This window comes from Nicotiana tomentosiformis, chromosome 1 (genome assembly GCF_000390325.3).
Source record: "Nicotiana tomentosiformis chromosome 1, ASM39032v3, whole genome shotgun sequence".
NCBI lineage: Eukaryota > Viridiplantae > Streptophyta > Magnoliopsida > Solanales > Solanaceae > Nicotiana > Nicotiana tomentosiformis.
The window spans coordinates 144,581,377-144,653,465 of record NC_090812.1 but is presented as its reverse complement, the minus strand read 5'-3'; the positions used below and the strand labels follow the sequence as shown (position 1 = coordinate 144,653,465).

Below are 72,089 nucleotides of genomic sequence, written 5' to 3'. Positions count from 1 at the left end.
CTGTTGCTTCCCTTCATGCTCGGAGGGCCTCCTTCTTATATTTGAGCTCCTCGATCTCTTTTTGGAGCTTCTTATTTTCAATCTTTAATAACTTATCATATCTCACCACCTTTTTGGCCAGGTCCATATCAGCCGAACCTTTTTCAAGGGTCCCGAGGATAGAGCGGCGAGTTATTTCAAAATAAATAAAAAGTGAGTACAATATCTCTAATAGCTAACCTTGGTAGTCTCATAAGATATTTGAGTCACCAACGCCTCAAAATGCATAGATCCCATTTGATCCAACTATTGCTAGTTTAGTAACTTATGAAGTTGTGCGGCCGCGGGCCTGGGGTTCTCGAAAATATCCCCTCTTACTGGGTAAAGAAAAATTAATGACCCTCTAATCATCAGGTGGTGGGCACATAGAACCCCTGGGGACCCGAGCCTCGGAACCATCCTTCGAAGGTCATCCCCACAGTCGGATATCAAAGCCTTCGATCCCCGCAGCGACATTACGCTCCCTCGATAGATCTTAGGGGAATAAAGGTGAAGGAGATATTGAAACATGAGGCAAACAGCAACCTTTTCCACTGGATGGCAGAGACATGGGACCAACCTCCAAATTTGACGGCCGATGTCACGACCCAAAATTCATTAAAGGTCGTAATGGCGCAGGACACCACTGTCAGGCAAGCCAAGACTAAATAGTTAATTAAATTCTCATTTTAATGTTTTAGAAATTATTTCTTTTCCTTATATTAAATAATAAATAATGAACTTCCACTGAGTAAACAACAGTGTCTTTAACAAATTCAAATAATGAATAAACCCCGTAGTCATCCCAGAACCTGGTGTCACAAGTGCATGAGCAAATTTCTATGAAACAATGTAATACAATAACCGTCCGGAATACAATTGGACAGTAGAGAAAATACAATACAATACTCTAAAGGAGACTCTGCTGGCTGCGGGTCATCTCGAGAGGTGCAGCTCACCTAAGTCTCCATATCAATCATGTCGCTGCACCAAAATAGGCCACTAGACATACATGTGCCTGTGCAACAAAAATACACAACAAGTGTAGTATGAGTACAAAAATAACGTTTACCCAATAAATATCCCGTTTAACCTCGAAGAAGTAGTGACGAGAGGTCGACTTCGACACTTACTTGTGGTCCAATAATAAAATACCAAAATGTGTAAAATCATAGATTTTTATAAGGTGATTGCAACTCGATCAACATGAAGCAGGTAAACAATTATTTTAATAGCAAGAGATTTCCAAAAATAAATTCACATTTCATCGTTTCACAATTTGTCTGAGGCCAGGGTGGCAATATCATTATTTATAAATTTACAAGGCAAGTAATACAAGCATGCGCAAATCATGTCGAGGTTGTACGGCCCGATCTAACAATATTTAAACTGGCACTGCCAGAGGGTCGAATGGCGCGAACCATAGATGCATCTATTTAACATGCCGAGGCGAATGGCCCGCTCCCATGAGAGTAGTAGGATATACCCCGCTCTCGAATCATACGTGCGACGCGGTCAAACATAAATTTAAGAAATCACCCCACTCGCGGATCATACTTGCGACGCGGTCAAATATAAATTTAAAATTTAAAATCATATCTCTTTATTCATTCTTTTCAAAATAAGGGAAATTCAGCTTATAGCTTTTTTTTAAGGAAATTATCCGCTCGCGAAACATACATGCGACGCGGTTACACATAGATTCTTCAGCTATTATATTATTCCTCGGTTCTTTTCGAAATTACGAAGTTCAAATGAAACCTTTTAAATCTTAAGTTCTTCAATTTCAACTCCTTTCAAAACATTTAATAAGCGGACTCAATCTCGCTCCCTCTCAAGGCAAACAATAATCATGAATCAATAACAATATCAACAAGGCATGATGTGAGCCTAAAACTACTCGGACGTAGGCATAGCTAGTAGCTACGTACGGACTCTCGTCACCTCGTCCGTACGTAGCCCCCACAAATAGGAGCACACAATAATTTAGTTCACCTATGGGGTTAATTCCCCCTTACAAGGTTAGAAAGGAGACTTACCTCGCTCCGAAGTTCTATAACCGGCTTCCAAGCCCTTCCGATGAGTCAAATTGATGCACAACGCCCCAAAACTAGCCAATAATTACGCAAAACAATTAATATATGCTCAATTACCCATTATAATCCAATTTATAACAATTTCTAACCCCGATCGAAAGGTTGACAAAAATTGCCCTCGGGCCCACGTGCCCGGATTCCGAAATTTTTCGAAAATAATGATTACCCAAAACTTTACGAACTCAAATCTATATTTTGTTTCCAATTCCATGCCCAAATTCGAGGTCACAATACAAAATACCAAATTCTAGGTCTTCTGCCCAAAACCCCACAATCTACACAAATATCCATGTTCAAATCATGTGTTTAACTCAAAACTAGTATAAACCACTTACCTCCTGCTTGTGATAAAAATGGCACTCCCAAGTTGCTCCAAAATCGGCTCCCATGGAGAAAATATGGTGAAAATGAGCCAAACCCTCGTTTTAAAAGAACACACTGCCCAGCCCGATTTTCGCACCTGCGGTCAACCCGCTGCTTTTGTGGTCTCGCAGGTGCGGCCAAAAACCTTGCACCTACGCATTCCTCTTGCCTAGCACGACTCCGCACCTGCGCCTTCCTTTCCGCATTTGTGCCTTCGTAGGTGCGGACATACCCTCGCACCTGTGCTCCCAAACTCTTCTCCGCCCACCGCACCTGCGACCATTGGTTCGCACCCGCGAATTCTCACCTGCGGCCCTTTTTGCGCAGGTGTGATCACACTAGATATCAGCTGCTTCAGCCCTTCCTCAAATTCCATTTTCGATCCGCTAACCACCCGGAATCTACCCAAGGCCCCCGGGACCCCGTCCAATCATACCAACCAGTTCCAAAACATAATGCGGACCTACTCGAGGCCTCAAATCACATCAAAAAATGCCAAAACCATGAATCACACTCAAATTCAAGCTTAATGAACTTTAGAACTTTCAACTTCAACATTCGATGCCGAAACCTATCGAATCACGCCCGATTGACCCCAAATTTGCACACAAGTCACATTCAACATTATGGACCTACTCCAACTTTCGGAATCAGAATCCGACCCCGATATCAAAAAGTCCACTTCCAGTCAAACTTCTCAAAACCTTCAAATTCTAACTTTAGCCAAATGACTCCAAAATGACCTACGGACCTCCGAATTTACTTTCGATCGCGCTCCCAATACCAGAATCACCATACGGAGCTATTCCCAGACTCGGAATCCCAAACGGACATCGACAATATTGAAATGCACTTCAACCCAAATTTATGAAATTCCTCCAAAGTGCTAACTTCCATAATAGGCGCCGAAACGCTCCCGGGTTATCCAAATCCCGATCCAGACATACGCCCAAGTCCAAAATCATCATACGAACCCGTTGGAACCTTCAAATCCCGATTTTGAGGTCTTTTACCGAAAAATCCAACCTTAGTCGATCTTCCAACTTAAAGCTTCCGAAATGAGAATTCTCTTTACTAATTAACTCCAAAACTCCCGGAATTCAATTCCGACCATGCGCACAAGTCATAATACCTTAAGTAAAGCTGCTCATGGCCTCAAACTGTCGAACGACGCGCTAGAGCTCAAAACGATGTCGGGTCGTTATAGCCGACCTACCCCAAACACAACCTGTATTGAATAATGAATTCGGCAATCACATCGTCAATGGGAAGAGGAAACCCCATAGTGAACGGGTACGTGGCAATGAACGAGTATCCGCGGCAATAGCTGGTCAGTCTCTCACCCTTCTGTGGAAGATCGAGAACAAGGTCCATCTGGTCCTCCCATCTATAGTCCGTCTGAACCCTAGGCAGGATGTCAGTGATGATAAGAGTGGGACATATGAAAATGGGAGCATTTCGATCACCCACCGATTTATGTTTAACGTTTAAACCGTTATCAGAAATAACATTCATATGCCATAAAAGATGCACCATAGGCTTTCCTGTAGTGTACTAGTCTACTAATCGTGCTCATTCAGTCTAGGATCAAGTAGGACTTTAATTAGTTGTAATGTAGGTTGCGGGTCGGGTAGGATACATTTGGATATAAGAGTGACTACACCTCCCTAAGCACTTTAATACATAAACTTTAACATTTAAAACCCCACACTTATGTCAAACCATAATTCCACCTTCACATCAATGTATATTAACTCCATACTTCTTTAAGCACAATTACATCAAGAGTCACCACTATCAAGGAATATTTTTCACAGCAATACAACTATTTTTTCTTTCTTTTTCAATTCAAGTAGCTCTTACTTTTTCAAAATACTGCACATTTCTCCTTATTTTATTAGTTCCACTCAAAAACCAAACCAACCACCCCACACTTTAACTTTTACAAAGTTCATTACAATTCAAGTGCTCATGAGAGGTGAAAAAGTTCAAATAGATGGTTAATTGAAACAAATGGGTAAGGCTTGTAATGTGGTTGCCAAAGAAATAGGATTACAGGCTCAAAGGGTTAACTACGATACATAAAAATTAGGCAGGTAAAATATATATATATCTGGCTCAATAAAGAAATGCCTATATCACTTCCAAGACCGAACAAAACTACTATTTCGCTTTGCAAACACACGGGGTAAGTTCTAGACATCAAATGCAATGTACATAATAACACCCAAACCTCACACACACATGGCACATAACTCACTCAGGATTGGACTCATTAAGATACTCTAGTCAAAGCAGCTAAGCAAAGTTAAGATCATACAATTTAATGTACTTATACAAGAGTGAAAAACAGAGCCTAAGCATCACAGCCAAAGTACTTCCTATTCTCAAGGCATAACAAAGTCAAGAGATATTGCTTCAATTCCGATAACAGCACAAGGGTTCCTACTCCTAAAAAAATAAAACTAACTACACCCAGTTCAAGCAAAACCCTTGGAAAAGAACCGCGAAACAAAGAAAAACTAAGGGGTAATTACTACACTACCTACAAAGAAAATCTTTTTGTCCTTCTTCTTTAGACTTAAATCCCTCAAGAAAACTGTCTAGGAGATCCATCGTTGGGAAAAGTCCAATTTTTTATACTTTCTTTTTTATATTTTTCTTAGGAGCTACTAAAATACTACACAACTATAAAAAAACAAAAATATGAAACTAAAAAAAATAAGAAATATAATACTACTAATGATCTAAAGGAATTCTCTCACCCCACACTTAAAGGAGTGCAGTGTCCCCAATTCACAAATAAAATAAAATAATAATGAGGGTGGACAAGAAACTCCCTGAAAGGCCAAAAGCCGAAGCAATAGCGGATCACGGGTACTCAGACTTTTCCCAGGCATGGTCCTTTGTATGGGCACCCCATACTTAGTTCTCACCATCTATCTCGCTCTTGCACACTTCCTATGGAGTTGCTTCCTATGCTCAAAATCCTACAACATAAAACAATACTACAAAAATAATATAATAAAAATAAAAGAAAATAGTAAAGTTGGGTTGCCTCCCAATAAGCGCCTGATTTAACGTCGCGACACGACTTGAACCACTTTTTGTCTCCATCTCGAACTTATGAATTGAGCCTCTAATTTGGCTTCAAGCTTTCTGTTATGCTCTCGGGGTGGTGAGACAAATTTAATTGGGCCAAGCAACCAATATCGCATTTGACCTTCTTGGCGTTCGGATGAGGTATGTAATTCTGTCTCTCTGGCACGACGAATTCAAGAATGTAAGCACCCCGTTCCTCGTCCATTGGCTCCTCCAAAGAATGACGACCAATACGCCCTAATTCTAGAATTGTATTACTCCTTACTCCCTCATATTTACATATACAAGAGTTTTCAAATATAACATTATCTGCTTGCTCACATGGCTCTAGTGTACTTTTCTCAACATGGGCATCATCAACAAAAATATCCTCGAATGACTGGCTTTCCACTTTTAGCTCCTCAATTTGGCGTATAAGCTTCTTTTCAGCTTCATACAACTCATTACTATTTTGTTGGGCGTTAGACGTATCAACCTTTGCATTCAATTGAGCCTCTAAGTGGTGAATAGTTGTAACTCCCAACCGGTCGTTTTGCCTTCTAGAAGCCAGTTACCCTAAATAAGACTCCACGTATGTGCTTTTACTGTTTTATGATTTGCGGGGATGGTTAGTTCGGAATTTGGAAGGGTTCAGATTGAAATCGGAACACTTGGTTCCTTAGTTGGCTTTAAAAAGGCTAAGTTTGACTTCGGTCAATATTTTTAAGAAATGACCTCGGAATATGGATTTGACTGTTCTAATAGGTTTGTATGCCGATTTTGGTCTTGGGCGTATGTTCAAATCGGATTTTGGACAACCCGGGAGCGTTTCGGCGCTTAATAGTGAAAGTTAGCTATTTGAAGGCTTTAAGGTTCTTTATACTTGGTTTGGAGTAGGTTTATGAGTAATCGAGGTCCGTTTGAAATTTCGAGCATAGGAATAGTTTTGTATGATGATTTAATACTTGCGCACAAAAATTGGAGTCATTCCGAGTAGTTTAAGTATGTTTCGGCGCGTTCAGAGTAAGTTTGAAGAATTTGAAAATTTTAAGTTGAATCAATTTGGTTTGACGTATGATTCTTAGTTTTGATATTGTATTATACGTTCTGAGGGTTCGAGTAAGTCTGTTTTATGATTTTAAACTTGTCGGTATGTTCAAGCGGGGCCTCGGGTGTTAACCGGATGAGGCTCGGACCAAGTTTGGACTTGGGAAAAAAGTTGAAGCTTTCAGCTTCTGGTGCAATCGCACCTGCGCATAGAAATTTGCAGGTGCGATCCACGAGTCATAGGTGCGGAGAAGTGAAGGGAGGGCAGCAACCGCAGGTGCGGAAAATTTGGGAGCACCTGCGAGCACGCAGGTGCGAAGGCAGTGGCACAGGAGCGGAATGGGGCGCAGGTGCGAAGGCTTTGGTCGCACCTGCGGGCATGCAGAAGCGGCCCTTGACCACAGGTGTAGAGCCAATCCAAGTGGGGAAATGTGCACCTACGAGTAATCTTCCGCAGGTGCGAAAATCGCAGAAGGCAGAACCTTCATTTAAGTCTGGAGTTGCGTATTTTTAGCCCATTTTCATCATGTTTGGGCGATTTTGGAGCTTCTTGAGAGGAGTATTCACCTAGAAAATTGGAGGTAAGTTAATTCTACCTATTGTGAGTTAAATACATAGATTATGGGTAGATTATAACATGTAAATTAGAAATTAAGGATTTAGATGAAAAAGTTAGGTTTTGATAAAAATGAGATTTTAACTGCGAAAATGGCTATGGAATGGGATAAAAATTATATATTTGAGTTCTTGAGATTATGGGTAATGATTTCCTCCAAATATTTCCGGAATCCGAGCAAGTGAGCCCAGGATAAAATTTAGGAATTTTACCAATTTGGGTTAGGTAATTAATCCAATACTCTAATTTCGTATTGTTAAGCATGTATTAATTATTTTATATAATATTTGGCTAGTTTCGGAATTTTCGGCACCAAGTTGAAGCTTTAACGTGAAATTTGTGATCGAGAAGTGAACTTTAAGATGAGGTAAGTCTCTTGTCTAACCTTGTAAGAGGAAATTTACCCCATAGGTATTGTAAATAAATATTTGCTTCTAATTGTGGGGGATACGTACGTACGAGGTGACGAGAGTCCGTGCGTAGCTACTATTATGCTATTGCTCGGGTAATTTTAGGACCCAATTCATGAACTATGTAGAATTCTTGCACTATACTTGTTAAATTAAATGCCTAATTTTATTGATATTTTGTTGGAGAAATTGTGAAAACTGCTAATGAAATTCGTATTATTTTTGCATAAAACCTCATTAATATTTAATTCAAATGCTTATAAAATATTCCTTCTCTTCTTGTGGAGCGGGCCGAACACCTCGACAGTAGATAGATGCATCTATGGATCGTGCCGCACGTCCCTCAGTAGTGTACACGATACTCTGGATCGGGTCGTACGACCTCGGCATAAATCGTGCTTAATAATAATAATTACACGATGCCTTGACATTTTATTGCAACTTGTGAAGATAAATGGTTTATTGAAAATTATCGAATTCTAAAAGAGTTATTTATTTCCGCTTGTTAAGAAAATTATTGTTATTCACATAAATCATGTTTATTTAAATACTTCTATTTTAATATTATTGACCCATAGTGAGTGTCATAGTCGATCTCTCGTCACTACTTCTTCGAGATTAGACTCGATACTTACTAGGTACACGTTGTTTACGTACTCATGCTACGCTTGCTGCACTTTTTGTGCAGGACCTGAGACAAAAACTTTAGGCGGTCCTACTGGTGCACCCCCGCGTTATCCCGAGGCTTAGTGGTGAGCTGCTTTTTCGAGCTGGTCTGCAACAACTAATGCCTCTACTTGTATTTGTATTCTATTTATTTTATATTCAGACAGTATTTAGAATTTTGTAAAATCTACTAGATGCTCATACACTTGTGACACCAGGTATTGGTACACACACTAGTAGAATTATGGTTTGAATATTTTCTTGGTTTTTATTTAATTAGAACCTTTTATATTTTCTTAAATCTTGCAAGTAAGAAGAGTTTAATTACTCGGAAATTTATTAAATGAGGAAATATATGTTTAATTCACTAGTTGTCTTGCCTAGCTGTGATGTTGGGCGCCATCATGACCTATAGGTGAAATTGGGCCGTGACAATATGGTATCAGAGCACTAGGTTCACGTAGGTCTCACAAGTTATGAGCAGGCATAATAGAGTCTGGCAGATTGGTACGGACACGTCTGTACTTATCTTTAAGAGGCTATAGGTTGTTAGGAAACTACCTTTCTTCATCTGCTATCGTGCAGTTGACGTAGTACTAAGTATCTTTCTTTTATTCTCTCACAGATGGTGAGAACATGCTCTACTGAGGTTCCAGACAAGGGAAGAGCCGCTCCCCCTATTGTTAGGGGCTGAGGCATAGGCCGACGGAGGGCTCCTACCCGTGGTAGGGGACGAGGGCGTCCCAGGGTTACTCCAACTATGCCACCAGTGGGTCCAATAGAGGATCCTATCATTGAGGAGTAGGGCGAGGTGCCCGCAACAGATCTAGCTCTGGTGGATTTCACATCCGCACCGGGATTTCAGGAGATCATGGGCCGTATGCTGCGGTTCATGGATACTATGACTCAGGCCGGTTTATTTCCAGCAGACCCAGCCACATCTCAGGCGGGGGGAGCACAGACCGCTACTGCACAGGCTCATGGGTAGGTAGTTGATGTATATCAGACCTAGGGTGCACTACACATGGGCGGAGCCCAACCAGTGGCAGCAGCTACTCCTAAGACTAGACCAGCTGCGATCCGCGAGCCACAGAAGCTATTGGACAGATGGACCAGGCTATATCCTCCTATCTTTGGGGGTGAGAGACACGAGGATCCCCAGGACTTCATTGATCGTTGCAGGGACAGACTGCACAACATGAGGATATTGGAGTCCCATGGGGTAGACTTTGCTACCTTTCAGCTAGAGGGCAGGGCCTGTAGGTGGTGGCAGTCCTATCTTCATGGCAGACCAGCATATTATCCTCCCATGACTTGGGACAGGTTCACCCGTATTTTCCTGGATAGGTATATTCCACCCTCCAGAGAGAAGAGTTGCAGTTTCAGTTTGAGCAGCTCCAACAAAGTCAGATTTTAGTGACCGATTATGAATCGAGGTTCTCTGAGTTGTCTCACCATGCACTTGTGATACGCCCTACTGATGCAGAGAGAGTACGGCAGTTTGTTGTGGATTTTCACACTGGCATTCAGGCCACTATGTCACGAGAGGTTTGCACATTGGCATTCAGAAGTGCTCCGTCTGGGGGTAGAGGTCAGTTCGTGAGAGGGCAGTCCAGCAGGCCCCCATATCCAGCACCACCACCTCCTCGGGGTGCTCTAGTGCGACCTTATTTCAGTGTTATGCCAGAGAGTTCTTATTGCCTACCAGCTATTCATGGTTCCTCCAGTGGGTATTCAGGTCATCAAGGACAGACTTCAGGTTAGCAGTCCACCGTACCGAGGGGTTATTTCGAGTGCAAGGATTTCAGTCATATGCGAAGATTCTGCCCCAGGCTTTGGGGTAGACCAGTGCAGCAGGGTCAGTAGCCTATGATTACCGCACCAGTTGCTCCGTCAGTCGTCCGGCCACCCAAAGGCGGAGGGTATGTGGGTAGGGGTCGTCCTAGAGGTGGAGGCCAGCCAGGTGGCTCTCCAGCTCAGTTCTATGCTTTTTCGGCCAGACCATATGCAGAGGCCTCAGATGCTGTGATCACAGGTATTATTTTTGTTTGCGGCAAAGATGCTTCCGTATTATTTGATCCAGTGTCTACATATTCCTATGTGTCATCTCTATTTGCTCATTTCTTGGGTGTTTCTTGTGAGTCCTTGGGTACTCCTATTTATGTGTCCACTCCTATGAGCGATTCTGTTATTGTGGATCAGATCTACCGGTCCTTTATTGTTAGTTTCTGTGGTTACGAGACTAGAGCAAATCTTCTACTGCTTGATATGACCGACTTCGAGATCATACTGTGCATGAACTGGCTATCCCCATATCATGTCGCCCTAGATTTCCATGCTAAGACTATTACTTTGGCAATGCCGGAGTTACCTAGATTGGAGTGGAAGGGTTCGTCTGCCTGTGCATCTAGTTGAATTATTTCCTTCCTAAAGGCTCGACACATGGTCGAGAAGGGCTGTTTGGCTTATTTGGCCTATGCTAGGGACACTACTGTAGAGACTCCGACAATTGATTCAGTGCCCATAGTCTGAGAGTTCTCCAATGTGTTTCCTTATGATCTTCCAGGCATGCCACCAGATCGTGATATTGATTTCTGTATTGATTTGGCTCCAGGTACCCAGCCTATATCTATTCCACCGTACCGTATGGGTCCGAAAGCATTGATGGAGTTGAAGGAACAACTTGAGGAATTGTTAGCAAAGGGGTTTGCCAGGCTAAATGTGTCACCTTGGGGCGCACTGGTGCTATTTGTGAAGAAAGCAGATGGGACTATGCGGATGCGTATTGATTATCGCCAATTGAACAAAGTTACCATTAAGAACAAGTACCCATTGCTGCGTATTGATGATTTGTTTGACCGATTACAGGGTGCTAGGGTGTTCTCTAAGATTGACTTGAGAACGGGGTAGCATCAGTTGAAGATTCGGGATTCGGATGTTCCGAAAACTGCTTTCCGGACTAGATATGGTCATTATGAGTTTCTGGTGATGTCCTTCGGTTCGACTACCGCCCCGACATCGTTTGTGGATTTGATGATAAGGTTGTTCAGGCCATATATTGATTTGTTTGTCATTGTCTTCATTGATGACATTTTGATCTACTCACGAAGTATGGAGGACCACGAGCAACATTTGAGAGTAGTGCTTCAGACATTGCGGGAACAAAAGATATATGCTAAGCTCTCCAAATGTGTGTTTTGGCTAAATTATGTAGCATTTTTGGGGCATATTGTATTGGGCGAGGGTATTAAAGTTGATCCCAAAAAGATCAAGCAGTTCAGAATTGGCATCGTCCCACTTCGGTGACTGAGATCAGGAGTTTCCTAGGGTTAGCAGGTTATTATCGTCAGTTCATGGAGGCTTTTTCATCAATTGCAGCACCTTTGACCAAATTAACCCAGAAGGGTGCTTCATTCCGATGGTCCGATGATTGTGAGGCAAGCTTTCAGAAGCTCAAGGCAGCATTGACTACAGCACCAGTGTTAGTGTTGCCTTCTGGTTCGGAAATGTATACATTGTATTGCGACACATCACGCGTTGGTTTGGGTTGTGTATTGATGCAGGAGAAGCGAGTTATTACATATGCCTCAAGATAGCTGAAACCCTACGAGAAGAATTACCCGGTACATGATTTGGAGTTAGCTGCGATTGTTCACGCTCTTAAGATTTGGAGGCACTATCTTTATGGGGTGTCTTGTGAGGTTTACACTAATCACCATAGTTTGAAGCATTTGTTCAAGAAGAGGAACCTAAATTTGAGGCAGTGCAGATGGCTTGAGTTACTAAAAGATTATGATATTACTATCCTGTATCATTCGGGCAAAGAAAATGTAGTTGCAGACGCCTTGAGTAGAAAGGCGGAGAGTATGGGCAGTTTGGCTTTTATTTCAGTAGTGGAGAGGCCATTAGCTTTGGATATTCAGTCCTTGGCTAACAGACTTGTGAGGCTGGATATTTCATAGCCCAGTCGAGTTTTTGCATGTGTTGTTGCCCAGTCTTTACTATTTGAGCAGATCAAGGCTCGCTAGTTTGATGATCCACACTTATTGGTTCTTCGAGAGACGGTACTACGGGGTGGTGCCAAGGAAGTTACTATTAGCAAGGATGGTGTTCTGCGACTTTAGGGTCATCTATCTGTTCTTAATGTGGATGGGCTGAGGGAAAAGATCCTAGAGGAAGCACACAGTTCTCGGTATTCTATTCATCCAGGTGCTACGAAGATGTATCGTGACCTGAGGCAGCATTATTGGTGGCGGCGGATGAAGAAGGACATAGTTGAGTATGTAGCTAGATGCCTAAATTTCCAGCATGTTAAATATGAGCGCTAGAGTCCAGGTGGCCTACTCCAGCAGATGACTATACCGGAGTGGGAATGGGAACGCATTACTATGGCCTTCGTAGTTGGGTTGTCGCAGACCTTGAGATAGTTTGATGCAGTTTGGGTCATAGTCGATAGGTTGACCAAGTCGGCACACTTTATTCCGGTTGTGACTACGTATACTTCAGAGAGGTTGGCCCAGATTTATATTCAGGAGATAGTTTCGTTGCACGGTGTGCCAATTTCCATCATATCAAATAGAGGCCCTCAGTTTATTTCACATTTCTGGATATCAGTACAGAGTGAATTGGGGACCCATGTAGAGCTCAGCACAGCCTTCCATCCGCATACCGACGAGTAGTCGCAGCGGACAGTTCAGATTTTGGAGGATATGCGCAGGGCATGTGTGATTGACTTTGGAGGTCAGTGGGATCGTTTCTTGCCTTTGGACGAGTTTGCTTATAACAATAGTTACCAATCCAGCATCGAGATGGCCCTATTCGAGGCTTTATATGGTCAGCAATGTCGTTCGTCCATCGGATGGTTTGAGCCCGGTGAGGTATATGGTACTGATTTGGTGAAGGATGCCTTGGAAAAGGTAAAGTTGATTCAGGAACGACTTCATACAGCATAGTCCAAAAAGAAGAGTTACGCAGATCAGAAAGTACATGATTTATCATTTATGGTGGGTGAAAAATTCCTCTTAAAGGTTTCGCCAATGAAGGGAATCATAAGATTCAGGAAGAAGGGCAAGTTGAGACCAAGGTTTATAGGACCATTTGAGGTGTTAAGACGAGTTGGAAAGGTTTCTTACGAGCTTGCTTTGCCTCCCAGTCTATCGGGAGTTCATCCGATTTTCCATGTATCTATGCTCTGGAGGTATCATGCCGACCTATCACATGTGTTAGACTTCAGCACAGTTCAACTAGATAAGAGCTTGGGTTATGAAGAGGAACTAGTTGCCATTGTTGATAGACAGGTTCGCTAGTTGAGGTCCAAGACGATTTCTGTGGTAAAAGTTCAGTGGAGGGACAAACCAGTTGGGGAAGCGACTTGGGAGGCCTAGGAGGACATACGGAGTAGATATCCACACTTATTCAGCACTCCAAGTATAATTCTAAATCCGTTTGAGGACGAATGTTTGTTTAAGAGGTGGAGAATGTAACGACCCAACCGGTCATTTTGCCTTCTAGAACCTCGTTCCCCTAAATAAGACTCCCCGTATGTGCTTTTACTGTTTTATGACTTGCGGGGATGGTTAGTTCGGAATTTGGAAGGGTTCGGGTTGAAAACGGAACACTTGGTTCCTTAATTGGCTTTAAAAAGGCTAAGTTTGATTTCGGTCAACATTTTTAGGAAATGACCTCGGAATTGGCATTTGACAGTTCCAATAGGTTTGTATGCTGATTTTGGACTTGGGCGTATGTTCGAATCGGGTTTTTGACAACCCGGGAGCGTTTCGGCCCTTAATAGTGAAAGTTAGTAATTTGAAGGCTTTAAGGTTCTTTAAACTTGGTTTGGAGTAGGTTTTGGATTAATCAAGATCCGTTTGAAATTCCGAGCATGGGAACAATTACGTATGGTGATTTAAGACTTGCACGCAAAATTTGGAGTCATTCCGAGTAGTTTAAGTATGTTTCGGTGCGTTTGGAGTAAGTTTGAAGAATTTGAAAATTTTAAGTTGAATCAATTTGGTTTGAGGTATGATTCTTAGTTTTGATCTTGTTTTACATGTTCCGAGGGTTCGAGCGAGCCCGTTTCATGATTTCAAACTTGACAGTATGCTCGGACAGGGCTTCGGGTGTTAACTGGACGAGGCTCGGACCAAGTTTGGACTTGGTAGAAAGGCTGAAGCTTTTAGCTTGTGGTGCAATCGCATCTGCGCATGGACAGTCGCAGGTGCAAACCACGAGTCGTAGGTGCAGAGAAGTGAATGGAGGCCAGCAACTGCATGTGCAGAATTTTGGGTGCACCTGCGAGCACGCAGGTGTGAAGGCAGTGGCGCAGGTGCGAAGGCTTTGATCGCACCTGTGGGCGCGCAGAAGCGGCCCCATGACCGCATGTGCGGAGCCAAGCCAAGTGGGGAAATGCGCACCTGCGAGGATTCTTCCGCAGGTGCGGTTGTACCCCACAGGTGCAAAAATCACAGAAGGCAGAACCTTTATTTAAGTTCGGAGTTGCGTATTTTTAGCCCATTTTCTTCATGTTTGGGCGATTTTGGAGCTTCTTGAGAGGAGTATTCACCTAGCAAATTGGAGGTAAGTTAATTCTACCTATTGTGAGTTAAACACATAGATTATGGGTAGATTATAAAATGTAAATTAGAAATCAAGGGATTAGATGAAAAATCTAGGTTTTGATAAAAATGAGATTTTAACCACGAAAAAGGTTATGGAATGGGATAAAAATTGTATATTTGAGTTCTTGAGATTATGGGTAATGATTTCTTCTGAATATTTTCGGAATCCGGGCATGTGGGCCCGGGTGAATTTTAGGAATTGTACCAATTTAGGTTAGGTAATTAATCTAATACTCTAATTTCGCATTGTTAAGCATGTATTGATTATTTTATATAACATTTGGCTAGTTTCGGATTTTTCAGCACCAAATTGACACTTTAACATGAAATTTGTGATCGGGAAGTGAACATCAAGACGAGGTATGTCTCTTGTCTAACCTTGTAAGAGGAAATTTACCCCATAGGTGTTGTAAATAAATATTTGCTTCTAATTGTGGGGGATACATACGTACGAGGTGACGAGAGTCCGTGCGTAGCTACTATTATGCTATTGCTCGGGTAATTTTAGGACCCAATTCATGAACTATGTAGAATTCTTGCACTATACTTGTTAAATTAAATGCCTAATTTTATTGATATTTTGTTGGAGAAATTGTGAAAGACTGCTAATGAAATTCGTATTATTTTTGCATAAAACCTCATTAATATTTAATTCAAATGCTTATAAAATATTCCTTCTCTTCTTGTGGAGCGGGCCGGACACCTCGGCAGTAGATAGATGCATCTATGGATCATGCCACACGTCCCTCGGTAGTGTACACGACACTCTAGATCGTGCCATACGACCTCGGCATAAATCGTGCTTAATAATAATAATTATACGATTCCTTGACATTTAATTGCACGTTGTGAAGATAAATGATTTATTGGAAATTATCGAATTTTGACAGAGTTATTTATTTTCGCTTGTTAAGAAAATTATTGTTATTCACATAAACCATGTTTATTTAAATACTTCTATTTTAATATCATTGACCCATAGTGAGTGTCAAAGTCGACCTCTCGTCACTACTTCTTCGAGATTAGACTTGATACTTATTGGGTACATGTTGTTTACGTACTCATGCTATGCTTGCTGCACTTTTTGTGCAGGACCTGAGACAGGAACTTTAGGCGGTCCTACCGGTGCACCCCGGCGTTATCCTGAGGCTTAGTGGTGAGCTGCCTTTCCGAGCCAGTGTGCAGCAACTAGTGCCTCTCCTTGTATTTGTATTATGTCTATTTTATATTCACACAGTATTTAGAATTTTGTAAAATCTACTAGATGCTCATACACTTGTACCTAATAGCCTAGCCTCACCCAGCTCAAACCAACCGACCGGAGACCGACACTGTCTCCCATACAAAGCCTTATACGGAGCCATATGAATGCTCAATTGGTAGTTGTTATTATAAGCAAACTCTGCAAGCAGCAGAAACCGATCCCAAGAACCCCTAAAATCTATAACACAAGTGCGTAGCATATCTTCCAATATCTGAATAGTGCACTCGGACTGCCTGTCCATCTGAGGGTGAAATGTTGTACTCAATTGTACCTGTGTGCCTAACTCTCGATGTACTGTTCTCCAAAACTGTGATGTAAAATGCATGCCCCGATCTGAAATACTAGACATTGGCACACCATGAAGGCGGACAATCTCACGGATGTAAATCTCAGCCAACCGCTCCGAAGTATAAGTAGTATCGACTGGAATAAAATGCGCGGACTTGGTCAACTGATCCATAATTACCCAAACAGCATCAAACTTCCCCAAAGTCCGTGGGAGTCCAACTACGAAGTCCATGGTAATACGCTCCCACTTCCACTACGGAATTTCAAGTCTCTGAAGCAATCTGCCCGATCTCTGATGCTCGTACTTCACTTGCTGACAATTTAAACACTGAGCTACAAACCCCACTATATCTTTCTTTATTTCTCTCCACCAATAGTGTTGTCTCAAGTCCTGATACATCTTTGTGTCACCCGGATGAATGAAGTACTGCGAACTATGAGCCTCTTCAAGAATCAACCCCCGCAGTCCATCTACATTTGGTACACAAATCCGACCCTCCATTCTCAACATCCCATCATCTCTAATAGTAACATCTTTGGCACCATGTTGAATTGTGTCCTTCAAGACAAGTAAATGGGTATTATCATACTGGCGCTCTCTAATGTGGTCATATAAGGAAGACCAAGAAATCGCACAAGCTAGAACCCGACTGGACTCCGAAACATCTTATCTCACAAACTGGTTGGCCAATGCATGAATATCAACTGCAAGAGGCCTCTCACCAACAGGAATGAATTCAAGGCTACCCATACTCACTACCTTTCTACTCAAGGCATCGGCCACCACATTGGCCTTTTCGGGATGATACAGAATGGTAATATCATAGTCCTTTAGCAACTCCAACCATCTCCGCTACCTCAAATTTAGATCCTTCTATTTGAATAAGTGCTGAAAACTCTGATGATCTGTATATACCTCACAAGACACACCATAGAGATAGTGCCTCCAAATCTTCAATGCATGAACGATGGATGCCAATTCTAAATCATGAACAAGGTAGTTCTTTTCATGTGGCTTCAACTGGCGTGAAACATAAGCAATAACTCTACTTTCTTGCATCCGAGAAGCATCACAATACACTGTATAAGAGCCTAAAGCTGAAGGAAAAACTAGAACTGGAGTTGTGGTCAAGGTAGTCTTGAGCATCTGAAAGATCTCCTCACACTCATCCGATTACCTGAATGGAGCACCTTTTTGGGTCAATTTAGTCATAGACGCCACAATAGACGAGAAGCTCTCCACAAAGCGACGATAATAACGGACCAATCGAGAAAACTCTGAATCTCAGTAGCTGAAGATGGCATGGGCCAACTCTGAACTGCCTCTATCTTCTTCGGATCCACCTTAATTCCCTCACTAGACGCTATGTTCCCCAAGAATGCAACTGAACTAAGCTAGAACTCACACTTAGAGAACTTGGCATAAAGTTTCTCCTCCCCCAGCCTCTGTTGTACAATACTCAAATGTTGTGCATGTTCCTCCTGGCTATGTGAGTACACCAGGATATCATCAATAAATACTATGATAAAAAATCCATATACGGCTTGAATACACTATTCATCAAGTGCATAAATGTTGATGGGGCGTTGGTCAGCCCAAAAGACATCACGAGAAATTCATAGTGACCATAACGGGTCCTGAATACCGTCTTTAGAATATCCAAATCCCTAAATTTTAACAGGTGATACCTAGACCTCAAATCCATTTTAGAGAACGCCCTCGCTCCCTGAATCTGGTCAAATAAATCATCAATACGTGGCAAAAGGATACTTGTTCTTGATTGTAACTTTGTTCAACTACCTGTAGTCGATGCACATTCACATAGTACCGTCTTTTGTTTTCACAAATAGAATCGCTGCACCCCAAGACGACACACTAGGCCTAATAAACCCCTTATCAAGAAATTCCCGAACTTGCTCTTTCAGTTCTTTCAATTCAGCTGGTGCCATACGATACGGAGGAAACAAAATGGGCTGAGTGCCCGGCACCAAGTCAATACTAAAATCAATATCCCTATCGGGTGGCATACCCGGCAGGTCTATAGGAAATACATCTGAAAAATCTCGCACTACCGGTACTTAATCAATAGTAGTAGTGTCTGCATCAACATCTCTTACAAAGGCCAAATATGACAAACACCCCTTTCCAACCATCCGTTTGGCCTTCAAGTAAGAAATTACCCTGTTGGGAATATAATCTAGAGAACCTCTCCATTCGATCCCCGTCAATCCCGGTATCGCCAACGTCACTATGTTTGCATGACAGACCAGAATAACATGACATGGAGACAACCAATCTATACCTAAGATTACATCAAAATCAGTCATACTAAGCAATAAGAGATCAACTCTAGTCTCTAATCCCCCAATAGTTACCACACATGACCGATACACACGGTCCACAATAATAGTATCGCCCATGGACGTGGATACATGAACAGATGATACTAAGGACTCACGGGGCATATCCAGATAACAAACAAAATATGATGAAATATACGAATATGCGAAACCAGGGTCAAAAAATATAGAAGCTTCCCTATGGTTCACTGAGACAATACATGTGATCACTACATCGGAGGCAACGACATCTGGCCTAGCAGGAATAGAATAGAATCGGGCATGACCGCCACCTGATCGACCTTAACCTCTAGGATGACCTCTGGCTACCTGAGCCCCAGCCTGCGCTGGCTGGATGGGTGGCTTAGTAGCTGGTGCAGGAGTCATAGCCTGACTCCTCTGCTGAACTGAACCTCGCGAAAGGTGGGGGCAATATTTCCTCACATGACCCAGCTCTCCACATTCATAGCAATCTCTCTCGAAGAATGGTGGTGAGATAAGAACCTGGTACCATAAGAACCTGGTACAAATGAACCCTGAATTAATGGTGCAAAAGATGAACTCTGAGATGGAAGTTCACTAAGAGAAGACCGACTCGGTCGAGCATTGTATGAACCATGGCTAGCTGATGTGCCACTATGAGATGTACGAGCCATCTGAGTGGGCCTATAAGGTCGACCCCTACTATGATAGGACTGTCCCCCAGAAGGAACACTACCGGAATTACCCGGACCACAAGACATCTTGTCCTCCCTCTCCTCATGCTCCTGAGTATGGATCATCTCTAGCCATCGAGCACTGTCAGCCACTTCGTCGAATTTAGCATCTGCTACATTTCCTAGAGTAACAAAACGAAATTGATGGTTGAGGCCATTAATGAACCTCCTAATCTTCTCCCTCTCAGTGGGAACCAACCAAACTACATGACGAGCTAATTCTGAAAATTGTATCTCATACTAAGTCACGGACAGGTCCTCCTGACGTAAATGCTCGAACTTCCTACGTAGTTCCTCTCTGCGGGTATGTGGAACAAACTTCTCCAGAAATAATATGGAGAACTCATGCCATGAAAGTGGTTCTGCACTAACTGATCTGCTACTCTCATAAGTCTCCCACCATTTGAAGGCTGCCCTGGTCAGCTGAAAAGTAGTAAATGAGACCCCTGGTCTCCAGAATACCCGTTGTACGAAGCATAAACTGGCATCTGTCCAAGAAATCCTAAGCATCCTCTAACTCAGTTCCACTGAAAGTTGGAGGATGGAGTCTCCCAAACCTATCTAATATCTTCTGCTCCTCGTCATTCATAATAGGACCCACCTGGGCCTGAGCAGCTGCAACCGGCTGGACTGGTAGTGCCCCCAGTAACTGAAGTCCCTGCTATACCTGCTCTAGAGTATGGGTGACAGGAGTTTGAGTACCTCCCCCGGCCTGAGAAGTAGTTGGTGCGGCCTGAGTCGAAACCACTGAGCAAGGCCTGTGCAAATAGTCAATATCTAGGCTAAAGCCTCCTGAAGGCCTGGAATCACAATAGGTACAACTGGTGTTTGAGCTAGTCCCGCTGGCTCAACTATATCTAGAACCTGCTCCTGAGCTGGAGCAACTGGTGGTTATACATATGCTGCTCCAACTAATGTACGAGCTACATCTCAATCTCTACCACGGCTCCGGCCTCTCGCGGCCCTAATTGGTGGCACTGGTGGATGACCGTCCGATCTGGTAGTGCGTGTCCTCACCATCCGTGAGAGAATAGAATAACAAAAATTTAGTTTTCGAAATCAACAAATTCATACGATACAATACAAGAAAGTAAAATTTTCCTAAGGGTTTGGCAGCCTCTCGAAGATAAGTACAGACGTCTCCGTACCGATCCGCAAGACTCTATTAAACTTGCTCATGACTCGTGAGACCTATGTAACCTAGGCTCTGATACCAACTTGTCACGATCCAAAATTCACTTGTCGTGATGACTCCTATCTCAATAATAGGCAAGCCAATAGCCTCAATAAATCATTATATTCCTTTAAGTTTGAAAACATAATACTTGAGTTCAATAGAAAATCCCACAAAAACTGATATAAATACACTCCCAAAACCCGGTGTCACTGAGTATATGAGCATCTAAATGACAACACAATCTGACTGATAAAAATACTGTCTGAAAATATAAAATAGCATAAATAACTAAAAGGAAAGAGCGACAGGGTCTGCAAACACCAAGCAGCTACCTCGATAGTCTCCAATAGATAAAACTCCAAAATATAGCAGCCGCCATATCAGAAAGTACTTAGATCTACACATGAAGTGCAGAGTGTAGTATGAGTACAACCGACCCCATGTACTCAATAAATAACAAGGTTAACCTTTGGGTTGAAAGTAGTGACGAGCTCAACAGGTACAGTCTAGTATAGAAATAACAGTACAGAAATGTAGGTATGCTTTTAAGTTCAACAGTTAAACTCAGTACAAGTAAAATAGATAAATTCTGAATGATATGAGGAATATGACATCTGTATATATACATGCCAATGTACATACTATATGTGATGCACCTCAGTGGAAACCTAGTGTACTCAAAATCTCAAAATACTCAATCACTCAATACTGTATATGGCCAATCCAGCCCAGGGAAGATCCATCCCATATATATACATCAACTGATAGTCAGTCACTTAGTACTGTGTAAGGCGGCAAATCCAGCCCAGGGAAGACTCATCCCATATATATACATCAACTGACAGTCAGTCACTCAGTACTATGTAAGACCAATCCAGCCCAGGGGAAGAGCCATCCCCAAATGTAAATAAGGCAAATCCATGTCCTGGAACGGAGGGGCTCCTTTAGCCCAAGCGCTATATAAAGCCAATATGGCCTACTATGACGTGCAGTCCGATCCCATAATAATAAAGCCTATAAGGACTGTTGCGACGTTAAGCCCCGATCCATATCATAATAAATATAAAGCCAATTTGGCCTACTGCGATGTGCAGCTCGATCCCATAAATATCTTCACAAATAGATGAACATGACTGAGTATGAAATTTACATTTTAAAATAATTAATTCAACACCAACACGGCCATGTGGGTCCCAAAATATCGGCACGTAGCCTAAACATGATCTTTAATATGAGTCTCTGCTCAATTTCTCTAACATGTGGGGAACATGTGAATAATGACATGATTCTTTGATTATGCAACTCTATGGAATTTATTTAAGTCACAATGTCTATGGTGCACGCCCACACACCCGTCACCTAGCATGTGCGTCACCTCCAAACAATTCATATAACACGTAATTCAAGGATTCATACCCTCATAATCAAGTTTAAAAGCGTTGCTTACCTCAATCTGTGTAATTCTTCATTCCAATATGCCTTTTCAACGCGAGTCGGCCTCCAAACATCTCGAATCTAGTCACAATTAATTCGATACAGTCAACACAAATTATAGGAATTAATTCCATATAAAAATACTAATTTTCCAACAAAATCCAAAAATTCAACTCAAAAATCGTCAGTAGTGCCCACTTCTCGGAACCCAATAAAAGTTACAAAATATGAACAGGGGCGGAACTACAGTAGTGGGTGTGGGTTCGAGCGAAATCAGCCACTTTTTCTGGAACCTTGTATTTGTATTGAAATATTTACTAAATCTATATAAATATATACTGTCGAACAAAGTAACAAAAGGAGTTTTGGTTCAACGGTAAGGGTTGTGGTTTCGCTAGAAAAGGTGGGGGTTCGATTCCCGCTGAAAGCAATATTTTATTTTAAAATTTAGAACCCACACACTTCAAATCCTTGCTCCGCCTCTGAATATGAATGTCCATTCAACCACGAGTCCAACCATATCAAATTTACCAAATTCCAACAACAACTTGACCTTCAAATCCTCAAATCTTATTTTCAAGTTCCTAGGCCCAAATCCTCGAATTACACCTCAAAAACTCGTAATCTAGTCGGAATAATCAATGATAATTCAATATTATTGACTAACAATGATCACAAGTGACTTACCTCAATTTTCTCGTAAATTCTCTCTTAAATATCGCCTCAACCCGTGTTGGAAATGTCCCAAAAATGCCAAAATCCCGCAACCCCTTTGATTTTATTCTGTCCAGGGTTTTCGCATCTGCGGCTCACTTGGCCGCATCTGCGGTCATGCTTTTACGGTTAAGTTTCCGCTTCTGCGACAGACCTTCGCTTCTACAAAGAAGTGCCCGCTTCTGCGGTCTAGGCCCTCATTAGCCCAAGCCGCATCTACGACCATTTTGTCGCTTTTACGGTCGCGCTTCTGCGGATCTCACGCTTCTGCGATGCCAATCTCGCTTCTGCGAGCTCGCACCTGCGTGATAATTTTCGTAGGTGCGATTGCATCAGTAGGCAGAAATTTCCAGCTTTGTTCTAAGTCCAAATTTAATTCGTTAACCATCCGAAACTCACTCGTGGCCCCCGGGACCTCAACCAAATATACAGCAAGTCCTAAAATATCATACGAACTTACTAGATACCTCAAATCACATCAAACAATGCTAAAAAATCGAATCGCACCCCATTTCAAGTTTAATGAAACTAAGAAATTCTAACTTCCACATTCGATGCCAAAACCTATCAAATCAAGTCCAATTGACCTCAAATTTTGCACACAAATCATAAATGACATAACGGACCTATGAAAATTTTCAGAATCGGCTTCCAAACTTAAACTTTCTATTTTCGCCATTTCAAGCCTAACTTAATTACGGCTTCCAAAAAATATTTTCGGACATCCAAAATTATTATACGGAGCTATTAGAATCATCAAAACTCTATTCCTGGGTAGTTTATATATAAGTCGACATTCGGTCAACCTTTTCAACTTAAGTTTTCATCCTTGAGACTAAATGTCTCAATTCATTCTGAAACCTCACTGGACTCGAACCAATTACCCAGGCAAGCCATATAACAAGTGTAAAATACAAAATGAGCAGTAAATGAGGAAACGAGGCTGTAATACTCAAAACGATCGACCGGATCATTAAAAATTGGTAAGGTGATTTTTCTTTTTTCGTCTGTGAACCTCCAAATAAAATTCCTTTGAGCTCCATCTAAGTCATTATTCTGCAACAACAAAATTATTTTGCAAACTGCACTAATACAAGCGTTAATTATTTTGCATGGCATGGTTTGGAATGGAAGTTGAGGTAGCCTTAGCTAGAGTAATTCTACATGCTAAATTAAGATATTTACTTTTCCAACCATTGAGTCTATTCTTACTAGTAGAGAATGGCATGTGCTGAGCCCGGACCCGAACCTATTAAGTTACAATTTATATTATGTTAGTGGATAATTTTTATAATGTACTAAGATCAATTTGTGGAGGAGTTGTGATAGAGGAGATACAGGTAGACATTCTAATGATGTGTTATTTAGGATATAGTCCTCAGCGGCAATATTGTAAGTCCACAACTATTAGCTCATTGAATAGATCTTGTGAGAAGTTGCTGCCAAGGCAATCCCATCTTCTCTGCATCAAATGGTAAAGTTCGAATGGGACAGGCAGAAAATAGTTGTGCACGGTGATGAGAACTCATCTGCTTACAATGACACAATCGTTCCATTTATTGAAGTTGAAGATGATAAAGGGCTTTGGGTTTACCAAATGTTTGAAACAGTGTCTGTTGAGAATATTCCCGAAGGAGAATGCATCCTAGGTCCGAAGATACCATCCGCATCTGTCATGGTAGCAAATGAAATGTTGAAGAATGATTTTCTGCCGGGCAAAGGTCTGGGTTCATCTTTGCAAGGTATTGTGCATCCGGTGTGTCCACGTGAAAGTTTTGGTACATTTGGTTTGGGATTCACACTCACAGGGAAGGACGTGAAAAAGGCTAAAAGTTTGAAAGGAAAGGCATGGTCACTCCCTAAACCTGTTCCACATATCTCCAAGTCTTTCGTCAAGTCAGGGGTCGCCAAACGCCCAATATCAGTGGTCCCAAAACCTGTGGTCGACTTTGATGAAGAGCTGATCAAGAGGTTCCAGAGTCTGTTTGATGAGGTTAATATGGTCGAAATTGGGGAAGGTTCCAGTAATGCCGATGTGCAGCTTGTTGGGCCAAATGTTAAGCTTAGCAATTGAAAAGCTACCCCTCTCCCCATCCGGAAGGAGTTTTGGTAGTTTGCTTTGTTTTCCTTTCTGTCATCTGGGTTATTCCAGGATTGTAATCCAGATTTTTCTTAGTTTTTGCTTGTTTCAATGTACAAACCCTTCTGTCCTCTTATTTTCAATAAATAGGCTTTTTTCTATATGAAGTGTGGTCTGATATAAATTCAAGTATTATACAACCTATGTTACTAAAGCGCAAGATAGAATCTTTTTGAATAGTATAAACAAAGGACTTGAAATTCAATACTCTATTACAATTGAAACTCCACTACACAAGAACAACCAAACACAGATCCAAGTCGTAGAAAGATCTATTGACTCATTTCTATTGACTCATTAATAATCTCTTGACCACTCATCTTAAGAACCAATAAAATTAATTTTTTTTTAAAAAGAACTCTAATAAAGCCAACATAACACATATATTAGATACTTCATCTGCTACTGTCGATAGCTTGAAAGTTCAATCATGCCAAATCTTAACCCATGAGAAGATACCAAAAATAATAGGATTAACTTTATTTTCACATTATCATAGGTAAGGAGCAAACCTGACTACTGACCTCACCGACTTCACTATTTCATGCTACATGAGTCAATACAAAATATAAGATATCAGCTAAAGATGGTAGATGCATTAACTCATTTCTCCCTTATTCTACTCCATCAAAAGCTCTAGAAGAATAATGCTGAAAGCATAAACATCATTGCTATAAGTTAAGTTTCTGCATATTTGGTAAAAATTGGACAATAATGCTTCGATTTGTGTCTGTTGTCTCCTTCGATGTAACTATTATTGCCACAAGAAAGGCGATACTAAACTATTCAGCAACAAGGAAAATTGGTGCGGAAGTATTTTGTATTCCATCAGATAACTCAATCAACGGTTACGCACATTCCAACTGCATAAAATAGGCCTCCAGTAATATCTCCAGATCCTCCATATCATTGTCATTAAAATGGTTGCTCACCAAACTTCCACTTCTGCTTCTGGCAGAATTAAGCCTACGAAGATTTGGTGCAACAGAAACAAAGCTATTTGGAACAATAGTTTCCAAAAGAGACTCAGTTTACTGATTCTGAATCCATTTCCTAGTCAAGTACAACTGTTCCATGTCTTCATTGTCATCTAAAAGGTGTTCAATTTCATCTCTAACCTATCATCAAAAACCTTTACCACTCTAAGCATAACACAGAATAATCAGAGCACAGATAAGTGTCAAGCAAGAGACACTACAATTGAGTTCCTCAATGTAGCCCATTTGAATATTAAACCCTCCAATTTACGAATCAAAAGCAAGATAATTGGAGTAGCAAAAGGCTAATTATGTCTCCTCATATTTATAGAAAACAGAAATAAGAATGCAAAGATCATATGCCTGCCTAAGTAATCATGGGCGGAAATCCTCCACACTACCAAGGGAAAGGAAAACCCCCGTAGAAAAGTTGTTTTATACAGGCTACCATACCATTTCAATAGCTAGAATATTCCCGAGTGTACGTGCAAAATTAGGTCCAGCATAAGGCAAACAAAATGCACTATAAATTAACTCAATACTTAAGAAGAAGCATCAGGAAGATTAACTTAAAGTGAGCCACAAGGGCTATTAAAATTGAATACGGTTTGCCATTGAAGTTTAAGGTATACAAATTGATACCAATAGTTGTTCACCCAATAAGTTAATTATGGTAAATTAAAAAGGAATAAAGTCTTAGTGATTTCATATATACTACAGAGCACTAAAGGTTAAAGCACAATATAAGGTAAACGTTTGCACATAATTATGTCGGAAGTACCTACAGCACTACAGGTTCATAGAATATAATGACAAACAAGGTTGTATTAAACACTTCAAACAAAGAGAATCTTGTTTCACTAACTAAAATGGTAAGATCTACCAAAACTCTAAATTTTTCAATCCAAAATCAGTTGTCTTACTGTTATGAAGGTCAACTGAACATGCCAATAAAATTAACTCACGCATTACTAACCTAAAAAGAGCACCATCTTTCACAGACATTTATTAGAAACCTTCGACATGCTACCATCACATCTTCCTAGGGCTTAAAATAGGAAGTTATAGAAACCCATTCATTAACATCCAACTTATCATATACATAGTTACTGTAATTTTCACTGCTACAAAGTTAAACCGATTATGTAAATTGAACTTGAGGATGAGTAATAGTGAACAAAGTGAAAAAGATCACTTCCTTGGGAATTTGGCTGACACTAAATTTTCTGAGGAAGTCACATATAACAGGAAAGTTCGAGAGTAAACATATAGAGAGTGAAAGATTCTTCTTTGCAAGAGCTTGTACCTGGTAATTATTGGCCAGCACTTAGATACTGTTTATACTCTGAGATAAAAAAAAATATGGACGGAATGCTTACACATTATCAAACTCATCTTTGATAAAGAAGAATATTTCATAATATTACATTATGCACTGTTGGTTTCCTTAATATTCACATATTAAATAGATCAGGAATAGATCAAAAATGAATTTCTGATTAATCATAGAGCTACAAAATGAATACAAAATTATGATACTTCAGTCTACACCTCCTTATACGAAGGACATAAGTATGCTTTTTTAATCATTTGACAATTTTCATGCATTCATCTATTAACATATTCAAGTGGAAAAAGAAGAGACCTTTTATCTCAAATTACAACATTAGCATTGCCATACTTCAGGATGATCATAAATCAGCCTTTTTAACCTCCAAATATTACTCTAATCCTAATGATAGCCGCTAAGAAATTGCCCAAAGAAATAATTAAAATTCAAAGTCAATTTCTATAAGTGAGCGTCACTGAGACATGCCTTAAAGAAGAGTGTTCCATTGAGAAATCATCTAGGCAATTGAGTCAAGAGTGAATTGAGGCCATGTTTGATGAGATTAAAACCACAACATGTTTAGAAAAGCTAAACTAAAAGTTTCAGAGTACCAAATTGAGTCCACAAGACCAGTACAACAGAATCATCGATACTTCCTTCCTAAATCAATTTCTTTGGAGCAAAAACATAATATATATCACAAAGTAAAACAAATTGGGAAAACTATAAAGGGAGAAAAAGAGAGGAGAATAAGAAATGTCAAATATGTGATTAGTGCGAGTACCATAAATCGTTTCAAGTGGCCAACTTTTCAAGTTCTACCCCGCTACCACAAATATTACAACCCATATACCGCTCGAAGGTAGCTTCGCTTCCCAACTGAGAAAATTGGAGCAAAGTCGATTAAGGCCCAGGAGATGAGCGAAAGGAGAGAGAAGAGAAGGTGGAGATGAATGTCATGGGGGAATTTCTCACTATTGAGCAATGTTTTCAAGCTGAATGATATTTCCATGGTGTGATCAAAAGCAACGGCGGATCTGAAACATCATTGAATGTTCCAATATTTTACCCTCTATTAAGGAGTACAATTGGCGACAACACAGGCAGATACGAACTTGATAGCGCTTTAAAAAAATATGACGTCGCTTAGATCTCCGTTGCGTATACCTGATTGATGTCTGTTACACCATCGTCAATATCATCACAACAACACAGAAACATAAAGAGAGAACAACGGAGGGTTGGTCAGCCACCTCCCAAGAACAAAATAAATTTACATAACTGGGCCAAATCTCCTCTTAGTTCCCCTCATCAAAAACAATTCGAGCAAACTATTAATAGGAATTATCCTAAAAACTATATTGTTGAATTTTGCTTCTTACTTAGAATACATACAGTAGCAGCAAGAATAGTTATGTCGATTTTAACGAGAATGCCAAGGAGGAAAGACCGTAACCTTCAGCTGCAATCACCAAGGTGTTTCGAAACAGTAAAAGTTAAATCAATTTAGAAAAATAAGTCATAATTTAAGAAACTTAAAGAAATTAAACAATGATCAACTTGACATTGCATGTTTATCAACTACATTTGACCAAATATCGTCTCAGTAATAAAATAAATTCACCGGACAGCAGTAAGATCATATTATATCATGGAGTATTTTAATTCATTAAATGTTCTTAGGAGACGCTCTGTGACTGCATTTAGATAATTCATTCTCCATCGTGTCATTAAGTAGCTCCTCTATCGTTCCCATGTAAAGCTTTAAAGTTGTATTATCACAAGATCACATTCTTTTACCAATGAAAATTCCAAGAAAATAACCTAATTATAGTTTGATTATGACATTAATGTTATTCTTTGCTATGATATCCCGACCTGCTTAGTATTCTTTTAGTAGGGGAGTAAAAATTTAAAACGACAAGCTTCAAGTGAACAAATTGAATCTAAAATTCATGTATTACACCAAAAAGAAAAAGTTAACCAAAGGAAGATTTTAAATATTTAAAAAAAAGAAAGATTATACAAAACAAATATTTTCAAGATTATTTTTAACATCTTTTTCGGTCTTTTTTCCATTCATTTCTATCGGTGGTGCAATCAAAATTGACATCATAGTGAGTTATCCTAGGCTGAATAATCTGTTTCAACGAAATTTAGTTTTCTAAATCTACGTAATCCACTATGTGTTCAGTATGGTAGGCATACGTACAGTATCACTTGCATTTTTTATTTGTGAAGCAAAACTTCAAAATTTGTAGAGAGGGTAAGAGTTTGTTCAATGGACGAAGAAGGAAAGAGTAGATAAAGAGCTGAGAATGGCATCCTGAGAAGTGTTAACTGGGACTGGGATATTTTGCTCCTATGCCTATGGGTTATAAGTCCTATTTTTAGTGTTTCCCGAAATAACAACTTTACTATATTTATACCATGCATAACACATTATGATTCACCTCATAATAATCTTTATATGTTTTTCATTGCGTAAGAATCTCTATATTATAACTTTTGTTTAACTAAATTGTGAAGGACTCCTATTTGCACACACGCCTGACAAACCTTTCCAGCTCGTATCATCAATATTCTTCAAGAATAAAGGGTTGAATACATCCACATCCTGGGCATATCAGAGAAAGTTAATATGATGTGATACTTCACTCAATAACCCTTCGTTAGAGCAAGAAATCTATGAAAATTTTTGCAACAGTTTTATTTTGCAAATGGACAGGCTTAAAAGGTGGTTACTTGATGTGGTTAATCAATCTACTGAAAACTGATCACAATAACAACAATATTAATGTAAACTCGCCTCAGGTATAGATATTACTTTCAGTCGTGCATATGGAAGATCGATCGAGATCCCATCAAATTTGAATCGCATCAGAGGAACCTTTGCACCCTTGACATAGTGGATATCTGATACTTCTGGTCTGCTCACGAGCATGTTATAAAGCACAATGAAGAAGTCTTCCTACATGAATCACAATGATATACACATCAAAATCTGTAAAACTCAATGAGATTCAAAGAGGCTAAAAAGAAAAGGACTCACCGCTATTATTACGAAGTATGGTCCAACACACAAAGCATCAATATCCGACTCGGAATTATGAACCTGTGAAGATTAAAACAAGTCAGAAGATTAGGACACTGCAAGTTCGAAATAAGAAGATCAGTATTTTCCTGCAGCAACTTGAAGCAGTGATTTTAAAAATGAAAGAACAACAATAATTAAAAAGTATTTTTCCCAGGTTTGGATTGATATTATTCCATTACTGGGTAAAACAGAGCCACATTTACGAAAGTCAATTGTAATGTTGTCTTGCTGAAAATACATTTCCCTCTTCAAAGACATTCAACTTGAAACTGCATTTCGCAACAAGAAGATGTCAGCTCGATAAGAAGAATACAAATTATTAATCCAAAAATCTGTCATTGTACTAATGCATTCCCTAATGAAACAAAAATAAATACTACTGCATAAAGGAAACTGTCAAGTAATGGAACAAGACTTACTCCGAGACCATATGTCAATATTGTGCCAGATGCGAACCTAAGGTATCTCTTCGGTAGAGCACGATTCTAAGCCACTGTTTTAACCCATTCAATCACTATCTAATCAATGACAAACAATGTAACCGAGTAAATAACTCTTTGTCAAGAGAAAAATCAGCTCTCTGAAATTGGGAAGTCAATTACATAATTTACGTACTGAAATAACAACTGGAAAAAACTCTGATGATTCATGATTAACGAGTGATGCTTATTTTGTTTATTTATTTTTTATTTTGTCCAATATGATTAACGAATCTCAGGAACCTTTAAAAACAATTTATATAAAATGCACATTAATTTACACAAATAATTAAAATGTATTCCAGATCCAGATAAACGTGGATGAACCTTTTTGAGCTTGTCAATAGCATTTCTCCTCTTCAGTTCTTCTTCTGGAGAGGTCAATAAACTCACATTGACAAACATCTACTTATAAACAAAATCACAAAGTGACTCCATCAGTGTGTCCAATATTGAGGGAAGAGAGATTTGAGGAGGGAAAAAAAAGAAACTATTCTTGAGGGAAGGGAGATAATAAATCTGCTCCTACAATCACATCATCTAATGCAGCTACATGAACATACCAATCTTCTTTATTCTAAAAGTTAAATTCATTGCTTTGCAATGACCTAACTAATCTGTCATGTGATAATAATTTTCTTTAAGGTAACAAATAACCCAAAGCTAACCGAAATTAAATAAAATAAATTTGTTGTGGCCCACACAAAGAAAACTCAACCTCTTTAACATTTTAGCAGCCAGAGTCTAAAATCATTCCAACCTCACCAACTCCCAATTCCTTTCCTGCCACTCCCTTTAAGTCAGCATCCATCTCAGGCAATTCCGCGATATAGTGTCTCTTACCGTTTTTTCGGACGTGCCTGTCTTTCTTCTCTTTACTTCTCTTCGCTTATACAATTTCCCAAACCTTAATCCAAATCAAACTCCCGAGAACCCAATAAAATATGTCAAGCAGTTGGTTATCACTTTTTAAATATTAAATCCAAAAAATGCACCTCATCCTGAAATCATTTATAGTATCGAATTGCCATGAATCCTATGTCAGCTTTAACCAACAACTTAATTCATATATGTAGTTCGTTATATGTCAGTTAATAAGCCAAGTAGAGCCATAAGATTTATCAAGATGAAACAGAAAGCTAACTAAAAGAACAAAGTCTAACTTGTCAGCAGAGTAGCACACAACAACAACCATGAAATTTGAGCAAAAGCAAGTCTCACCTCTCAGCAGAACTCGTAATGTTAGGTTTCAGCAGCGCCAACACGGAGAACAATAGGAGGAAGAAAAATGAATCAACCAACATCCATAAAAAGAAAATCTAACTGCGCAAAATAGAGGGAGGAAGAGGATGAGCTGAAAAACATTGAGTCCAACTGCGTTGGCAGCCACCTTTTACAAGACCTACACTCCTCGCTCTTTGAAGATACATATCCAGCCCAATGTGAATGAACTCAACCAAAATTACATAGCTTTAATTCCAAACCTAAAAGGAAAAACAAAGAGGGAACGACAGAGATCTACCAACATAGACACAAGGGAAGATTGAAGAATTGCACAAGGGAGGAAGAGGATGAGCTGAAAAACATTGAGTCCAATTGCGTTGGCAGCCACCTATTATAAGACCTACACTCCTCGCTCTTTGAAGATACATATCCAGCACTGACTCCAACCCTATGTGAATGAACTCAACCAAAATTACATAGCTTTAATTCCAAACCTATAAGGAAAAACAAAGAGGGAACGACATAGATCTACCAATACAGACACAAGGTAAGATTGAAGAATTGCACACCACGTGTTTGATAAAGCAAAGTACACCTCAACACTTGATAGACGCGGCAAATATCTGTTTACTCGAAAAATCGGATAACGTTAAATTTGTGTATGGTTCTAAGGATATGCGATACAATTTGATACAAATCGTATAGAGAAATATAAATATGAGTGTTCTAGACTATGAGAATGGGAATAGTGAGCAAAAGAATGAATAAGGTAAAAATAAACAAGCATCATGAGATATTTTTCAATATGAGAAGTAATCTTTTTTCTACAGTGTATTCTCTGTCCTCCCTGCTTACAAGCATTCCCCTCTTCTTATAATAGAGGGATCCTACTTAATTTATAATAAAATAAAGCATATAGAGGAGGACCCATGATGAATTATCTCTTCTTCGATTTCCGCCAAGATTCTCTCTCTTAGTGCGGTTGTAACGGCTCTTGTCTGTGAGCTCGACACTGGTTCAAACTTGTTATTGGGTCGAGCCCTCGATTTTGTCTTGAGTTCGACCTCCGGGGTGGGCGTAGCGCATTTCTGACCTCGAAACAGTGCCTTGCGGATCAATTTGGTCACGGGCTCGATAAAAGTATCGAGCCGACTCCTCGATCAGCCTTCGGACTCGAAGCTCGTTTGCATTGCCTTCGGAACTCATCCCAAAATCCCACTCTGGTTGCTTACCATTCGAACTCAATTGAACGTAGGAAGACCGAAATCTATTTTGATCGTACACAGATAGTCCTCTCGTTTCTCAGAAAGGATGTGGTGAGAATCGATATAATCTTCGACGGTTCGATCAGGTTATAAGTTGACGTTTTCACAGGGCTCGACCATGACGTATGTGATAGATGTCCCATCGATTTAGTCTTTTCAAGGTATTTAATGCATGTCAGACGGTGGTCGGCCACCTCTAATATTGAACCGTCACGATGCAAGCCTATAAATAACCCCTCCGTCTAACATTTACCACTTTTACATCTTTCACTCTTCCAAATTTTCTTACCCTTTCTTTTTACATCTTCCTTTGCCTTTCTTTCTCTTATATCAATGGCCAAAACTTCAAAAACTGTACCCTAGAAGGAGAAAGCTTCTTCTTCACGGTCGTCCGGCGACAAGGCGCCGGTGGAGTCGCCTACCTATGAGTATATTCTCAGCCCGTGTACTCTGAAGATCGATTTTAAGGTTGAGAATCTTTCATTTGTTCCGGGTCAATGAGCATGTGTCGATATACATGTGCTCGATAACGGAGGGTCATCTCGAGGCTGTGAGGAAAGACTGCAACTGGGGTTCCGAGGTTGTGTTGCAAATTTCCTCCTCCGAAGAGAGCGTCATCACCCATGTGGAGGGGTTTTTAAGTGTTTACACTTACCCTTCTCGTTGGGTCATGTCGACCCGGTGATCATCGATTTTTGCAAGAGATATCAGGTCACCCTTGGTCAAATTCATCCCTCTCTATGGCGTATAGTAACCTTACTTAGCTTCTTCTTCAACAAGGCCGGGGGGCTGGAATTTTCCCTGAATCACCTCATACGACTGTATCGGCCTCAAATCTTTTGAGGACTAATCAGGATTCATTGTCGAGTATCAAAGGCTTTGATGTTGAGCATCAATAAAGACAAGGATCGGGGTTGGATGGGCCGTTATATCCGGGTGAGGACCCGTGACCTCATTCCGAAAGAGTAGATGTCGTTCCCCAAGGAATGGAATTTCGACCGTAAGTGGTTTTCATGAGACGTTTTTCGTATCTTTTTCCATTTTTATCTGATGTCTTTCTCCGATATACAGCTGCCCCTTGGATGCCACAAGTGGTACCCGACCTCGAGGATTGGGTTCGGAAGTTAGCCTCGACTTCCTCTTATGCTGAACGCGCTTGGCATGATATGGCAAAAGGTAGATAGGAGACCAAGAATCATGGTAAGGGTTACTTCTCATGTTCTTCGAAATATGTTTTATGCTCCATTCGTCACTGATTTCCTTTCATGCAGGTGTAACCAAGGATGCCGTTTTGAGGCCTTCGAGTGGTGAAGAAGGAACCAAGTCCCCGGTCCCGGAACCGGGGGAAATATAAGAAGCGAAAAGCCATCTCTCGGCCAGAGGACCCCAAACCCAAAACTCGAAGGGTGAGGAGGAAGGCAATCGCTCTTTCGATGGACTCGGTCCAATGACTGAGAGAAGAAGAAGAAGAAGAAGAAGAAGAAGAAGAAGAAGAAGAAGAAGAAAAAGAAGAAGAAGAAGAAAAAGATGATGCCTCGGCTTTGGTGATCCGATCTGCGAAAGCTATCGAGGTTGCCAGAGCTTCTGAGCCGATGGCGGCTATACCTGTCGGGGTTGGTTCCGGTACCCTAAGTCTCGATCAGAGCATCCCGAGCAATTCGCTTGGGACCATGACAGTGGGTCATTTGCTTTCTCTTCCAACCTTTTCTGAGGAGGCGTTAAAGGAGGCTCGAGAATTGAAGACCCCCGATATGGGCGGAGGCTCTAGTGTAGGGGACCCTTTTTGGGATTGCTTTACTGGAGTCGATGATGCCTCCGACATTGGTGATGTTTCTCTTATCCTATAGGAGGCCCAACGATTCATTTCTCGGGTAATGATTTTACTGTATCTGGTTTCTTCGTTCTTTTCCAAAATTGACTTGTGTTCTTTCCCTATTGTACAAGCCATTAGTAGGTTTCGAGTCGACCTCAGCTAGTGCGAGGTCGAGCTTTAGAAGGTCTTGGGGGAGAGAGATGCCCTGCGGCTTCTTTGCAGCCAAAAGGACGAGGCTATAAAGGACCTCCAAGCAGATTTGGCTAAGGCTCGTGAAGAAGAGGCCGAACTAGATAAGTAGGTGAGCCTCGTTTTGTTAGAGTATGGGTTTGACTCAACTATGGATGTTAACCCTTCGTTATCTCAGTTGCAGCAAAAGGTTGAAAAGATCGGGTTACTTCAGGAAGAAGTCGATCAAATCAAGGCTGAATGTAATCGGTGGATGGAGACTATCGACCGCCTGCCGTGGAAAAAGAAACCATCTTGGCCAAATTATTATCGGCCGATGTTCAGCTTCGAAGCATTAAGCAAAAGGATTCGGCTCAGGCTAAGAGGATCGAGGAGCTTGAAGCACGGCTTGCTGAGGCCAAGGCGGAGGTCGAGTCATCAAAAGTCATGGCGGACAAGTCCATTACCGTGTATCGGGTTGATGCCGAGGCTGCTCAGATGGAGGCACGAGAGGCGGCGGATACTGCCGACACTCGAGCACATTAGATTGTCGAACTTGCTAAGTGTCGTTCTCGAAGGGAGACCCTCGAGGAGATACACGCTCGAGGTTTCGACCTTGCTGAAGAGGTAAAAAAGGCTAAAGAGCTCGAAGTTGAAGCTGAAGCCTTGGCTTCTGATGGCAATGATGATGACGATAACGGTAGCAAGAGTGGATCCGAGAACGAGGGGGAGCTCGATAGATAAGAAACCATTCCTGAGGATGACCAGGAAGCTTAGTCCTTAGTTTTTTCATTTGTAATCAATCATGTAGATGATTTTGTATATAGACAACTTTGCCGACCTGCTTCTGTTTTGTGAAGTGCTTATACATGCCTTATAAATGTTTTCACAAATATTTAAACAACTTAATAAAATTCTGGATTTTGTAGCCTCTATAATCGAGTGAGTGCTTATTCGAATTTGAGGTGATGTAGCCCGTAGGCGTAATGGTCGAGTGAGTGCTTGCTTGAACTCTAAATGAAAGTAGCTCGTAGGCTTAGTAGTAGAGTGAATGATTCGAACTCGAAATAATATAGCCCGTAGGCATAGTTGTCGAGTAAATGATTCAAACTCGAAGTAATATAGCCCGTAGGCATAATGGTCAAGTGAGTGCTTGCTCGAACTTGAAATAAAAGTAGCTCGTAGGCTTAGTAGTCGAGTGAATGATTCAAACTCAAAGTAATGTAGCCCGCAGGCATAATGGTCGAGTGGGTGCTTGCTCGAACTAGAAATAAAAGTAGCCCATAGGCTTAGTAGTGGAGTGAATGATTCGAACTCGAAGTAATGTAGCCCGTAGGCATAATGGTCGAGTGAGTGCTTGCTCGAACTCGAAGTGAAAGTAGCCCATAGGCTTAGTAGTCGAGTGAATGATTCGAACTCGAAGTAATGTAGCCCGTAGGCGTAATGGTCGAGTGAGTGCTTGCTCGAACTCGAAATGAAAGTAGCCCATAGGCTTAGTAGTCGAATTTATCTTACCTCTGTTTGTGTAATAAATCTCCAAATAGAGGAGTTTTTCTTGGATATAAGATATCGGTAAAGAGGAGTACTTTATTTGCAAGTCACTATACATGTGTTCATGTTTCGTGCTTGGGTTCGGGCCAACTACTTGAGCATGGTTCGTTTTGACCATTTTGCTCTTACAACTTTTCCTATTGGAACCCCGTTGTTGCGAAATAACTTTCTTGCATCAGAACTTAATATGTTTGAAGGCTGATGCCCCCTAGTATTCGAGGTCGATTGTAAGGAGGCCTCAGATACTGTTTGTAAGTGCAACACGATCTTTGGTTGCCTAGTTAAAAACCTTGCCGAAAAACCCATTTGGGATAAAACCGGTCTAAGGGGAAAAGAGTGCAATGCGTGCTTTCAGATCTATGGTAAAGGATCCATCTTAGCTCCTGCTCGGACCTCTGCAGGGGTCAGTTTTGAAATGTAAACGAATATGAAAGGGTCGTACCTTAGCAGTAGTATCATTTTAGATGTGACACATTCCAGTTGCTTGATAGTTGTTTGTCGTTTATGATGTCGAGCATGTATGATCCCTTTCCGACGTTTTCGAGAACCTGATATGGTCCTTCCCAATTTGGTCCTAGTTTTACTTCATTCAGATTTCGGGTATTGATGGTGACTTTCCTTAGCACTAAGTCCCCGGGCTTGAAATGGCGGAGCTCGGTTCTTCGATTATAATATCTTTCGATTCGCTGCTTTTGGGCGGCTAATTGGATGAGAACAACTTCTCGTCTTTCGTTTGATAATTCGAGGCAAGTGTTCATAGCCTCGTTATTTGATTTTTCCGTCGTGTATCGAAATCTGGTACTGGGTTCACCGACTTCGACCGGTATCAATGCTTCGGACCCATATACTAAGGAGAATGGGGTCGTCCCCGTACTGGATTTCGACGTCGTTTGATATGCCTAAAGGACTTTGGGTAGGATTTCTCTCCACTTTCCTTTAGCATCGTTTAGCCTCTTCTTTAGGTTCTAAATGATGGTTTTGTTCATTGATTCGGCATGTCCATTCCCACTAGGGTGTTACGGTGTTGATAATATCCTTCTTATTCTGTGGTCTTTGAAGAATTTTGTCACTTTGCTGCCCACAAATTGTTTCCTATTATCACATACTATTTCGGCGGGTATCCCGAATCGGCATATGATATGATCCCAGACGAAGTCTATAACTTCTCTCTCTCTTACTTTCTCGACCGCCTGTGCTTTGACCCATTTAGAGAAATAGTCAGTCATAAATAAAATGAATTTAGCTTTACCTGATGTCTATGGCAGTGGGCCGACGATATACATTCCCCATTTCATTAATGGCCATGGGGAAAGGACTGAGTGAAGTTGCTCTCCGGGTTGATAGATCATTGGTGCAAACCTTTGACATTTGTCTCATTTCCTAACAAATTCCTTCGCATCTTTGCCCATATCGATCCAATAATACCATGCTCTGATTATTTTTCGGACTAATGGATCGGCACCGGAGTGATTCCCACAAGTGCCCTCGTGCACCTCACGTAGGATGTAATCGGTATCTCCTAGACCCAAGCATACTTCTAATGGTCCATCGAATGTCCTTTGGTATAGCGTTCCATCTAAAGCCAGCGTGAATCGAGAAACTTTGGTCCGTAGGGCCCTTGATTCCTTAGGGTCCGATGGGAGCTTTTCGCTTTTTAAGTATTCAATATACTTATTTCTCCAATCCCAGGTTAAGCTCGTAGAATTTATCTCGGCGTGACCTTCTTCGATCACGGATCTCGAGAGTTGAACGACAGTCTCCGAGCTCAAGTCACCTTCCTCGACCGATGATCCCAAATTTGTAAGTGCATCAGCCTCACTGTTTTCCTCTCGTGGAACGTGCTGTAAGGTCCATTGTTTGAAATGGTGCAAAGTGACATGTAGTTTGTCCAAATACCTTTGCATTCTATCTTCTCTAACTTTTAAGGTTTTGTTTACTTGACTTACCACCAAGAGAGAGTCACATTTGGCTTCGATGACTTCTGCTCCCAAGTTTTTTGCTAGCTCGAGCCCTGCAATCATGGCCTCATACTCGGCCTCGTTGTTAGTCAACCTGGTAGTTTTAATAGATTGCCTAATAGTGTTACCTTTGGGTGGCTTTAAAACTATGCCCAAACCGGACCCTTTTACGTTTGAGGCCCCGTCCGTTCAAAGGGTCCATACCCTCGAGGACGTACCCGACTTTAGTATGAATTCTTTTTCGACTTCGGGTACAAGGGTCGGCGTAAAATCGGCCACGAAGTCTGCTAAAATTTGAGACTTGATGGCCGTACGGGGTTAATATTCGATATCATACCCACTGAGTTCGACGGCCCATTTGGCCAATCGGCCCGATAGTTCGGGCTTGTGCAAAATATTATGAAGTGGGTAAGTTGTTAATACTCATATGGGGTGACATTGAAAGTATGGTCGTAACATTCTGGAGGCGCTTATCAGTGCAAGTGCCAATTTTTCCAAGTGTGGATATCTAGATTCTGCTTCTGATAAGGTTCGACTTATATAATAAATGGAAAATTGCGTACCTTGCTCTTCCCGAACTAGGACACCGCTTACTGCGATTTCTGATACTGCCAGGTATAAGAAAAGTTTTTCGTCTGCTTTCGGAGTGTGAAGTAGTGGTGGGCTCGACAGATATTGTTTCAGTTCCTTCAGTGCCTATTGGCATATCAGGGTCCACGCAAAATCGTTCTTCTTTTTGAGTAGGGAGAAAAATTTGTGACTTCGATCTGATTATCTCGAAATGAATCGGCCTAGGGCCGCAATTCGTCCCGTTAGCCTTTGTACAACTTTTACATTGTCCACGATGGTGATGTCTTTGATGGCCTTGATTTTATCGGGGTTAATCTCGATTCCCCAATTTGACACCATGAAGCCGAGGAGCTTGCCCGAACCGACCCCGAAAGCACATTTTTCGGGGTTGAGCTTCATGTTGTATTTTCTCAAAATCTCGAACGTTTCCTGCAAATAGGTCAGATGGTCCTCTGCGCACAGGGACTTAACTAGCATGTCATTAATATAAACTTCTATTGATTTACCTATTTGTTCTTCGAACATTTTTTTTAGTAGGCGTTGGTAGGTCGCCCCCGTATTTTTTAGCCCGAAGGGCATCACATTATAACAATATGTCCCATATTTGGTGACAAATGAAATCTTTTCTTGATCCTCCGGGTTCATCCAGATTTGATTATACCCGGAATAGGCATCGAGAAAAGTGAGGATCTCGTGACCGGCCGTGGCATCGATCATGCGATCGATGTTAGGTAGTGGAAAAGAATCTTTGGGGCATGCTTTATTTAAATCCTTATAGTCCATGCACATTCTCAGTTTGTTTCCTTTTTTAGGCATTACAACTATATTGGCTAACCATTTGGGATATTTCACCTCCCGAATGGACCCTATCTTGAGAAGTTTGGTTACCTCGTCTTTTACGAATGCGTGTTTTACCTCGGACTGGGTCTTCTCTTTTGCTTTATCGGTCTGAACTTAGAGTCCAAGATTAGCTGATGCATCGTAATGTCTGGTGGAATCCCTGTTATATCTAAATGGGACCAGGCAAAACAATCAATGTTATCGATAAGAAATTGAACAAGTTTCTTCCTGAGTTCGGGGCTCATCCCCGATTCCAGTGCTCGATTAGTGTGACTTGCTCCAATTCCTCAATTGTTGATTTGGTGGTGTCGGAGTCATCGGGAATCACGAAGGATCGAGGGACCCTCCGATCATCATATTCTTCGATCATCTGGTTATCTAGTTGGGTCGAAGCCGATGTCTGTGATTGCTATTTGGTGTCTCCTTCTCCTTCCGAGGCTGATCCCTTTACTGACGAAGGCGAGGATATTGGTTTGGCTTCCTCGATGGCGAACATTTCTTTTGCGGATGGTTGTTCTCCGTACATTGTTTTGACTCCTCTCGATGTTGGGAATTTGAGAACCTGGTGTAGGGTCGAAGGTACAACTCTCATGTTGTGGATCCATGGCCTTCCAAAAAGGGCGTTGCACCTCATGTCGCCTTCGATCACGTGAAACTTCATTTCCTGGATGATTTTGGCCCCGTTAATTGGTAGAATTACCTCGCCTTTGGTGGTTTCACATGCCATATTGAATCCGTTTAGAACCAAGGCTGCGGGTACGATCTGGTCCCGTAGGTCGAGCTAATCTACGACCTTCAATCTGATGATATTGGCCGAGCTACCTGGATCAATCAACACACTCTTAACTTTAGTTTTATTCACGAGTACGGATATTACTAGTGCATCATTATGAGGTTGTACGACCCCTTCTACATTTTCATCATTGAAGGACAAGGTTCCTATGTGTGTGTAATCCTGAGTTCGAGATCGTTTTTCTTTCACAATCGATGTTTTAGTGCGTTTAAGCACTGGTCCCGGAGGGGTATCGGCACCGCCGATAATCATGTGAATGACGTGTTGCGGCTCTTCCTGCTTGTTTTGCTTGTCGAAATCCCCATTTTTAAAATGGTTCCTCGCCCTATCGCTCAAAAATTCCCGAAGGTGGCCTTTGTTAAATAACCAGGTTACTTCCTCTCTTAGTTGCCTGCAATCTTCCATTCTGTGGCCATGGGTGCCATGATATTCGCACATTTGATTGGGATTCCTTTGGGCAGGATCGGTCTGCATTGGTCGAGGTCATCTAGTGTCTTTGATGTGTCCGATAGTAGACACAATGACGGATGCTTCAACGCTGAAGTTATATTTCGATAACCGAGGTGCTTCTATATGATCAGAATATTTATCAAAGCCGCTCTTGCTCATAAGTCCTCGAGAATATTTCCCTCGATCAATCCTTCGATTGTTCCGGGAGGTGTTGCATGTCGAACCGTTGTTCATCTGATATGCGACGTACGGTTGATATCGGTCTCTGTTCGACCTTTGTTCTCTGCCGATCTCCCTTTGGTTTTTAGCAGTTGTCCTGTTCTGATGCGTGGATCCAGACGGAGCTCCCAACTGGTCATCTTCGATCCTAATTTTCGACTGATATCGATTGTGTATATCTGCCCAAGTTATTGTTGGATACTCGATCAAATTTTACTTCAACCGACGCGATGCTATCGAACTTTGCTCGTTCGACCCTTAGGTGAAAGCTTGGACGGCTCAATCGTCTGTGACCTGTGGAAATTCCATGCGTTCCATTTGAAATCGGGATACGAATTCCCTCAGCATTTCATTACCCCTTTGCTTTACTTTGAAGAGGTCTAATTTCCTTGTTGCAACCTTTATGGTTCCAGCATGTGCCTTTATGAACGAATCTGCTAACATGGCAAAAGAATCGATGGAATTTGGCGGCAGATTGTGATACCAAATCATCGCTCCCTTCTAGAGGGTCTCCCCGAACCTTTTCAACAACACGGATTCGATCTCATCGTCTTCCAAATAGTTACCCTTGATGGCACATGTGTAAGAGGTGAGGTGTTCGTTAGGATCGTTCGTACCATTATATTTGGGAATTTCGGGCATACGAAATTTTTTGGGGATCGATTTTGGGGCTACACTCGAGGGAAAAGGCTTTTGTATGAATTTTTTCGAATCCAGCCCTTTTATCATTGGCGGAGCTCCCAGGATCTGATCGACCCTGGCATTGTATTTTTTCACTCTCTTGTCGTTGGCTTCGACTCGTTTTGTGAGTTCCTCGAGCAATTTAGTAATCTCGGGAGTGGTCCCCGATTCTTGCTCATTTGATTTCACTATGGCGGGCTCCGTTCTGGGGGTGATTTCTCGAAGCGGATTGGGATCCGACCTGCTTTGTATATGAGTTTGGCTCTGCAACTGAGCTATCGCTACTTGTTGGGCTTGTAACTTGTAACATCTCGAATATCATGCGCAAGCTGACTCCGATTTCCCCCACGTTATGGGTGTCTCGAGCTACGAATCGAGTACCATCCTGAATGCTTTTTTTCGGTTCGGAACGTTGTTTCGCCTCAAGATCCACTTGCGAATTGACATCTAACGGTACTTCGGCTCGAATTTCTGGTACTTCGATTCGAGCCTCAGTGCCATCATTAAGTGGCCTTCCGGCCCCAGGTACCAAGTTGTTGGTTTCATCTTGAAGGTCGGCTTCATGGTCGATAGGTAAAGCCATTGCTGATTCGAAGTTGTAAACTGGTGTGTACTGCAGATTTATATCAAACAACCACTGTTATCCTTAGCCCCACGGTGGGCGTCAAACTGTTTACCCGAAAAATTGGATAACGTTAAATTTGTGTATGGTTCTAAGGATATGCGATACAATTTATACAAATCGTATAGAGAAATAGAAATATGAGTGTTCTTGGCTATGAGAATAGGAATAGTGAGCAAAAGAATGAATAAGGTAAAAATAAACAAGCATCAGAAGATATCTTTCAATATGAGAAGTGATCTTTTTTCTACCATGATGAATTGTCTCTTCCTCGATTTCCGCCAAGATTCTCTCTCTTAGTGCGGTTGTAACGACTCTTGTCTGTGAGCTCGACACTGGCTCGAACTCGTTATTGGATCGAGCCTTCGGTTTTGGTTTGAGTTCGACCTCCGGGGTGGGCGTAGCGCATTTCTAACCTCGAAGCAGTACCTTGCGGATCGATTTGGTCACGGGCTCGATAAAAGTATCGAGTCGACTCCTCGATCAGCCTTCGGATTCGATGCTCATTTGCACTGCCTTCGGAACTCATCCCAAAATTCCACTTCGGTTGCTTACCATTTGAACTCGATCGAACGTAGGAAGACCGAAATCTATTTCGACCGTATACAATATCCTATTACAAATGGTACAAATGGTCATCTTCTCCAGTCTTGCTTTAGTGTGAAGAGTTATAGTAGAAGCAACTTGGGCTTGAGTTCAATTCAACCAGAACTCTGGAATACCAAAAACACCTAGGAACACAATCAAAAGCCCACAATATATAGCTTTAATTCCAAACTTAGGGAGAAAACGAAGGGAATGCAGTGATCTATACCTAGAAGAATCTAAAGAGAGGCAGAGAGGAGAGGGAGAGCACCGGATGAGATGAGAAACTGAAGACCTTGCTGGCGCTTACGTGTTGAACAAAAGGGATGTACACCAGAACAACTTTAAGCCACTTAGAGGCAGATTTCCGAGAATAACCCTGAAGCAGGGATGGAAAATTCCAAAATTAAACCCGAAGCAGGACGACGAAGAGCACCTCAACTCCCTCTTCTAAATAAGTAATAAATAATAATAAAATAAAGTAGAATAACCTTGTTAAGGATACATATAAATAGTCAAGACTTTTTGAGGTTATAAAAGTTATAGGGAACTTAAGTATTTTCCTAAGGTTTTCGATTCATTGATGGAAAGTTGATTTTTTTGAGTACGGTTAAAAAAACAAAACAAAATAAAATATTTAAAATCGTTCATTAGCTACCTCGGTAGAAGAAACTCATGTTTATTGTTGCACTAAGGGGATGTTTGGTTTGCGAATAGGGAGAATTAATCCCTGTATAAAATTTATATTTATTACATTATTTGGTTAGTATTGTAAGGAAAGTTAATTTTGTTATAGAAACCAATATAGTTTATATAACGTTTCGTTAGTTTTTTTTATACCCATATAAATAATACATGTATAAAATAATGAGGAATTTTTTATTTTATTTGAGATAGAATGTAAAATAAGAATACGTGTATTAGATTATACTTGGATTAAACTAACAAATGATAAAAATACGTGCTCTCTGTTTTCTATTATTGATAAATACCCGCTTGTCTGCTTACGGCTTGTTTGGATGGTTGTTACGCATCGTTTCATAATGTATCGTATTGTATTGTTATAATATATTGTATCGTTTGTTGAATATAATATTTGGATAAATTGTATCCGTTGCCATTGTTTCATGATGTCACGTACCCGTAATATGAAGAATAAACTTCAATATTACAAAGAAAAATTGTGGTAGAGAGTAGAATTATTATACAAAAAGGTAGGATAAAGGATAATTTAATAATAATATAGGGTAAGATAAGAGAAAAAGACAAAGTAACGACACGATCACACCAAATCAGTCGTTACATAAAATAGTATTTTTTGTCGTTACGTAACGACAGATTTAACGATACGATACAATAAAATTTAAATAACAATCAAAATAAATATTATATTTAAAGTAACAATACGATACAATACAATAAGTAACGACCATCCAAACAAGCTGTTAATGTTTGTTTGCTTTTCGTAAACAAATATTTTTTAAACAAAAAACATATACTTTAAATTATATAATATGGACTAATTTTTAATACAACAAATCAAGTATTCAAAAAGAATTAATTTCGTAACTAAATCTCTACATAAGTAATATGTGCATAACTTAATTCTTGCATAATTAATACCTATATAGCTTTATCCCTACATAACTATACTCCTTCTAGTCCATTTTAATTATTTTTTTTTATCTTTTTGTGATTCACAATATTTGATTCTTTCGAATATCAAGAAGGAATTAACTTTCTTTTTTCAAAGTTGTCTTGGAGTAAAGAGTCTAGAAGTATTTATTATATTTTTAATGAATAAATTATGATTATGTGATGAATTTTATTATTAATTAATAGTAAAAGGTGAGTTTTCTTAATATATGTAAAAATAATCGAAAAATTAATTAAAGTAAATAGGAAAGAGGAGTAATTATTGTATAAAAAATATGCCTTGCCTTTCTTTTCCAAAACATACCCACGTTTTTATAATGCAAAACACTCCCAATTCCCAAGATATTTGACAGTTTGTTATGTCCACAAAATGTCCAAAACAATTTTCTCTCTTATCAAATCATAGTACAACTCTTTCAGTGTTATGTACAACCACTTAAAGGCATCTCTTGCCTCCCCAACTGCACTATATTAGCCCTCCTCTCCCCTTTCTCTGGAGCATCAAGAACAATGGGTTTCAATCCAAGAATCCAACTGGGTATTCTCCTACTACTACTCTTATCCCTATACGCTTCTGCCAACAAAACAACAGTATACGAAATCCTCACAAAATACAGCCTTCCTAAAGGGCTTTTACCAGACTCTGTAAAATCTTACTCTCTTTCCAAAGATGGCGACTTTGAAATTGAACTAGAGAAGCCTTGTTATGTGGAGTTTGAATACTTAGTTTATTATGCTGAGAAGATTACTGGGAAGCTAAGTATTGGGTCAATTACTGACTTAGACGGAATCCAAGTAAAAAGATTCTTTCTTTGGTTAAATGTGAATGAGATCCGAGTGGATTTGCCCTCATCTGGTAGTATTTACTTTCAAGTTGGGATCATTAACAAGAAGCTTGATATGAATCAGTTTGAGACTGTTCATAGTTGCCGTGACAATGCTTTGGCTTTGTGTGGAGGTTCTCTTAGACAGGTTCTTCAGGTGATTTTCAAATTTCATTCGTGTTTGATTGATTATTTTTCTTCAATTGTATAGCTCCCTCCATCCAATTTTATGTGTAGCTGTTTGATTGGGCACAATAGTTTTAAAGTTAAAGTGTTTCTAAATATCGAGATGTGTCATTTGTTTTGGACAGGCGATATTGAAACTAATGTGATTAAAATTAAGTTTTCTCTGCGATTGACAACCACTTATATTGTGATTGAATTTGGCCACTTACATTTTTTGGTTCTCGCATATGTCAATGTGGTTTGTGAGAACTAAGTGCTAATTTCTCTTCATTAAGAGAATTTATTGTGCGAAACGTGAGCTTTAGAAAATTGTTGTCTTACATGTCCAAGACTTGCAGGTTTTGGCATGATTTTGTGTATATGGTTTCATATTGTAGACCTAAAAGTGGAACTTAAAAATCACAATTCACAACGAAGCAGGAGATTCCTAGAATAGAAATTAGGATCTGTAGTGGAACTAAGGAAAAGGAAAATTTGGGCTTTGGGGGTTTGGCAACGTTATCGTTACCCCACAATATCTTCTCCATTATGGGCAAATTAAACATTGCAAATTGAAAATTGATTTCTTCTTCACAAAGTTGTTGAGCATTAAGTCTTTAGTTGAGAAAATCCTGATTAAAATTTACATGTTAGTTTCATTTGTGCCAAACCATGCGATTGATTAATTTTCAATGTTAGGTGGTAATTAGTGCTGTAGTGTCTAGTTAATTTCTTTGTTCAGCGGTATTGATTTATTCTCCATGAATGCTCTTGTTTTTGCAGTTGTTGCAAGCCTTTCTTTTATTAGAGAAATAATGTCCCCTTTGCAACTCTATATTGTGGTTATCGTGCTGAGTTAGTTCTATATTATTCACCTAGCAAGATTTGGAGAAATATTTTCCTCTAGATTTTTGTTTTACTCTTGGTTTACTCATTGTTTCTCTCCTTGTCTTTCTGACTTGCTTTAGCAGAGCTCCAATTCTACTGCGCAAACATACGTGATAACAAAAGATAAAGAAGGAATAATAGAATTTCCTGTCCTGATGCTTCCTATTTCTCTAAGTTTACTCGTTGTTTCTGTTTTATTTCTCTCGATTTACAACTTGCCTTGACAGAATGCCAATTTTCTGAGAAATTTATAGAAAAGAAAGGGCAAGTAAGTAACGACACAGGCTGTTTTCTTTAGCTAATTTAACTAAAGAGAAAAGTGATGGTAGCTTTCCTACAGAACTACTGTTTGTCTGGTTGGACGAAGACATTGTTCAACACTATTATAAAAGTGGCAGACTTTTTTCCAGCTAATTTTGTGTCAAATGACTTTTTGGAGGATACCATTGTTTGAAGTTTCTTAGATATGAGAATCTCTACAATAGGTCATCATTCTGTTTTAATGTCAGTCAACGCCAACGGTGCTTTTATTCACTGCAAAAGAAGCTGGCTGTTATACTGATGAAATTACTCTCTTAAGCATAGTATTTCCAAATAGCCTATATGACGAGTGATGAGATCAAAGGAAATGCATAGGTAGGATTAAGATTCCTTTTTATATATTAAAGTACATCGGATTAAGATTGAAAAGAGATGTACTTGAAAAGAAGCAATGAAACTTGATCAAGAGTTGCAGCGTCTAGTCTTTAGTTCCAAAAAAACGTTGCAAGCTTATAATAAAAGGCAAGGAGCTTGGCTAATGGTATTCTTGCATGTTTTTAAGCCCAAGTTTTCAGCTGATTTTGATCTTAACTTATCTATTATTGCCCAAATGAGCTAATTTAGTTCTAGAAATTAGGTCAACCAAAATAAACAAAATTTTGGAGATTTTCTAGCTTCTACTGCCCTCCACCCACTTCTTCTCCATCTCTGCAATTTCTCATACCTATGCCAACCCCCCGGAATCTGTTAATCATTCTCCCCATGTTATTGATCCCTAGCGGTTCACAAGGGGGCTGGTGTCTCTGGTCTGCTGGGGTTCGCAATGGGATGTTTGTGAGGTTACTGAGAGTTCGGTAGCTGGAGCAGTTGAAGACAGTGATGGAGGGCTGTAAAAGCTAGTGGAACTTTTGAATTTCTGCTTAATCTAATTGACTCTTTAACCAGAGGACTAAGTTGTTTTTTTTTTCTTTTTCTTTTTTACTTTTCTAATAAGGTGATGGTACTTGATGAGATTTGTCTTTTCAAAGCTCTATCAACTTTGCTGTAGTAGTGCTTGCTTGTGAGACGACTAATCCTCGGCTTCAAGGTTCCAAATCTTAGGTCATGTGCAGCAATTTTTGTTCATCCCATTAAACCATTTTCTCAAGAGCTTTAACCTTTCAAAACAATCGTACTGTGATTTAGAAAGGCTCCTAGGTGTTATGACTTGCAACAACCAAAGGTTTGTGACTAGTAATTGCACTTTATAGAATTGATTGTGCTGTAATTGTCTTGGTTCTGTTTACTGCTTCAGTCATTGTCTATCTGACGGTTAGGTGAAAACCTCTTTCGTCACTTGATAACGCCTTAATAGCGAACGTGACAATTAGAATACAATTAAAATTGCTACTTTTGCCTTCATTTCTTTCTGTGTACCCCCTGTGGAGTTACACTGCTATCTACTTTGTCTAGTACATGTAGAACTCTAAGATGAGCTCTGTTTGGTTGATATTTTGCTCTTCCACTTCTTTTCCCTGTATGTTGAAAAGAGAAAAAAGAAGACCATTATACTGGTCTGTGATGTTGCTTGAATCCTATGAAGAAGCCGCCAAACACTTTTTGGAGGATCCGACACGAGTCAGGCGGCATTTTTGGAGGATCCGGCAACATATAGCTGGGTTGAACTTGATCTTCTGGTCAGTTTTGATATTTCAAACTGATTGATCTCTCATTTTTTTCCAGCTTCCGGACCCTGTCGATGATATGCCGATGCTTATTACAGAGTAGATGCGATCTAGTATACATCTCGAGCCAAAAGTTGCAGCAGCCAGAGATATCATTTGCTTGGTTTCTTTTGGAATCAGGGTCATCAAGACTGCATGTACTAGATGTATGATCAAGTAAATTAAGATTCCACGAATGTATCATGTTTAATGAGTTTTTCAATTATATAGTTCTGATAAATACTTATTTCTCACACCTCCTCCCCCTCCTCCTGCCTTGTTTCTGCTGCTTTCGGGCAAGCGAGGACGAAAAGAAGCAGAGCTAGACAAAGAAGAAAATGGATAAAACCCAGTGTTGGAGTTGAATTTCAAATAGAATTTGGATGGTCAAGAGCAATAACATCATAGGAAGTTAACAGCTCCTCTCTGTTATTTCTTAATATTGCTGCTACAATGCTAGCTAACTTAATATTTGGAATGAGTCTACAACTCATTGATTACTCGTGATTCAAAAAGGAAGTTGATTTTATACAAACTTTATAAATAACCAATCTATTAATAGCACCATGATCCATGATTTTGCATTGATGAAAATTTGAAATGGTTAACTGACCGCAATACCGCCTCCTCCTCCGCATGACGTAAGATTGCACTGAGGTTCCAAAATTTGAGTTAGCTTCAAATAGAAAAGGATAGCCTATTGCACTAAGCTCCCGCTATGTACGGGATCCGGACAATTGCTGGACCATAAGGGTTTACTGTATGTAGCTTTACCCTGCATTTCTGCTTAGTGCATTAAATTTAACATTGTGCTTATTTTTTGAAAGAAATTTTGTTTTCTAGTAAATAAAATTTTGCACAAAGTTTTCACATTAAAAAGCAATCATTCATTATATTTTAAAATATGTTCTATTCACAAATTTTATAGTCAGTTTCTTGCACTGAAACAAACAAATCCTGCTCGGGGGCGCTCAAGGGTATTTGAGGCCTAAGGCGAAAGTCAAATGTGAGGCTTAAGTATTTAAATTTAAAAAAAAAAATTAAATGATATGTATGGAGTAAAATTAATGAAATACCAAATAAAAATAATACTAGAAAGATATTACCCGGATTCAGGAAGTTTGAAGAATGAAAACTTTGAGTCCAAAATATCTAGTTGGTTCTTGTCTACTTCAAAATTCTTGATGTAAATCTTGAAAACTATACTATATTTTTTATAAAGCAATAGAAGTATAGAATTATTGAAATCTTAAAAATATTATTGAACACTTAACTAATAAATTTTTGGAGAAAGAAGTGAAAAATAAAATTTTGGAGAAAGAAAAAAATATTGGAGAAAGAATTCAAGAAGGTGAGCAAGAATAAAGAGAAAGGAAGAAGATATTGGAATATGAAGAATAAGATTGAAACATAGGAAAAGAAGGAGTAAAAAACGGAATTATTAAATGAACTCAAATTGAAAATTATTCATCTATCATTTTTAAGTAAGTCAAATTTTTACTTTATTTACTCTAAAAGGTTTTCTTTCCATTTATATGAAAAACACAAAAGTACTACTACATATATTTTTTTAAATACCTATAAAATATATATTATTTTTGAAAATTGGGGCATGCACATGCCTTACACACCGGACTCGTACTGTTAGAGCCGGCTTTGATCCTGCTTGCAAGTTCCTTAAAGGCAGAACCAATATGGAAACTTAAAGCTGGCTATATACCTATAATAAGAAAGTGTATTTCTTTGTGGCTTCAAATATCCAAGAAAATGCCTTTCACGCATGAAGAAACATCGATAACTAATTTTTCTAACTTCTTTCCTCTTTGCTTTACTTTTTTCCATGAAAATCTGATGCTTTAAAGCCAAAAACAACCCCTTAAACAGTTAAACTCTTCACCTCTTATCTATCTTTCCTACTATATATAGCCATTTTCACTGGCTAGCAATCCATCAATCAAGAAAGTTTTTGCCCAAATTTTTTAGAATAATCTTCAAATGGACCATCGACAAAAGGTTTCTTCCAACTCGAAGAATTTGGAAAAAGATGGTAAGAAAAGAGAGAGAAAAGAAGCAGAGACGCGGTTCGTGGTGGAGGATGTGAACAAGTTGGCTGATGATTTTATCAAAAATTTCAGGAAGCAACTTAAGTTTGAAAGAGAAGAATCATTTAAGCGTTTCCAAGAGATGATTAGAAGAGGAACGTGGGACTGATGTTTGTTCAATTATTTTTCATGATGTATGTTGATAGTTTATATTCTTTCTGTTATTTCAATGGATTCTCTAGTTTTTTTTTTTTTATATATTTATTATATTGGTGATAAGTTCGAGGAATAAAGTTGTTAACTATTACAAATGAGAGTATATTTATGTGACACTGGGAAATGATTTCCAAGATGAGAGTTTGTGAGTTTAATACTTATGAAAAATCTATCTATTACAAAGGAAGTATCCAACTTTTAGTTTGTAAAAAATTGATATATGTTAACCAGAACGTAAATCCAATACTTTGCGCTCTTGGAAGGAAATTCTTTGAATTGTAATGCAACAACCCATAACTGAATTTTTCAAGATATACAGAGCTTCAACAAGAAAGAAGGAGGAGATCAAGATACTATATAACTTAGAGGTTAACCAACAATAAACACCATACCCAGTGTAATCTCACATAATAAGGTCCGGGGAGGGTAGTGTGTACGCAAATCTTACCCCTACCCTTGTGGAGGTAGAGAGGTTGTTTTCAATAGACCATCGGCTCAAAACTTAGGCTAACCATATTTCAATCATTCAATGAGACTTCCACCCAATCTTATGAAATACAAATCTTGAAATCAAGAGAGGAGGAAAAAGTAAGAAGCATAGGTTCCAACTATATTTCATGATCAATGACCAAACTATATTCACAAAAAGGGTATCTAAGACTAGAAGCTATTGGTACAAGACTACAGGCCAAAAGGATGTACAAACATGTAGCAGTCTGATCTCTTTGAGAATGTTTCTGAATAGCCCATTTTTACCATAGAAATTCATGCATGAGCCATTAATGAAGAATCACAACCCCCTTCTCTTTCGAGGCTACTGTGAGCCAATAGGAACAATTCCAGAAGACATCCATCTACAATTGAAGCCACGCACTAGCTGCAGAGGACTGGAAGGAAGAAATTCTCACGAATAAGATATAAGACTCAAACTTATCGTATACAACTTTTATTCACGACACGTCTCAGCCCTTTTCCTTATAGCTCTTCGCTCTATCTATTGGTGTTAAGAGGCTAAGAGACTTCTAGAGAAAGGGTACCATTTTCAGGTCGCTGCCGAAGGTCATTGGGGAGTGCAAAAGAACAGAATTATTTGCTTCATAACCAACACAGGAGCATGTCGATGATGTCAAAAGTGCTTATGGGAAAATCTTGTTCTTGAGACCTATGTTAATTGTACTCTCCGAAAATGTAGCCGGGTGCGTGTTGAATCCTCCAAAAGTAGTCCATGTTTGCAGGATCCGACATAGGTGCAGCAGCATTTTCGAGAGTCCATGCAACATAGCTTGAGATTAGAGAAGTTGAAGTAACTCTCAGTTTCTCGTCAAGGATGAGTGGCTAAGATCGCCAATGCTCAAGCTTGTAAGACCTGACAGTGCACAATATGACTCTTCAACCCTGCTCGTCCTGCGATGCTTGACCATAAATTTGTGAACAAAGTTCTGAAGTGACCTTTGCCAGCAATGTTCTCCCAAAGATGCGGGTTAGTTTCCACTCGCTTATCAGGATTTTTCACATCAACTATGCTGATGCTCATGTTGTTACGAATTATACAAAGTTTACCATTAAGTGGAACCAGAGCGGCAGCCTCCAAAGCACGAGAGCTTCCAAGGTGGAGCTTGCTATCAATAAATCTGATCCATGAATTCGTAGACTCATCATATACTCTAAGTTTACACCCATCAGGACAGTCCAAAGCCAATAGACGACCATCCATCGAGATGCTCGGGTTGCGCCAACCAGCAGCCATCCTGTTGTTGACTGGGCTCCACGCATTGATATCAGGGTTATAAGCTTCACTGAGAACTTCTCTGCGGGATCCCAGCCCTTTTACGAACCACTTCCCATCATATACTACCCCAATAAAGGGCACCATCGCTGTGCTCATATCAGCTATAAAACTCCAGCGCTTCCGGTTGGGGTCATAAACTTCAGCTGAACGGAGGGTCCTCTGTATTCCTTCACACTCTCCACCAGCGACATAAAGACAATTATTAATTACACAAGAGCCAAAGAAATGGCGTTTGCGGAGCATGTCTGGTGCCCTGTGCCATCTATTTGTTCGAGCATTGTAAAAGATTACCCGCCGCATAGACCCCTTGATTGGATCTTTTCCTCCAATCAAATAAAGATGGCAACCGCTAAGAACAGCGCAACCAAATCCAAGGGCTTCACTATAATCCCCTGGAACGGGTGGAAGTGGCTGCCAAAGTTGGTAAGTTGGGTCAAATGCATGCCATGAAATCCGCCCATCACGATCTCTTTTTACAACGTACACCCACTCTTCAGCCATTCCAAGACTCTTCCTTTGAGAGTAAAAGAAGTTACCCGCAAGAAGGCGATACCACCTTTTGCAAACTAGACGGAGCTTGCTATGTTCAGCACGAGGAACACGCACTAAACAAGCAATTGCAAGATCATCAGGTAGGCCAGGCAGAAGAGGCGGCTGCACTCTTGACCTCTCCCTCCGAGAGTTTTTAGTCTTGTGTGCATGAGAACTAATGTCTGACTGGATGCAAAGTTTTGATCCTGGGACAAATTTTCTTGCCCCTGCGACTGTCTTTAACCCTGAATCAACATTGCAATAGCATGACACAGAATCAACCTGCAATTTGTTTGCCAATTAGGAAATGAAGGTTTATTCCGTTTCTCTAACAACCAGAAAAATGTAGCATGGGAAGTGCGTTTTCTACACTAACACCCCAACACTAACACCCAAACAATAACAACAACGAATTATAATCTTAGCTATTAGCACAAAAATCGAGATAGAAAAAGTTAAGGACATGTTTTTCAATCTGATTATTGAGACGCTAAAAAGCCTGAGCAAGGTATATACACCAGAGTTCAAAAACTGAAGAACATAATTTTACTAGCTTAAAGCTTTTTCATATAAGCTCTGCCAGATAATACAGCAGAACTTTTTTTTCTGGTCTTCTTCTGTTTATATCTTTTTTGGGAGGGGGTGTAAAGATTAGAGTCTTATTAATCGTTACTCGATAAATAGATCAACAGAGCACAAGACCACCTTATATGCTTATAATAGCAAGGTACTAAATGATCTCCCTGCCAAATGATGCAGCCAAAAGCCGGTTTTCCACATATATAACTAACTAAACAATCTCCCTCCCAACAGCCTTTGTTAACAGAGAGAGAAAGAAAGTCTAGTGGCCCTTAATACTCAACGTGATACCACAATGAGAAGTGGAACACTTAAAAAATCATACTTTTGGAAGCTAAGTGAGAGGAAGTCTATATTTCACTTATAGATAGTATTTTAGACAACTAGCACCCCCAAAACAATTTATTGCAATACGACGATACCTAACCAATGTTAACCATATGACTTTTGGCACCTTCAATGCATACTAGAGCTAGGTAGCCTAAACTATCCACCCATGCTCTACATTTTTGAAGCTTCCAACTGTGGAAAAAGCTAACTGCCAAAAGTCAGCTCAGATACTAACCGCATTAAAATAGCTAGTTTGATGACAAACTATGTCCTGATTAAAGGTAATTACACGTGATGTTTCTTGATCAGCAGAGCGCGTTATGTTACCCTTTGTAAATCTAATATTTGTTCCTCCAGCATAGCTCCAGTTATGTGTAAGGCATCTTCATCACAGTACCAGTATGAATAAAAGGAGTGCACCTGACATAAAGGAAACTTCGATAAAGTTGCTAGATATAGCAGCTGCAGCCCTCAGAATGGTGAGCACCAATATTAGAGAGTACCTCATTTTTACTGAACACTCCTTTTTCTTCACTCAGTTGTTGGTTTAATTGCTTTTACCTTCAACTTTTCCCGGTCTCTCAGGCTTATATGTTTTCTCATCGTTAGCTTCCCTCATTTAACCATCACTTTTTGCAGCTATTTCTGATAAACGAATTACCACCTCATTCCCTAAAGAGTACTCAATGTGCTACTTATCCACAATCAATCTCCCCAAAAACCATAGTACTTTTATTATCCATACATACATCAATGCTTTGTGCCCACATAAGGTAAGCTACGATTTAGTCCATCTGAAAAAATGGCCTACTCTCTGATCCCGTGTAAATGGCATTGTACTACACACCTTATGGCTTCATATACAGCAGCATTTTATGAATCCTAAAGGAAAAAAAATTCAAAATGCAGACATATGAATCTAAATAGATTAAGACCAAATATACTACATACATAGCATACGATTCATTTAGATTCTCCATCAAAGTCAAGGTCAGCTAAAAGCAAGAAGTTTGAGTTAAGGAGCAAGGCTGGCTGATATCATGTGGATGTTTATTCTTAAGCATATTCATCTGTTTACTGCCACGAATTTGATATTCTGGCAACTATCCTTGCACTCAACGATATGGCCTAGTGGTCAATGAAGTGGATGAAAATCATGAGATATCACGTTGAAAAGCCCTCCCAGCTGGGGAAAAAGAAATTGGGTGATTTCTTTCCATTGCCGAAGTCATGGTGGACAGAGTTACCCGATACTTGTATTGGTAGAGGTAGCAAGTAGCCATTGGATTAGACAGGGTTTGTGCAAGAAGGCCGGAACACCACCATTATTAAAGAAGAAAAAAAAAGAATATTCTGGCAACTATCGTCGCCATACTGTGTGAAATTTTCCAAAACAATTGGCAAAATAAGAGCTGCCTAAAGTGAATAGCAAAATTCTAACCAATCTTAAATATCCTTTTTAGGCAAAAAAATCTGGACTTCATTGTCAAAATAGGTAAGAATGGAGTATTTGCAGAAAATGTAAACCCCAAAAGTCAATGTTGAAAAACGACCTTAGGTGAATTCTAAGGAAAAATGTTGATGATTCAGCAGCAATTTTATGCTAATCAAAGCCCAAAATACCAAATTCAAACAAAGAAACTAACAGTAAAAATTAAGGCATAAAGATAATGAGCACTCACCAGTGGAGCTTGAACTCGAAAACCCCTTTGTGCATTTGAAGACCTTTCAATTGTTTGGTCCATTTTTGTACTGAAAGTTTCATCAACAGATATTCTTGACAGGATCCAGAATTAAAAGAATCAAGATTTCACCCCTCTAAGACTCAGATCAAGACCTTTCTGATCCAAAATTCACAAATATATAATTTATCTCTCAAATTCTACTTAAAGATTGAATTAAAAAATGCAACAAACCATAGTTCAAAAGAAGACCTTTTTGGTGTCTCCTTTTTTACTTTATACACTTCAAATGCAAACAAGAAACAAATATACAAAAAGTGCTTATAACCACCCAAGGCTATAGTGGTCAAGTGGGCAGAGAATTATGAGGTTTTTTTGTAGAGACGAAAAATATTTTAAAAAAAATCATATTATAAATTTGAACCACAGCAACTTCAGAAGGTGAGCAGTATCTTTCACTCTCTCTCTCTAATTAAACACTACCCTTCTTATTATGAGCAAACATAAACTGAAGATTACAGCTACACAAATTGTCTTTTACCTACTTAAATTTTCTTTGCAGATTTTGGTATCAGTTACATTATTGTAGTAATCTTCGATAATTTGAGACAATCATTCAGTTCTTGCCAAAGGACAAAAAGTTTACCAGACATTTTTAGTGGTCGCATTTAATTTATTGGGTCAAATCCAAACCGTTCTGTCTTAGTTTTTGTGTGTGTGAAAGAGAAAGACATGCCAGTTTGTGGCGCGGAAGCCGGGGATGTTACAGTTAAAAAAATGACACTCGTAGGAATATACCTTTCACCAACCCTAATATATTATTCCATCTGTCTTAATTATGTGGTATTTTTTTGTTTTTCCAAAGTTAATTTGATTAATTTTTATAGTTAAATTCGATTAGATCCATTTAATATTTAAAATTTAAATTTAAATATTTTAAAACTATACGAAAAGTACTATAAATTATAATTTTTTCAGGTCAAATATAAGGAAAATATTATATTTTAAAATATTAGTCAAAGTTTATACTATCGAGATATAAAAAGTATCACATAAATTGAGATGAAAAAAATAATAAAATACTTTTAAAACTTTGATTTGTTTAAAGTCTTTTGCGTGGCGATTTCCTTTTTTAATGTTAGTTAGTAATATGTTGTACCTGAAACGTTTTCTTAGGTCATCTCCGACCCTTGCCTCAATTTTCTTCTCCAAAATGGAGTAAAGTTACTCCAATCATTACTCTATTTTTTATTCCAAAAAGGAAGATTCAATTTTATATTCTCCTCTCTCTTCAATATTATATTATTATCATTTATTTAAATTTTATTTTCTTGTTTCTATTAAAAAATTCTATATTTTTTCTTTTTTACATATTCATCACATATAACTTAATATAAAATTATTTTATACCATAAATTTTTAAATAATATAATTTGTAGGCAAAGATTATAGATTATATATATTAACGGATAATTCAAATAAAAGTAAAACTATTGAGATACAATATAATTAAATACATATTACATTATGGTAAAATTCAGATTAAAGATTACATAAATATTTAACTTTCACCTCTAGTATGCTCCCATAAATGATCTATTAATGCATTACGAAGTGCAAAATGAGTATCTTTGTCCTTAATTTTTTTTTTGTGTCGAGCTAAAAATTGCTTAAATCGATGATTTTCATCTACTACCATTTCTACCGTTGGAGGTGGACATTCCCAATAAAATTAACTTATAATTTTACATAAAAATAATAAATGCACGAAAAATTACTTTATCAAAATTATATGCCAAAGTTAAGATGTAAAATTAATATTATAAAGATATTACTTAAACATAATTAGGTATATATAAAGAGTTAAATAATAAAAATAATAATAAAGTAAGAATGAATAGTAATGGAGGAGATGAATAATGTCACTACTATTCATCCCCCATTTTTGGGGCAAAAATGGGAGGGCATTGGAGTCACATTTTGGCAAAAATAGACTACATTACGGAGAAATAGAGGAGGGTTGGAGATGCCCTTAAGGAAGAACATCAATGTTGTCCTTGTATTATCTAATATGAAGATATTTTAAGATTAGTTAGGTTTTTTGGTTTAATGTGCAATTAGAAAAAAAAACCATGTTTGCCCTCGAGTCCTAACATAGCTTTAACTTGAAAGTAATTTAAAGGGTATATTTGGTACGAAAGAAAATATTTTTTAAATATTTCATATTTAGTTGGCTTAAATATTATGAAAAATATTTTTCTAATAAACTTATTTTCTATTATCCTCTATTGAAGAAAAATAACTTCCTTAACAAGAGGAAGGAAAATATTATTTAACTCTCTTTCAACATTCCCCACCCTTATTGGAATCCTCTGGCCCACACCCTTGCCTCATCGGGCCTCCAGACCTAGACCTACTACCTTGCACCTCGACCTCACCCAACCCACCCCCAACACCCCTCGCCCACCTTCAAACCCCATGCCCCCGCCGCCTCCTTCTCCCTAGCAAACTTCCCACCTTCCAACTCCTTATTGGTTTGATTCGAGTTGTGATTCATAGTTTTGATGTTGTTTGATATGATTTGAGGCCTCGAGAAGGTCCGCGTTATGTTATGGAACTTGTTGGTAGGTTTTGACGAGGTCCGCTTATGTTAAGTTCGAATTTCCAAATGAGCCAGTTATTGAGTGAAAGGGTGATGATGTAGTCCCGAAGGATAGGTTTATTTCTTACCTTAAGGCCACGAAAATGATCAACAAGGGGTGTATTTACCATTTGGTCCGGGTTACGGACACCGATGCTGAGGCACCTACACTTGAGTCCGTACCTATTGTGAATGAATTTTCGGGAGTCTTTTCGGATGAACTCCCTGGGATCCCACCAGATAGGGAGATTGATTTTAGGATTGATGTGATACCAGACACGCATCCTATATCTATTCCACCCTACAGAATGGCACCGGCAGAATTGAAGGAGCTAAAGGAAAAATTAAGAGATTTATTAGAAAAAGGTTTCATCTGGCCGAGTGTGTCGCCTTGGGGCGCACCGGTCCTTTTTGTAAGGAAGAAATATGGGTCACTGAGAATGTGTATTGACTATCGGCAGCTTAACAAGGTCACAATCAAGAATAAGTACCCATTGCCAAGGATAGATGACTTGTTTGATTAATTGCAAGGTACCGGGTACTTCTCCAAGATTGATTTAAGATCTGGGTATCACCAATTGAAAATCAAGGAGGAGGATATTTCGAAAATAGCTTTTAGGACTAGATATGTGAATTTTGAATTTCTGGTGATGTCTTTTGGGCTAACAAATGCCCCAACAACCTTCATAGATCTTATGAATCGAGTCTTCAACCTTTTCTTAACTCCTTTGTGATAGTGTTTATCAACGATATCCTTGTATATTCACGCAATCGAGAGGACCATGCCGATCATCTCAGGGTAGTTCTGCAAACCCTATATCAGCACAAGTTATATGCAAAGTTTTTGAAGTGTGAATGTTGGCTTAAATCTTTCATATTCTTGGGTCATGTAGTCTCTAGTGAAGGGATTATGGTTGATCCTCAGAAGATTGCGGCTGTGAAGAATTGGCCGAGCCCTATAACTCCAACAGAGATTCACAGTTTCTTAGGCTTAGCTGGGTATTACAGAAAATTTGTGGAGGGGTTTTCTACCCTTGCCTCTTCGTTGACTAAATTGACTCAGAAGGCAGTTAAGTTCCAATGGTCATATGCTTGTGAAAGGAGTTTCAGGGAGCTGAAATCAAGATTAACTACGACACCAGTATTGACCTTACCAGAGGGTGCAGATGGATTTGTGGTATATTGTGATGCTTCAAGAATTTGGCTTGGGTGTGTATTAATGCAACATGGCAAGGTGATAGCTTATGCTTCTAGGCAACTCAAGAATCATGAAAAGAACTATCCAATACATGATTTAGAACTTACGGCGGTGGTATTTGCATTGAAAATTTGACGTCATTATTTATATGGGGTCCATGTGAATATATTCACGGACCATAAGAGCCTTCAATATATTTTCAAACAGAAAGAATTGAACCTGAGGCAGAAAAGATGGCTTGGGTTACTCAAGGATTATGACATTGATATTTTATACCATCCAGGGAAGGCTAATGTTGTGACAGATGCTCTTAGCCGAAAATATATGGGTAGTTTAGCACACTTGGAGGCATATCAAAGGCCATTGGCCAAGGAAGTTCATAGATTAGCTAGTTTGGGAGTTCGTCTTGCGGACTCTAGCGAAGGAGGGGGTAATTTTGCAAAATAGTCTGAATCATCACTTGTTGTGGAAGTCAAGGAGAAACAATACAACGATCCATTGTTGGCACAATTGAAAGAGGGGATTCATAAACATAAGACCATGGCCCTTTCTCTTGGTATGGGTGATGGTACACTAAGGTACCAAGGGCCTCTATGTGTTCCAAATATAGATGGTCTCCGGGAGAGAATCATGACCGAGGCTCACACTTCTAGGTATTCCGTGCACCCTGGTTGCTTAGCTGGTCTTTTCGGATGATCAGCCATACTGGGACTGAGACACGGCCCGGACTCCCACGGGGGGGAAGCAATGGGGAATCTTACAAAAATGTATCATGATCTTAAGGAAGTCTATTGGTGGAATGATATGAAGAGGAATATAACGGACTTTGTGGCGAAGTGTCCAAATTGTCAGCAAATGAAGGCCGAACACCAAAGGCCCGGTGGGTTGGCGCAGAACATAGAAATTTCGATATGGAAGTGAGAAATGGTTAATATGGACTTTGTGGTAGGATTACCTCGTACTCCTCGTAAGTTTGACTCGATTTGAGTGATTGTGGATCGACTCATGAAATCAGCACACTTCTTGTCGGTTAAGGCTACTGATACAGCGGAATATTATGCTCAGTTGTATATCAAAGAAATAGTCAGGTTGCATGGCACTCCAGTTTCCATCATTTCTGATTGGGGGGCACAGTTCACGGCTAATTTCTGGAAGAAATTTCAGCAAGGTTTGGGTACTCATGTGAATCTTAGTACAACCTTTCACCCGCAAACTGACGGGCAGACAGAGCAAACTATTCAGATGCTTGAGGATATGTTGCGCGCTTGTGTTCTAGATTTCAAAGGTATATGGGATGATCATTTGCCACTCATATAATTTACCTACAACAATAATTATCATGCTAGAATTCAGATGGCACAGTTCGAGGGTTTATACAGAAGGAGATGTAGATCTCCCATTGGATGGTTCGAAATTGGTGAAGTAGAGTTGATAGGGCCTGACCTCGTGCATCAGGCTATGGAAAAAGTTAAAATTATTAAGGATCGGTTAAAGACTGCTCAGAGTCGTCAGAAGTCCTATTCGGATATTCGTCATAGGGATTTGGAGTTCAAAGAAGATAATTGGGTATTATTGAAAGTTTCCCCCATGAAAGGTGTAGTGCGATTTGGTAAGAAAGGGAAATTGAGTCCGAGGTATATCGCACCGTACAGAATCATTCAGAGAATCGGCGAAGTGGCGCACAAGCTTGAACTACCACCTGAGATGTCATTAGTGCACCCGGTGTTTCATGTGTCTATGTTGAAGAAAGTAGTTAGAGACCCGACAATCATTGTTCCGGTTGAGACTATTGAGGTTAACGAGGAATTGACTTATGAAGAGATTCCAGTTTCTATTATTGATCGGCAAGTCCGAAAGTTGAGAAATAAAGAAATTGCCTCCGTGAAAGTGCTATGGCGAAACCAACAGGTTGAAGAGGCTACTTGGGAGGCCGAGGAAGAAAAGAAAAAAAAAGTATCCTTATTTGTTTGAATAGCCATGTATTTATAAAATTGTGTTCTATGAAAATTCTAAGGGTTACCTTCTATGAATTATGTATCATTTTTACAATTGATGTTAAAGGTGTTCCTTTTCTGGTAATGTATTGCTTCTGAAGCCACAGTTGGTATTGTTCTTATATTATATTGCATCATCGGATTATGTATATGTTGTTAGGATATATTTCTGGGGTTCTCTGGCAGGTGGATAGGCCCAGTTACAAGGGAAACTCTAGCAAACTTTTTCAAAATTTAGGGAGTTAGTAAAATTTGGGGCTGCTGGTGTATGGTATGGAAATTGAGTCGTATCAGATGCTAATAATGAACTTTGATCCTTATTCGAGAATAAATGATCCTAAGTGGAGGAGAATGTAAGGCCCCGTAAAAATTTCGCAAAGGAAAAAAATAATGTTTCGTGGTGCCGAACTAGGCTTACGTGTTTGAGGATTATAGAAATTCTTCACGACGAGCTTGCGAGCTGCGGCTCAGACTTTTTGGGTTGAACAATGCACCGAAAAGTAAAGAAATATTTTTGGCAGAGAAATGCATTTCTGCGGTCCATTATGCGACCGCGGAATTACTCTGCGGGCCGCATAATGGCCGTAGAGTGAGGCAAGTATGGGCAGGTTTGGATGCCATTCTGCGGTTGACTATGCGACCGCAGAACTATTTTACGGTTCATTATACGACCGCAGAATAGGTCTGCGGGCCGTATAGTGACCGCAAACCCAGCCAGATTCTTTTCCAGTTCCGAAGGCCAATTGTGCGGCCGATATGCGGACCACATACCCTATTGTGGAGCTTTATTTTTTGGGTTTTAATAACCCGACCCTACTTCGTTAAATAGACAATTTTTACCATTTTTGAGCTAAAATATGATATTTTGAGGGTTAGAGAGTGCCCTAAAGTGGGAGGGAGTTCTTCAACAATTTGTTCTTCAATTCTTGCTCGAATCTTTGAAGATTAACAGGGAAAACCCACTAGGTCTTCATCCTAGCCCTTAATTTCGAAATTTATCTAAGAATGGGTAATTAGAAAGATACTTCTTGGGTATGAGAGTTGTTTATTTTGCATGTATGTGTTATCAAAGGGTGTAGGAAGATTGTGAGCTAAAAATGGTAAAGAATAGGTTGTGGGATGATAGAATCCTCCGTAAAAGGACCTCGAAATCTTAATGCACACCTAGTGTTTGATAAAATGCTCAAATGAGCTTGAACCATGATCATCTTCCTAATTTTGGTTCAACTTGTTATATTTCTAAAATAGATTGAAGTTGCAAAGAATTCTGGAATATTTTAGAGTTTAAGGAAGCTCAATTGAGGTATGTTGGCTAACTCTTCTTTAAGAATTGGAACCCCCAATATCCTTGTAAGTTCCAAGATATTTATTACACATTGAGTATTCCGAATAAGTTTTGTGACAAAGATATATGTTCGATTCATGTTTCAAATGCTCTTATCATATTGTATTATAAATTGAGGATGTGTTCCAAACTATGGATTGTGTATCTACATGTTATGATTCCAAGTCGGGATTTATGTGGAAATTATTATGCCAAATTGTTTAGAGATTGTGATTGGGATTACACCTCCAACGGCATACATTAAGATGAGGCGGCAATGCCGCTTTGTGTATGATTTTAGTATTGTTGTTGCACCACCACCTATATTTATACATTGGGGTGAGGCGACAATACCGCTTTGTGTATGATTTTGGTATTGTTGTTGCACCACCACCCACATATATATATTAGGGTGAGGCGGCATGACCGCTTTGTGTAGGTATTGGTATTGTCGATGTATTTCCACCCGTATATATTGGGGTGAGGCGGCATGGCCGCTTTGTGAAGATTTTTGGTACTGTGATTATACCTCCACCCGCATACATTGGGGTGAGGCGGCATGGCCGCTTGAGTAGAGTTTTGGTATTGTGCTTACACCTCCACCTGCATACATTGGGGTGAGGCGGCGGGGCTGCTTTGTGTGAAAATGGTTACAGGGGATCTCACCTTAAATTCTATAATTGTTAATGGCAGCTCTTAATAAGCTTGCTCCTATTTAAACGGTTATCTATGCTATTCCATTTCCGCCCTGATTCATCATATTCATATTGTACTTTCGATTTCTTAAATTGGTATTTGATTTTCATACTAGTGTTATTCGACGGTACTAATATCCCTTTTGTCAGGGGTGCTGCATCTTTAATGGATGCAAGGGGTTCCACAACATGAGACATTGATCAGTGATTGCGGTACACCCTCTTCCCAGCTGACTTGGTGAGCCCCATCTCATTTCGGGGTTGTGCATCTTTGTTTCGTATGTGTTATCGTGTTTTGAGGTATAGCCGGAGCCTTGTTGCCGGTATTATCATAGTAATCTTCTTTATCTATAGAGATTCCGTAAACATAGTGTGGGTTGTGTATTGGTGCTGGTAAAGTCAAACTATGTTATGTTGTGGTTACATTACTTGTCTTATTTGAGACTTTAAAATGATGAAACTATTGGTAATGAATTTGTATTATAGACATGATTACCTTTTTGTCTAATAAATGAAAATATGTATTATCTTCATCCATGGATGAGTTTGGGTAGAAAAAAATCTAACATGCTTGCTCGGTCGGGATCACTCGGTTGAGCGCCGGTCGCGCTCTTCGATTTTGGGGCGTGACATCGGGGGCCTCGGGTGTGTTTCAGATGGGCTTTGGGCCATTTACTCCTATTTTGGATTACTGATCTGATAACTGGTGCTTTCTTAATCGCGATCGCGGGTAGATTGTCGCATCCGCGTAAGGTAATTGGGAGGTAGGCTATATTTATTCTTCGCGTTCGCGAATATGTGGACGCGTTCACGGGGCTTGAAAAGTTAGCTCTACGCACTCGCAAAAGAGGAAGTGCGGTCACATAGTGGGTGAGACCGGTTGGGCACAGTCATTTTAGCCTTCGCGTTCGAGTGGTCGAGTACGTGTTCGCGTAGGTCCAATTTGGTAAATCATCGCGTTCGTGATTAGATTGTCACGTTCGAGTACAGTCATTTGGCAGCTTATAATTTTGTGTTTCGCGATCGTGTAAGAGGGATACATAGGTAGAATATAAGTACTCTATTTCGAGGGCTTTTGATATTTTATCAGATTTTGAGTTAGAGAGCTCGAATTTGGGCGACTGTGGAGGGGATTTTCACGTGTTGGTTTGGGTTAAGTGTTCTTTATCCGAAATTGATTATATTTCATGATTCCATAATTATTTTTATAATTAAATTAGTGAATTGAATGAAAGAAAAATGGAAATTTTTGTAAAATCTTTCAAAATGTAAAATGAGGATTTGAATTGATATCAGAATTTGTTAATTTTGGTATAGTTGGACTCGTATCCGAGTGGGTGTTCGGAATTTTGTGAATTTTGTCGGGTTCCAATGTGTGGGTCTAGGGTTGGCTTTTTAGTTTTCTTTAAAAATCGAAACTTTATTATTCAGAATTATTTCCTAAGATTTTTCATTTATGATATGAATTTATTTTGGCTAGATTTGAGCCATCCGGAGGTTGTTTCACACGAGAATGTCATTTTAGAGTATCGATTTAGCTCCTTCGAGGTAAGTGTCTTGTGTAACTTTGTGTGGGGAAAACTACCCCTTAGGATTCGAGTTGATTGTGCTATTTGTGTTATATGAAAACCGTGTACGCATGGTGACGAGTGGGTACACAGTCTATATGTGGTATTTGACCGGTTTAGGTTATCTAGAGTCTTTCCATGCCTTTAATTGAATTGTCATGACGTATTATGTCTCTCATTGTTAATATACTCTTACATGCTTTATTTGAATTTGTTATTACTTATTGTACCCCTTACTTATTATTTTGCCCTTACATGCTTTAGTTGAAGTCATTGCCTTCCTTATTGTCTTGTTCTCTTTTAATTGTTGAGTCCACTTGTCTTAACTGTTTTACTTGCACACCTTAGTTGTCATGTGCTTTACTTGTCTTGTCATTATTTTTGTAATATTTATTGCATTCCTTTGATTATTATGTAGTTCCTTTATTGCATACCTTTTGATCATAGAAATTCTTGTAAATTGAGTTATTGGATTGTTGTTGTTAATTTAAATTGCTAGGTTGTGCTCCGCAACAGGTGAAATAAGAAAGGATTGTGATATACTGATACAGTAGGATCGGGTTGCACGTCACAACAGGTAAAATAAGGGAGGATTGTGATATGATAATACAGTGGGATCGGATTGCACGCCGCTACGGGTGGAATAAGGGAGGATTATGTGATATGGTGAAATAAAGGAGGATTTGATATTGATATGGTGGGATCGGGTTGCGCGCTGCAATAGATTTTATATGTTATTCTTGATATTGATATGGTGAAATAATGGAGGATTGTATTTGTACGGTGGGATCAGGTTGGGCGCCGCAATGGATGGTATGTGTTGTATTCATTGTTGTAATGTGTTAACTTTCGGTATTTATCATATGAGATTCTGAGGATTGATATTTTTGGTTTTACTGATTTTTGAGGATTGAGTTGTTTTCATTAGTTTACTGTTTTGCCGTCATTGCCTGTTTTCCTTTCCCATTACTATTATTTTGGTGAATTGATTTTCAAAATAAATTTACTACGTTAAGTCATTATCTCATACCATGTTGAGTTATTAGTAACATAACAATTTTAAGTAAAGGGATTTTTAACATGCTTACCTTACGTGACTCTTAAGTCAAAAACTCGCCGTTTCATTCGCTACTTTACTATTCTTAATAGTTGTCATATTTCACTTTAATTGATTTCTCAACTTAAATTTCCTTACCCTACCTGATGTTTTACTTTGCTTAAAAATTATTATTATGCTTTAATTTAACAAATTCTACATTTAATTTGGTAGCTTATCCTATGCTTTATTTTATTTAAAAATATTATTTTCTTCACCCAAATGGTTTCTAAAATAAACTCATTTTCTCACCTCATTTCCCTACTTTGTTCAAAGTTGTTATTATGCCTTACCGTATACAAATAAATCTCTTGAACATTTTAATTAGTATTTGACACGGATACAATGTACATGGTGGCACGTGAGTTTTACCCTGCAAAAGTAATTTGGAAAAAAGTGGGCACGAGGTGCCATATATGTAAGGCTTGAAAGTTAAGACTTATGATTTGAGATTATGAGGAGTGGTACTTCGGGTAATTCTTGTTGTAAATTGTGCATTTGGAACGATTTGATTGATTGAGTCGTCATCCATTTCTTTATTACCATCTATTTCTTGTTGCTATTCGTGCTTATATTATTTTCGTTGTTGATTATAAAATTGTGATCCTGCAACTGTTGGTCCTATATTAACGTTCTTTCCATTGTTAGCTTTAAGTTATACCCTGCACAAGTTTACATGTCTGGTAGGTGTCTTGACCTGGCTTCATCACTACTGTACCGAGGTTATGCTTGATACTTACTAGGTACCGCTGTGGTGTACTCATACTACGCTTCTACACATTTTTGTGCAGATCCAGATACTTATGATCGAGTTAGTCTGAGACTTATGTCTGCACGGTTGGCGACTTCAAGGTATACCTGTTTTGACGTTCGCAGGCTCCGAAGTCACCTTCTATTGTATTTTATTCCACTGTTTTCTATTATTTCGGGACAGTGTTGTATTATTTTCTAGTGGCTCTTAGAAAAGCTTATGACTTTGTAATGACCTAACCGGTCATTTTAACTTTTAAAAACTCGTTCCTTAAAAATAAAACTTCCCGAACATGCTTTTATTAATTTATGACTCGCGGGGATGGTTGGTTCAGGATTTGGAAGTGTTTGGGTTGAAATCGGAACATTTGGTTCCTTAAGTTGGCTTTAAATGGCCAAGTTTAACTTTGGTCAACACTTTGAGAAAACGACCCCGGAATCGGGATTTGATGGTTCCAATAGGTTTGTATGATGATTTTGGACTTGGGCGTATGTCCGAATCGGGTTTTGGATAACCCGGAAGCATTTTGACGCTTAATAGTAAAAATCAACTATTTGAAGGTTTTAAATTCTTTAAATTTGGTTTGGATTATGTTTTTGAGTAATTGAAGTCCGTTTGAAATTTCGAGTTTGGGAATATTTCCGTATAGTGATTTAAGACTTGCACGCAAAATTTCGTGTCATTCCAAGTAGTTTAAGTATATTTTTGCGCAGATGCGACCTTGGCCCAAGCGAGTGGAACTCGCACCTGCGAGGAATTTCCGTAGGTGCGAAACCTCAACTGGCGAACCTGTTTATCAACAATGGCAAATGGCTCTTCTTCATAACCCAAACTTTTATCTAGCTGAACTGTGCTGAAGTCCAACACATGTGACAGGTCAGCATGATACTTCCGGAGCATAGATACATGGAAAACCGGATGAACTCCCGATAGATTGGGAGGCAATGCAAGCTCATAAGCAACCTCCCCAACTCGTCTCAACACCTCAAATGGGCCTATAAACCTTGGGCTCAACTTGCCCTTTTTCCCGAATCTCATAATTCCCTTCATCGGCGAAACCTTCAAGAGAACTTTTTCACCTACCATAAATAATAAATCACGCGCTTTCTGATATGTGTAGCTCTTATGTCTGGACTGTGCTGTACAAAGTCGCTCTTGAATCAACTTTACCTTTTCCAAGGCATCCTTCACCAAATCAGTACCATATAACTTAGCCTCACCGGGCTCAAACCACCCGATAGGCGAACGACATCGCCGACCATATAAAGCCTCAAATGGAGCCATCTCAATGCTTGATTGGTTAATATTATTAAGAGCAAACTCGGCCAAAGCCAAGAAACAATCCCATTGACCTCCAAAGTCAATCACACATGCCCTGAGCATATCCTTCAAAATCTGAATTGTCCACTCTGACTGCCCGTCGGTCTGCGGATGAAAAGTTGTGCTGAGCTCTACCCGGGTCCCCAATTCACTCTGCACTGCTCTCCACAAATGTGAAGTAAACTGAGGGCCTCTATCTGATATGATGAAAATTGGCACACCGTGCAACCGAACTATCTCCTGAATACAAATCCGGGCCAACCTCTCTGAAGTATACGTAGTCACAACCGGAATAAAGTGTGTCGACGTGGGAGGCCGAGGAGGATATGCGGAGAAAATATCCACACTTATTTAGCACTCCAGGTATTATTCTAAACTCGTTCGAGGACGAACGTTTGTTTAAGAGGTGGAGAATGTAATGACCCAACCAGTCATTTTAACTTTTAGAAACGCGTTCCTTAAATAAAACTCCCCGAACATGATTTTATTAATTTATGACTCGCGGGGATGGTAAGTTCGGGATTTGGAAGTGTTTTGGTTGAAATCGAAATACTTGGTTCCTTAAGTTGGCTTTAAATGGCCAAATTTGACTTCGGTCAACATTTTGAGAAACGACCCCGGAATCGGGATTTGACGGTTCCAATAGGTTCGAATGATGATTTTGGACTTGGGCGTATGTCTGAATCGGGTTTTAGATAACTAGGGAGCGTTTTGACGCTTAATAGTAAAAATCAACTATTTGAAGGTTCAAAATTCTTTAAATTTGGTTTGGAGTATGTTTTTGATTGAAATTTCGAGTTTGGGATTAGTTCCGTATAGATTATGGGTAGCGTTTAACTATTAAGCATTTATAGAAATTATATATTTGAGTTTTTGAGATTATGGGTAACGTTTTCATCCAAAAATTTCTGGAATCCGGGCACGTGGGCCCGGGATAAATTTTAGAAATTTTACCATTTTGGATAGGGTAATTTATTTAATATATATATTTCGAATTATTGAGCATATATTAATTATTTTATATAACTTTTGAATAATTTCAAATTTTTCGGCATCGAATCGAGAATTTTACGCGACGCGATAATCAGAAAGTGGACTTTGAGACAAGGTAAGTTTCTTGTCTAATCTTGTGAGGGAGAAATTAACTCATAGGTGATTAAATTAAATAATTATTGCTAATTGTGGGGGCTACGTACGCACGAGGTGATGAGAGTCCGTGCGTAACTACTATTAATGCTAAAGTCCGGGTAGTTTAGGACTCAAAAGCATGAATTACTTGTGTAAATAGTAGTCTTTACTTAATTAAATTATTTGATATATATATATATATATATATATATTGTGAATTGTTAGATAAGGATATTAAAAAATGAAATTCTCATATACTTAATTTTCTGCTTAAATTAATTATTGTTAAGAGAAATTGTTCATCCTCTCGAATTGATCTTATAATAAATATACTCTCTTTCCGGAGGTACATAAGAAAATATCCTCCTTTCTTGTGGAGTGAGCCGAACTCCTCGGCAGGATAGATGCATTTATGGATCGTGTCACACGTCCCTCGGTAGTGTACACGAAACTCTGGATCGGGCCGTACGACCTCAGCAGAAATCGTGCTTAATAATAATAATTATACGATACTTTGTTAGTTTATTTCAGCTTGTGAAGCTAATTGAAATTTGAAAATTATTGAAAATTATTGCATTTGAAGGAATTTAATTATTTCTACTGGTTAACTAAATTATTGTAAATTTTGTGAATCATGCTGATTTAAATATTCTAGTTTTATTTCAATTATTATTATTAACCCATAGTGAGTGTCAAAGTTGGCCATCTCATCTCTACCACTTCGAGATTAGGCTTGATACTTATTGGGTACACGTTGTTTACGTCTTCATACTACACTTACTGCACTTTTTGTGCAGGACCTGAGGCAAGTACTAGTGGGAGATCCATCGTCTTACACCCACGTTATCCAGGGGCATAGTGGTGAGCTGCATTTCTGAGCCGTTCTGCAGCTACTAGTGTCTCTCCTTGTATTTTTCATTCTGTCTATTTTTATTTCAGACAGTATTTGAAGGTTTTTGTATAACCTACTAGATGCTCATACACTTGTGACACCAGCTCTTGGCACACACATATTGGTAAAATTTAGTGTCTTATTATTTTTCTTGATTTTAAATTTTATCGACATATGCTTAATTTATTAGTTGGCTTGCCTAGCTATAGTGTTGGGCGCCATCACGACCTATAGGTGAAATTGGGTCATGACAGACTTGTACCACCATTTTGGGATATTGTATAATGTGGAGATTATTGGCTTATTATAGAAACTTCGGTTTCATGCTTATTAGTTATTTGGTTAGAGATCTATTATTGTCACGACCCAAAAATCCCACCACAGGCGTCGTGATGGCACCTAGTCTCTAAGACTAGGTAAGCCGATTTCAATTACATTTTTGGAGCCATTTATGTTTTTTAATTAAATAAGTAACCAAAACTAACAGCGGAACAAATATGAATGTACAATCTCCCAAGAGTGGTAGTACTGAGTCACGAACTCTAACTGAATACATGGAATGATCACGAGGACTGAATATACAATACTGTTTGATTAAAAATTAACAGTACAATGAAATAAAAAGACTCCAAGGGACTGCGACGACCAAGCAGCTCTACCTTGAATCCTTACGATCCCGCTTTAACTCTTCTCAAGTCCAATAACTCCAATACCTGGCTCTGCACAAAAATGTACAGAAGTGTAGTATGAGTACATTATGGTCGGTACCCAGTAAGTATCAAGACTAACCTCAATGGAGTAGAGATGAGGTACAGTCAAGACATTCACTAGTCTAATAGCCTGTGCAATATAATATACAAAATAATAGGAAGCAGATAACAATAAGGACAACATAAAACAACCAGTAATATGCACAGCAGACAACAAGAATACCATTAATATCGCTCAACAATTAATAAATACAATTACACACAATAAATCAAATCCTTCAAATAAATATTTTTCACATATAATTCTTTCAAATAACTCTCTTCCAAATATAATTTTCTTAAATAATTACCTTTCAAATATAATTCTTTCATATAATACCTTCTACATAAAAATCCTTTCAAATAAATATTTTGAATATAATTCTTTCAATTAAAAAGTCACCATGTGACACCTCGTTTCATAATCATAAAAATACGGATCTCAGCCCATTTTCATA

At 39.3% G+C, this 72,089-nt stretch overlaps 2 protein-coding genes and 1 long non-coding RNA gene across 7 annotated transcripts; 1 reads left to right on the top strand and 2 right to left on the bottom strand.

The window, feature by feature from the left end:
• Window positions 1-27,940: 27,940 nt before the first annotated feature.
• Window positions 27,941-44,070, bottom strand: LOC104117254 (uncharacterized). 5 transcript variants are annotated; one of them, XR_011412941.1, is made up of 3 exons: window positions 30,347-44,068; window positions 29,854-30,265; window positions 27,941-28,756 (listed from the first exon to the last, which is right to left on the bottom strand). It is a non-coding gene; the product is annotated as an uncharacterized lncRNA (long non-coding RNA). The 5 variants fall into 5 exon arrangements; XR_691058.4 differs by having other exon boundaries at window positions 27,941-30,265; window positions 30,347-30,909; window positions 31,198-44,068; XR_691051.4 differs by having other exon boundaries at window positions 27,941-30,265; window positions 30,347-30,660; window positions 30,811-44,067.
• Window positions 44,071-45,573: 1,503 nt separating this feature from the next.
• On the top strand, window positions 45,574-49,360 carry LOC104117175 (uncharacterized protein At5g01610-like). Its single transcript, XM_009628213.4, has 2 exons — window positions 45,574-46,246; window positions 49,126-49,360. The coding sequence occupies exons 1-2, from the start codon at window positions 45,776-45,778 to the stop codon at window positions 49,168-49,170; spliced, it is 516 nt and encodes a 171-aa protein (XP_009626508.1). The 5' UTR covers window positions 45,574-45,775; the 3' UTR covers window positions 49,171-49,360.
• A 2,030-nt stretch (window positions 49,361-51,390) lies between these two features.
• On the bottom strand, window positions 51,391-56,866 carry LOC104117096 (F-box/kelch-repeat protein At1g55270-like). The gene is made up of 2 exons (XM_009628117.4): window positions 56,276-56,866; window positions 51,391-53,966 (listed from the first exon to the last, which is right to left on the bottom strand). Exons 1-2 carry the CDS (start codon window positions 56,336-56,338, stop codon window positions 52,716-52,718), a joined length of 1,314 nt encoding a protein of 437 aa, XP_009626412.1. The 5' UTR covers window positions 56,339-56,866; the 3' UTR covers window positions 51,391-52,715.
• Window positions 56,867-72,089: the final 15,223 nt, after the last annotated feature.

Excerpts from the sequence above, each read along its gene's own strand:
- LOC104117096 (XM_009628117.4), bottom strand. The coding sequence starts at position 56,338 with ATGGACCAAACAATTGAAAGGTCTTCAAATGCACAAAGGGGTTTTCGA. Across the intron at positions 53,967-56,275 it reads TTCGAGTTCAAGCTCCACTG|GTTGATTCTGTGTCATGCTA; the intron begins GTGAGTGCTCAT and ends AACAAATTGCAG.
- LOC104117175 (XM_009628213.4), top strand. The coding sequence starts at position 45,776 with ATGGGTTTCAATCCAAGAATCCAACTGGGTATTCTCCTACTACTACTC. Across the intron at positions 46,247-49,125 it reads CTCTTAGACAGGTTCTTCAG|CTTCCGGACCCTGTCGATGA; the intron begins GTGATTTTCAAA and ends ATTTTTTTCCAG.